Source organism: Ursus arctos, unplaced genomic scaffold, assembly GCF_023065955.2.
Source record: "Ursus arctos isolate Adak ecotype North America unplaced genomic scaffold, UrsArc2.0 scaffold_2, whole genome shotgun sequence".
NCBI classification, from domain to species: domain Eukaryota; kingdom Metazoa; phylum Chordata; class Mammalia; order Carnivora; family Ursidae; genus Ursus; species Ursus arctos.
The window spans coordinates 55,579,857-55,651,945 of NW_026622874.1; the positions used below are offsets into that span (position 1 = coordinate 55,579,857).

Sequence of the window (72,089 nt, forward strand, 5' to 3'; positions counted from 1 at the left end):
AATTAGCTAAAGAAAGAAAAATAGATCTTCGGGGAGCTGCCTGCCATGACAGCTTTATGAGGTAGAGGATGGCTTTTAAATATTATCACACAGAAATACACTGGCTCACGCCAGCTCATGTAAGCTGATTTTTGAATATTCTGGAATTTTGTGAGCTGACAACAGTTTTAGATGACAAAAACCAATGGCATGAAAATGTTCTAATTTCTTAGTGGATTCTTAAGGTAAGGAAGACACAGAACTGGGTGCTATTGGGCCAGCCAAATGCCTCTTGCCCCATGTAAACATATAGTCTGAACAGATTATCGGAGGGGCTTTGGGCCTCCCCAAGGGTATGACCTTGATGGGCCCTTGTCATACCTTGGGCCACTGCAAGATAGACATGAAGCAAGTGTTTGTTGAATGAATAAACGTTAAAGCACAGTGCTTCCTAGCTTGGGAAGACCCACTGTCATGAGAATTCCAGCCGCTCACGTCCGGATTAGGAGAACGGAAATGTCTCTGTGATGACCTTTGGGAACTGAGATAGAAGGAACAAGAGGTAACACATCAATAGCTGTGTTTTCTTCTCTCCTTTTGGCCTTTGCCTCTGCCTCTCTAGCTTCTCTTAATTTGTTACAACATAAGTCATGTAAAATATTGCTCAGTGTATATCTTGCCTCCTTCATCATAGATTCATTGGCCATATAGGTGCGGCTTTATTTCTGACTCTCTATACCACATGATTTCACTCTGTGTGGAATCTAAAAAACAAAACAAATGAACACACAAAAAACAAATAGAGTCTTCGATACAAAGAACAAACCGGTGGTTGCCAGAGGGGAGGGGAGGGGTGTGTGAGGAGATGAGGGAAATAGAGAAAGGAGATGAAGAGATACAAACTTTCAGTTACAAAATAAATATAGAGATGAAAAGCACGGCATTAGGAATAGAGTCAATAATATTCTAACGTTGTGTGGTGACTACACTTATTGTGGGGAGTGTTGAGTAACATATAGAATTATCCAATCATGGCGCCTGGGTGGCTCAGTCAGTTGAGTGTCTGACTCTTGATTTGGGCTCAGGTCATGATCTCAGGGTCGTGAGACTGAGCTCTGCGTCAGACTCCCTGCTCGACAGGAAGTCTGCTTGGGGATTCTCTCTCTGCTTCTACCCCCCCATTCATATAAATAAATAAATAAATAAATAAATAAATAAATAAATAAATGTTTAAAAAAAAATCCAATCGCTATGTTGTACTCCTGAAACTAATATAACATTGTATGTCAATTACATTTCAATAAAATAATTTGGAAAATATTCAGTGCATCCCCCAGTGATTTAAAATATCTGGGAAAATTAAAATCGTTTTCTTATAAAAACTCTCATCTTCAAGAAGTAACATTTATCAGTCTCCTAGCTTTGTATTCATCACTGTGCTGGGTGCTTTGCCCACCTTTATTCATTTAATCCTCATAACCATGTGAGGTGGGAAACTAAGACTCAGAGAGGTTGAATGAGTTGATCAATGCCGCACAGGATTTATGACTCCTAGGCCTATGTATTTTTTACTACACAAGAGGAATGCTTAAGGAAAAAATGTGGTGTTTGATGTTCTAGGACATTTCAGTTGACATTTGTCCTGAAGAGAAAACACTTACCCTCCAAGATGAAAACAGGGGTGATAAAGGAAAAGATGGCTTAAGTGCTTGCTTCCCCTTTGAACTTGAGATGTATCCACTCATAAAATGATTCAGAGGGAAATAATTGCCATTTAAACATTTCTTAAAGGGTTTACATATCAGATAGGTTTGTGGAGGGCTCAGCCGGCCTCTTGATAAACACCTCTACTTTCCCTGTCACCAAAGACAGCTGGCTTTTAGAGAGCTCTCTTCAAGCCCATCTCCCCACTTGCCCTTTCCCCCAGTACACTCCATCACAAAGGGGCACTGGTATTAATGAACGAAGAAACGTCAGAAACAAGGTGCTGAATGATTCATGGGTTGACTGCATGAAAGATGAAGGAAAGAGAAGAATCAAGTGTCCAGGGCCTTGAGTCTGAATACATACAGAGCCAATGATCAGGGATAAATATCCTTGGAATAATGGATATCCAATAAATATCCTTTGGAAGTAGACTGTGATTTAGCAAGTTTAACTCTTAGTAAAAAGGTTGAGAGAGAAATGAGATAAGAAATAGAAGAATGAAGGATACAGTGCCTAATCAGTTAAAAAAAAATATATATATATACATACACATATTATTGATGAATGGAACAAGACAGGAGACAAGTAGACATTCTGGATTTCTGAATGAATATGGGAAGATTTCCTATTCTTCTTTAAATATGTCTATTTTCATTGGGACTCAGTGGCTGGTTGAAAGGTCAAGGACCCCCAAGGAAACACTGGTCTGCTCCACCAGCTATGGGGTCTATAAGAGATATACACAGTCAGCCCTCCTCTCCCTATTCCCTGTCACTAACCATTTCCAGGACAGGCCAGCCTGTCTTTTTTTTTTTTCTTTTTAAGATTATTTATTTATTTATTCGACAGAGACAGCCAGCGAGAGAGGGAACACTGCAGGGGGAGTGGGAGAGGAAGAAGCAGGCTCATAGCGGAGGAGCCTGATGTGGGGCTCGAGCCCATAACGCCAGGATCGTGCCCTGAGCCGAAGGCAGACGCCTAACCGCTGTGCCACCCAGGTGCCCCCAGCCTATCTTTTAAATGCCGGGAGCTGTGACTCTTTGCCTGAGGACTTTGTCTGGTCACTCTGCCTGCCCTCTAAGACTAGAAGTGCCAAAAACTGATGCGTCCTCCCTACCCAATTAACCTTCATCTAAATTCCACAGTTCCTTCACCCCTTGGGAGGATAATTCTGGGTTTCATATTCTACACTGGGATTAAGCTCCAGTTGTTCACAATGGTAACTGTTGATAACTTACTCTTCATTGGCTTCTTTCCCTACCCCGTGTCAATTCCCCTCTCCCTAACTGGCTTCAGCAGAGATCACCTGCTCAACTACTTGTTCTGGAATTCATCCTCATGGTCTACTTCTGAGTAAACCAAAGATAAAGCAGAGACTATTTCCAAGATCCCATAGTTGGCCGATAAGAATACAAGCACCAAGGTACAAAGGCTAAAAACTCATGCTGTGTGCGCCCAAGGGGGGCATCCATTCTCCCAGCGGTGAGGGATCATTCCAAGTTCTGATACCAGGCCAGTCGTTTGGTCACTAATTCTTTAGACATTGTCTAATAGCACATAGAGATACAAACGATCCGTTGATTTTTTTTTCCCTTTGAGAAACATTCAGGTTTGTCTTTGTAATATATCAAGTCAAAGGGAGGAAAAAGCAGTTCAGAGAATTAGCCATGAATTATGGGGTATAAAATGTCTCTCAAACCAGTCACTTCAAAAATCTATTATGCTGTAGAAGTCTGATCTGGATAAAATAAGATGGGTGGTTTGGTTCTAAGGAAACTGACACTCCTATTGGAACAAGATGTGTAAACAACCATTAAATAGATATAACTCTCCTCCGGTGTCCTTTATCTCCGTTCCTCGGGGCTTGGGTTTGGAGGATGGAAAAAGATAATCTTTAGGTCAAGAGTGGAGTTCACATGTTATCCTATTTGAAGTACTTTATCAAGGAAATTAACATCATTCCTTCTTTACCTCATTCCCATGTTAGCGCTTCCTTACTTTTCCACATATTGGCTTGGTTGTGCAAGGAGCAGTGATGGATAACAGATGGCTACAAATACTTTGCCATGCTTGTCATTGAGAGGTGGACTATAATGTCCCTCTCCTTGAATCTGAGCTCCTATTAGTGATTCACTTGAGAACAAGACTTCCAAGTCTAGGTGATTCAGAAGTTTTGCAGCTTTCCTTCAGGCTTCTTGAAAAAGAGCTGCCATGTTTTCAGGAAGCCCAAGCATCCCCATGGAGAGGCCATTGTGAAGAGGAGCCAAGATGTCCACTGGACAACCATGGCTGAGATCCAAGCCAAATATAAGAAGTACTTGAGCAAGACATCTTGGAAGTAGATTCTCCAACCCCAGATGACATTTCTTATCCCGCTGAGTTTATCAGAGATGAACTGTCTCTGTTGAACCGAACTGAATTTCACATTAATGACTAAAACAAATTATTATTATTGGTGTAAATCACTAAGTTTTGGAGCACTTTGTTATACAGCAATAAGCTACATGCCAAAATAGTAAACACAAAGCAATATTGTACCCCCAAAGAGATTGTGGACATTAGGACTGCCAGCAAGGACTAAAAAAACAAAAAACAAAACAAACAAACAAAAAAAAACGCTGCAAGGATGGTGATTCTTGCTATGTCCCCATTTATTTCTCATATCTGCCCTACACAGAAACAGATGAATTCTGAAGAATGGTAGTGGGTTTTTAAGATCTCAATCAGGTGTTGGCTCCAATTAAAGCTGCTATTCCACATGTGGTTTTATTGATGGAAGAAATCAACACAGCTCCTGGCACCAGATAAGTAGTATTGATCCGACAGATGCTTATCTCCCTATACTTGTTAATAAAGGCCAGGAGTTGGCAAATTACAGCCCTGGGTAAAATCACTACAATCGCACTCTGGGGTGGCCCAGGAGGATAGTGATAAAGGAGAATTTCCCCAGTGGGCAGAACTTCTAGCAGTGCCCCTAGTTGATCGTTGCATCTGAAAGGAAAGACAGCCAGAGGTATGAATCTACATTGCTTCGTGGGCAGTGGCTAATGGTTCGGATGGATAATCAGGGACCTGGAAGAAACATGCCTGGAACATTGGTGATAAGAAAGTCTGAGGAAGAAGTAAATGGATGGAACTCTCTCAATGGGCACAGAATGTCCCATGCGAATACTAAACAAAGCTCAAGCTCAACATAGAAGGATCTTGATAATCGTCAAGATGACACATTCTGCGGACTCTGTCAGGTCCCTTGCTTTAGTCACTATCTTTGACCAATGGGATCATGAGCGAAGTAGGCATGGCGGCAGAGATGGAGAGTATGTGTGAGCTCAGCAACGTGAATTTCTACTCACCATGGCTGATCTGGCTATACCCACTGCTGAGTATCCAACCAACTTAAAGCAGAGCTCCACACTGAGCCCCAGAAATAGCACCATTTCGACGAATCAGCTAGCCTCTGATGGTGAGTTAATTACATTGGACCACTTCTGTCATGGAAGGGGAACTCTTTGTTCTCACTCCATAGACACTTACTCTTCATATGGCTTTGCCTTCCTGGCCTCAATGCTTTTGCCAAAATAGTGTCTGTGGACTTACACAATTCTTATGTCTTATTCACCATCGTGGTGTTTTATAATGCTTCACTTCTGGCCAAGGAACTTATTTTGCAGCAAATGAAGTGTGACAGCAAGCTCATGCTCATGGAATTCACTAGTCTTACCATGTTATCCATCACTCTGAAGCAGTGGAATGGTCCTTTTGACAATTCAGTTACTGTGCTGTGTGAGTAAAGACACTCTTTGGAATAAGGGTAATGTCCCTGCAAGGTGCAGCAAATTCTCTAAATCGTCAACCAATATAGGCTGCTGTTTCTCCCTTATCCAAGATTGTGGGTCCCAAAATCAAGGGATAGAAATGGAAAAAGCTCCTCTCACCACTACCCCTCATGATCCACTTGCAAAATTTGTTTCGCCTGCCCTGCAACTTTGGGTTCTGCTGGTCTAGAAGGCTTAGTTCCCAAGGGACAGGTGTTTCTGCTAGAAGATCCAGCAATGGCTCCGTTAAACTGAGAGTTGATACTGCGTGCTGGCCACCTCAGGCTCCTCGTGCTTAAGAACCAACAAACAGACACGGGGTTGCTGAGCTGGCTGGGGTAACTATGGCCAGCAGGGGAGAACTGGGTTACTACTGGACTATAGGAGTTAGAAGTGTGTCTGGATGAAGGGCACATTTTATACTCACGTCCTGCAACAAAAGTAAATGGAAAACAACCCAATGCCGGCAGGACTGCCAAAAGCTCAGATCCTTCAAAGGTGAAGATACAGGTCACCCCAACAGGCAAGGAACCATGACCAGGTGATATACTTGCTGAGGACAAAGGGTATATGGAATGGATAGTGAAAGAAGGCAGTTAGAAACATCAGCTATGACCATATGATCCGTCGTAGAAAGTAGAGTGGTAAGAGTTAAAAATATTTCTTACTTTTATAAATATACATTTGATTACATGTTAACTAATTCTTTTTTTTCTCCTCCAGCTACCATCTAACATAAAATGTAGTCAAGGTAGGTATCTTTTCTTTAGTTTCATGGGGCTGCCATAACAAAGTCCTACAAACTGGGTGGCTTAAAACAACGGAAATGTGGGGCGCCTGGGTGGCACAGCGGTTAAGCGTCTGCCTTCGGCTCAGGGTGTGATCCCGGCGTTATGGGATCGAGCCCCACATCAGGCTCCTCCGCTATGAGCCTGCTTCTTCCTCTCCCACTCCCCCTGCTTGTGTTCCCTCTCCCGCTGGCTGTCTGTGTCAAATAAATAAAATCTTAAAAAAAAAAAAAAAAACGGAAATGTATTCTCTTATATCTGGAGCCTAGAAGTCCAGAGTCAGGGTATCAGCAGAGTTAGCTCCATTGGGAAGCTCTGAGGGACAGTCTGTTCCAAGCCTGTCTCTCAGTTTCTGGTGCAACCCAGCAACTTTTGGTGTTCCTTCGTTTGAGGTGTACCTCTCCAATCTCTACCGCCCGCATCATGCGGCATTCGTTCCTTTGTGTGCGTCCACGTTTCCCTCTTTCTATGAGGACAGCAGTAATGGGATTGGCCTAATCCAATATGAACTCTTTAAGAATTCGATTACATCTGCAAAGACCCTATTTCCAGATAAGATCACATTTACAAGGGGTCTGGGGCTTAAAACGTCAGAAGCACATCTTTTGGGCAAACACGATTCAATCTATAATATCCTTATACCTCAGTATTTAAATTATAGGATATCAAAGACAGAGTGGATCTCAACCAGAGGAGGAACGAACTTCACCCAAGGATGGACTAAGTCACAATATGTGGGGTTATGTACCCTTTCTTGGAGACAGGGTTAGCGTGTTTTCCAGTGTAGAAGTGACACTTATTAGAGAGAAACATCATTTTCTAATGTCTTTGCCTGGAAGTTATATACAGTTAAAAGAAGTGTAGGTAGACGCCAAGTTGGCAAGGGGGGAGTGTGGTGGTTTCATACAATATCAATTTAGCTAAATCAGAAACTGCATTTTTCCCTTCGGGTTTCACGCTGGGTTAAGTGTTAGCCTTAAGAGAAATTTACATGAGATTTGGCAGGCGGAAGTGAAGCAGCAGCCACTTTGCTCCGAAGAGGGCACCGGGCAATACTGTAGCCAGTACACAGTTTCACAGACCTGCTGGCTCACCTGGGCTTAGGGCAGCAGCTGTGATCCCTGCATTACCCCTCCTCCAGTTTCACAAGTCCTGTACCAGGTACGTGTTCAGCTCCCTGGTAAAGGGCACCAGACCCCTCTCCAAAGTCACCCATTATCACTGAGGTTGGTCAAAAGCAAATGTGGGTTCTAGATCTTCCTCCAGATTCCACTTCTTTGCCTTCCTCCACTTCATGGCCAGGTTTTCTCCCTGACTGTTGGCTCCGCTGACCTCAGGGACTTCAGCCCATTACCAGACACGGAGGCAACACACTCCCATTGATGTCTTCACTAGACCCACAGTTGTCTTATCCCTGGAATAAACCCATTTTACCTCTCTCAGTGCTTCTGCTTCTGATCAAACCTTGATACACATGTCTTCCACCAGACATTGACAAAGGTTGTCACAGAAAAGGAAATCAGGAACCATGGAAAGCACTGGCATGCAGTCTGCCACCTCCATAGGGGAAGGAAGGCTTCTTTTTCCTAAACGCTTTATTCCTGCCCATTCTTCTGGGGGCCAGCGCTTAATACTCATTTTCTGCTCACATCCATATACAATGACTGCTTCCGATTAGAGCTTGAAACCAAACCTCAACCCGTATTTCCTGAGATTGGATATTATATGTTTAGGGACTAAGACATAAATATAATATGTTGTAGTTTATCTACAAAAGCCCATTCACAAGCAAGGTGAAAGCCATATTGCTTATCTCTATTCAGTTTAGCTCAAAGACATGTTACCATCCAGAAGATCTAGTTAGAGCAATAGATCAGTGTTCTTAGTCAACTTCTAAGTGTGACTCAGGTCCTGGTTCTTTATTCTAATATAGCTTTTCATTTTTGTTTTACTGTAACCTCCAATTTTCTCTTTCCCATATTTTATTACCTCTTCAGAAGGTCATCTTTCTTCATTTTTTGTCAACATGTGATTGCTGGGTTGTGTATGTTTCTTCCTTCCTATTTTCCCTTGTACATTTCTCCACTCGTCATTTTTCCTGCCCCACCTCCCACCTGCTCGTCCTGATCCAAAAGCAGCTAAAGCAAGCTCTTCAATGAAACACGAGCTCTATATCCTGGTTAATATGCACTGATTGGAAAAGTATCAACTGTGGAAATAAATGTATAGAGAGGAGCTGGAACTGTTGTTCTGTTCAACTTAAGGTTAACAGTGCCAGCTGTACTGCTGAACCTGTATGTAACAGATTCACGATATTGAATCATTAAATTAGCTCAGCACGAAACCACCGTTGCTGGATGGTGAGAACGATGCATGCATCGGTCAGTCAGAAACTCTTGCTTTCTCAGGAAGATGACACTCACAATTATTTCCCAGTGAGCCGAGGCACCTAGCGAGGCCCAGAAACCTGGGAAGTCTGGTTTTTAGAGCAATAGCTTGGTTAATCCATTTTATTTTCATGAAGTGGTTCACATTCCTCATGAAGAAATAGAGGCTAAGTGACTCAAAACAGATTAGCAAGAAAGACCCAAGTCTCTCTCAGAATTCTTGGTATGTGGGTTGGCAGGATTCCTGTCTGCCTCAGGACAGTCTTTCTCTCAAAATCATCAAGTTCAAAAAGCATAAATCATTTCCATGTAGCTAAAAAACAGAAATTGTACTGATTCCTCTCCTTGCTTTGTTTAAAAAAAAAAAAAAAAAGATAGATTAAAGAAAAGGGAAGGGGAAAAAAGCCTTACAGTCGATCAGAAATTTAACATTTGGATTTAGAATAGACAAAAAGAAATGCCTAGTAAATCACCATGTACTTTAAATCACTAATCATGTAACAACTTGATTTCTTAAATACGCTCTAGCACCGAGGAAATTGTTAGTCTGAAGAATAGAAAACACCATAAGAGAAATTTACTTTTCACCTGATTAGCTCTTTGTCGTAAAAATAATTCAAACAGCTCTCAGTTAATTCCTGTTCAGTTCGGTCTTCACTTTTTTCACTTCTAGCAGAAAAGCTATTTTAAAAAAATAAATGTCAAAAAATCCTGTTATAGTAGTTCTAAGCAATGCCTACAAAAATAGGTCAAACGTAGTCATCCAGAACTGGACATGCTCAAACTCTTCAATTCTGTCACTCACCCCAGGCAAATTTCAATTCGCTGTGAATCTTCCCCTTGGCCAAGTCCCTCTAGACATGTATTTTAATAAAACGTAGAAAACACTGACATCATGTTCTTCCCCTACGCCCATGTCCTCTTTTCCGTGCACTGGGAACCCATGGAACACCAGCGATGTATTAACCAAGTGTGATAGGAAAGTTATACTCATGGCGCTGAGGTCAATTGGCTGCCTTGCACTCTCCTCTCCGTGCTTAATGTTACCAAAAGATGTCAAGTGAGCAAGTGGCAAGAGCAGTGGCAAGGGGGCAGGGGAGGGACCGTCAAGACCCCTAAATGGCAAATGGTCACAAATATCTATCAGCCAGCCACCGGAAGGTCACAGAATTCTAACCAATCAATCTGGCAACGACCTGATCACCAGAGCTCAAAGCTGGGGTAGAGGGGGGTGGGGGAATGGGATAGACCGGTGATGGGTAGTAAGGAGGGCACGTATTGCATGGTGCACTGGGTGTTATACGCAACTAATGAATCATGGAATTTTACATCAAAAACCAGGGATGTACTGTATGGTGACTAACATAATAAAAAATATTATTATATAAAAAAAAAAAGGCTGGGGTAGAACTCCCCTTCTCCCTCTAAGGTGACTTCACCTGGGGTTTTCCCTAAGCGGAAAACTGCATTTGCGTAAGAGGGTAGAGGGCTGTGAGAACAGAGGGGATGATCACTGGGCAGATTGATAACTGGAGCTCTTTGGTTTCCTTGCTAATTCTCTCCGTGTCGCGGCAGAACGGAGAATATTTTCCCTTCCTCATCCCTTTCCCTATAAAAACATGTGTGTATTTCCAAGTATGTTACATGTACAAGTTAACCAGAGGTAAGAGATGCTTGAACTTGAGTTGAGGAAGAGAGGAGGAAAAAAGACACATCCCAAAATGAGTTTCATTTATATAATGAAAATAAATTTTTACACAATCAACAGAAACACATCAAGTTGGTTTTTTTTTTTGCGAAAAATATTTTTAAATAAATTTTTGTCTTTTTTTTTTTTTTTTTTTACATTCTGATATACATATGTAACAAGGTTTATGGCACTGTAACCAGAATCAAATAAAAAAAAAAAATTAAAGGAAAAAGGTGGGAAGGAAAATAATTGATTTTTATTGAATTCCTTTCTATCTCCAAGCTGGCAAATTTGCACTATTTGTCTATTATTCGGCTGCCAGCTCTAACTTGTTTGCACACTCAAAACACCGTGTTATTGCACAAGAAGCCGGTGAAGGCATAGGGTGTAATGGTCAGTTCCTCACTATTTCAAAAAATTCTCTTAAACCCAAAGAGGGGGGAAAAATAATCCAGAGTATGAAACACACAAAATCAACAGTAATCTTTTGTCTCTTTAAAGAATGTGAAGGGTTCTTAGACCACTTAAGCTGCCCTGATTTCCTCTTTGCACCAGTGAGCACAACAGGGCTTGGTTTGGTTGTGTTTTTGTTTCCTGTGTAGATGGCCCGGGCAGCTCTCAGGCCTTCGTGATTCAGTGTCTTTTCTGCCTCTTCCTTTTGGTTCTTTTTAATTTGTTTAAGTTGTAGTATCTTCGGTCTATGAACCTGCACAGACTATTCAATCATAAACTCTACAAATAGCTTAAAAGGAAAAGGGGGGAAGAAACAAGTTTTATTATATTTTTATTGTTGCTTAAAAAAATGACTCCTTTAGCCTCCCTGCTTTATCAGTTCATGGGAAGGAAATCTCAACGGCATCAAAAGATAAATTCTTCTCACACTTGTTAAAAATAAGAAGTTTTAAACAAGTTTTGTTTCCATTCACAAACTTGACCCCCATCTAAAAAAAAAGAAGGAAGAAAGAAAGAAAAAGAAAAAAAAGGAAAGAATCCATCCTTCTTCCTCTTCGTCTCTTAATGGAGACGAGGAATCCTTTCCATCCAGACTTTCGTCAGACGACCGTTTCCACGCCCATCAGCTTTGGTGTAAGGATTCGCGGTGTCACACCGTTGTTCAGGTCTTCCTCAAACTCCAGTAATTGCCCCATGAAGTTAAGGTTTGGGGAAATAATTGGTCGTTTGCCTTTGACAAATTTATAAGCATCAGTCATGGTCATCCGAGTGTGCTTCATCAAGTACGCGATGACGATGGTGGCGGAACGGGACACCCCGGCTTGGCAATGGATGAGAAGCCCCTTCCCACACTGGTGAGCTTCCTCTGCGAAAAGGGACAAAGCCAAGAGGTGCAGAAAGGAAGAAAGAGATGGAAAAAGAGAGATTAGCTTTTATCTAGACTTGACAACGCTATATGCTGCAGAGAGGAAAAAATAAATTCAAATGGCGGGGTGCCCGGGGGGCTCAGTGGGTTAAGCGTCTGCCTTCAGCTCAGGTCATGATCCCCGGGTCTTAGGATCGAGCCCCGCATTGGGCTCTCTGCTCAGAGGGGAGTCTGCTTCTCCCTCGCCCTCTGGCTGCTGCTCCCCCTGCCTGTACTCTCTCTCTGTCAAATAAATACATAAATAAAAACCTTTAAAAATAAATAAATAAATTCAAATGGCTTTAAAACTAAGTATAATCAGTAGTTAAATGTGTAGATTTACGTCGCAACCTCCAGAACTGGCTAAAAGCAATATTAGCATGGGTAAGAATTTACATTTCTCCATTTACTTATTTATTTTTAAAGATTTTATTTATTTATGTGACAGAGAGACAGCCAGCGAGAGAGGGAACACAAGCAGGGGGAGTGGGAGAGGAAGCAGCAGGCTCCCAGCGGAGGAGCCCGATGTGGGACTCGATCCCGGAACGCAGGGATCACGCCCTGAGCCGAAGGCAGACGCTTAACGACTGCGCTACCCAGGCACCCCTACATTTCTCTCTTTAAAGACAGGACTAGGGGAAGGAATCATTCATGACACAGTTCACGTCCCAGGTGGTGGCAACTTACTGAAGCCAGAGCCACAACCCAGGTAGCTTGCATGTTAAGCAAGCCCCTGATCAAGGAGACCCTTTTGATTAAGGATACTAATTCCAATCGCTAGGTTGCGTGGCTTATCAAAACTAGTGTTGTTAACAATGTCTGTCCCAGCCATGAAAGAAAAAAAAAACACATTTCTTTCTCTATATTATAGAATTGCTCTGTACAGGAATTGGTATTAAATGGAGAAGGATTTCAGTCTTGCTGAACTCTGAGGTTAGAGAAACAAAACCCAACTAGAAAGGTGCTATGTTCAGCTTCTTACCAGAAAAGCCTATTTTTGCAAATGTAATTACAAAGTTGGCAGTACACAGGCACAAGACGTCACCTACATCTGAAGTGTCCAACCCCCCCTGCATCCATGTATGCTGTTCCAACATGGCGGTGACGACAAAGATGGAAGAATTCCAGTGATGGCCCAGAAATCAGAGCAATTGAAAGAAGCAATACTTAATAAGTTTTCACATATATTAGAAGTTCAGAGGAGTAGCTTGTAGGCACTGCCTAAATGGAATCTTCCTGACATGTCTAGACTAAAAGGAGCCCCAAAGAAAGCATCCCTAGGGGCGCCTGGGTGGCACAGTGGTCAGGCGTCTGCCTTCGGCTCAGGGCGTGATACCGGCGTTCTGGGATCGAGCCCCGCATCAGGCTCCCCTGCTAGGAGCCTGCTTCTTCCTCTCCCACTCCCCCTGCTTGTGTTCCCTCTCTTGCTGGCTGTCTCTATCTCTGTCGAATAAATAAATTAAAAAAAAAAAAAGAAAGCATCCCTGAAGGAATATCGAGTAGATGAAGAGTATGGGAGGGGAGTAAGGAGGAGTGATCTAACTTAAACCACTTTTTTTTTCAGTTTCTTTTTTTTTTTTTTAAGTTTTTAAGTAATCTCTACACCCAATGTGGGGCTCAAATTCACAACCCAGAGATCAAGAGCTGCGTGCTCTTCCAACTGAGCCAGCCAGGCGCCCCTAACTTAAACTAGTTCTATCGGCTACCCAGCCGTGGACCAAGAAAAGAAAACATCATGCAAAATTCCATCTTAAAAATCTATGAAGTAAGCTTACTTCTCATAGATGAAAGTATCTGAGGAAAGTATTTCCCTTTTGCAATTTCTTCTCTTCAGCACAGACAATTTACGGACCTCCATACCAAGACAGGGAGGCCTGGTGATAGAAGATGAGCTGCAGAGTGCTAAGTTTGCCCACTCGTTCCACTACACATTAGATGAGCAAGTGGGAGTCACCTAGCTCCCCAGAGCTCCAACCCCCCGTCTACATAATGGGAGTAATACTCACTAACAAGGCTCAGGGATTATGGGAATAATATCCAACGCAGAAATAAATAAATTGGCACAGTTAAATCCTAAACATACACTCTGCTTAGTTTACAGCAGACTCTCAGTGAACGTCATTATGGTTACAAAACCTGCTGTTTCCCCTAAAGCTAGACCATACGATTTCAGTTTAATGATATAACAACAAGAATAACATCGTGCCTATGCGGGCTGTGATGCCGAATTATTCTTCAGGTTAAATGCTATTTGTTACTTGTTTTGTTTTCCTTCTAAAAAAATCAGATAAGCCTGAATAACCTATAAGGAATGCAGGTGTCTTGCTTGAAATCCTGTTGGGACAAGCATGTCTGCTGCTACTCTTTAAATGGAAAACAATCTCTTAACTTCCCCCAGCTGGAATTAAGTCAGATAAAATTGCAGTCATAACATCATATATCAACCAGAAAGTTCCTCTTCTACTTGGTGACAAGTATTTCTTCCTCGGGACTCAAGGTTTGATTCAAATATTATTAATAAAAAATCGAAGGTGTGTTTGCATTCACAGATGCTGGCATTCGGGAACTGACAGAGCACTGGGAACACTGCCCCAGCATATTGTAGAAAGGCCTCTGCCTCGAAGTCAAGAGCCTTGTGTTCTGCTCCCTTCTCTGACACTAAAATTCCTACGATCTTGGAGAAGTCACTTTATTTTTCTGAGTTCAGTGACCGCCCAGACTTTGCTTCCAGACTGAACAGTCCATGGTCCTGCACTGAAGGCACAATTAGCAAGGAAAACGGCTGGGTGACGTGACCAGAATTGCCAACTCTACAGCAAATCTACCAGACCCAAGGCTTTTTTTTTTTTTTTTTTTTTTCTGATAAAGGAGCACCAAACATGAGTGATTTCTTCCTGGGACAGAGGCCAGTAAGAACCTGCTATAATATTTAGGAAAAGTACTGGATCACCTTTTTGTGGTAATGAAGGTTAGAGTCACTTGAAAAAAAGTTGTTGAGTGTCTGCTAGGTGCCCAGTGTTCCGCCCAAATGATAATTTGAGTCTTAAAACAGTTCGAGGCTATACAAGCAGCAAAAGTTAAAGTTAAGAATAGAGTTGGGCTGGCAGTTACTTCCTTCTGGAGATTAAAGTCCGCTGTTGTTAGAATTCCCCTCCCTGGGAACTACTCAGGCCACACAACCTGATCTTTCCTACTTTAGCGAGTTTGGGGCGAGTCCCATGAAATCTAGTACCATCTCACTAATGCTCACATTTACACCCTTCTGATACCCAGTGTTTAAGAACTGAGACAAAGCAAGTAGAAGGGAAAAACAACTCAGCCCTCCACTCCTGTCTCCTCTGCACTGACAGGACGTGTACAGATGTTCACGACAGCACCGTTTTACTGAAAAACATTCTTCAGAAGCAGTCTTTCAGCAAATGCCACCTTTGCCTCAACCTCGTGTGAAGAAGCTATACCAAGTGCAGATTAATTTAACCCAAGGTAAGGGAGGCGTGGGTGAGTTTGGAGGTGGTGTTGTCTTCCCTGTATCTTACCTCTTACAAGGCGCCGACAAACATGGTAGACCAGATAGCCACGGCACCAGCTCTGGCCTCCCATGCCTCCCTCTCCGTTACTTCCTTTGTCGATCTGAGACAGAACATACCTACGTCCATCCTGACCACCTTTGCATTGCGAACTAGAGGGACGTGGATTCCCCCACCAAACTGAATCCCTGTTTCTTTACACCCATCCCACTGGCTCCCATGCATTCATTCAGCAGGCCGTGACTTAGGAGAACACCTTGGCCGCACCAGGTGGCAGAGCCCAAAAACACCTGAGAGCAGCTTTTTTGCAACTCGGGCATAAACCTTGGAGTTGATAGCAAAGCAAAAGCCAGAGGGGCAAGGAAGGAGGAAGACGAGAAGTCCCCGTGGGAGATAGTTACCGATGAATTCAAAAGCCTCTTCAAAGTACTGCCGTAGGTTCTGCTTGTTGCTGTCGGTCGCTGGCAGCCTCTTGTAGTTGAACAGGCCTTTCTCGTAGTGGTAGAGGGGCAGGTGAGTGGTGACGTTGATGACGTAGCCGATGTTCAGCCGCTGCATCGTGTCCAGGTCCTGAGCGTCCTGCTCATTGCCGAGGAACAGGAAGGGCAAGATGGGCGTCAGCTCTGCATTCTCGATGTCAGGGGTGGTGGGGACGGACTGAGGTAGCATGCTCGAGGCTGCAGACGCGCCGCCCCCCACCTCCCGGCACTCTTGGAGCTGGAGGGAGTTGTCACAGAGGTTTTCATGGTTCTGCTTAAAACTGCTAAGTCCACCTGGAGCAAACACACAGAAAGTGACAATGACCATCCCTAGAACTTCAGAGCTGGCAGAAGACGCCACTGTCCCCGGAGACATAAGTGTGCATTGTTGCAGATGCACATTTTTAAAAATAAGATCAGAACCAGAATGCAAGGCCATTTGGAGATCCAGGACAAGCTTCCGAGGATCTCACCGCATGCGGCACTTGGGCAAACCAAGTGGCATGCTCCCCGGAGAGAGTTCATTTGCAGCACCAGGCAATTTTATCAGCAGCAGATTGATCTGCTTCGAAGAGCCATATGCTCAGCGGCCTACATAGAACCTTGTACTTTGGGAGCCAAGGAAAGCATGGCCAACCTCCTTGGGCACTGTAGGCATGCGTCTTGCACTCGTCCGTAAGCTGACCTCACCCAGAAAGACAAGTTTGCTCCCAGTACAGCAGAACAGCTTTGGAGAGGGACCTTGGAAGACCCAGATTACCTTGGCTATAGACCCAGAAACACAACTTCTTGGTTCTGTGACTTAGGCAAGTCAATCTCTCTCTGTCCTTTGGTTCCCCATCTGTACAATGAGGGTAATAGCATCTACCTTCTAGTGTGACTGGGAGTCTGGACTGAATGAATACAAAGTGTGCAAACCTCCCCATCGCCAAGTACGGCATCGCTTTGGGGAAATACAGCTTAAGAGAGTGATCTAACCAAAGTATCCAGCTAGATGTATAAAGAGGTTTACTACAGCATTATCTGTTTTACAGAAAAGGCCAAGGACAAACACAAATTTAAAAAAAAGGAAAAGTTATTACATTCATCCAATGGAATATTATGTAGCCATTAAAAGTTGCGAAAAGAATATGAAAACAAAAGAAATGTTTCTATTTAATGTGAAATGAAACAAAGCCAATTCGAAAACATTCACCATACATGTGATCAAAAGCTTAAGGACCATGCAAAAAAGAACACTTGTTTAAGGTAGGAAATTTATGGATCAGAGTTTATTGTTTAAGTTTCTCCTTCAATATTTGTTACATATATCACACACATGCATAAGCCCAAAGGATTTCGAGAGGGTCAAATGACACCATGTACAAAGAAGGGCCAGGAAATCTGAGTTGATACTATTCCCACCAAGTGGGCTCTAATTCTCATCAAACAACGACATACCCTGGCCTTCCTTTTGAAAGGAGGGCGAAGTTAGAGATCTCCTATAAGCCGAAAGCCTCCAGAACACAGCACTTATGCCCTCTGATAGATGCCTTACATCTGTCCTGATAGTTTTAGGAGATAAGGCCGGAAACACAAAGTGTGGACAGGATACGGCTGTGTTGAAATAAAGACAGGAAGTCTATCTGTCCAGTAGTTTCTGAATGTAACGTCTGCCCTTCCCCATTTCAAGTCTCATCGTTGGCATCCTCAGCAGGAAGCTCCGGACTATCACCTACACCGGGTCCCAGGGCTGTGCTCACCCAGAACCCAGCCAGCTAGGCGCGACAACCAGGCAAGTCATATTTCCATTACGAGGTCCAGCGGTGACATACAGCTCATTCAAAGAGGACAATATTATGGGCACTCACTTCATTCATCAGTACGTGTCAAAACCTATCTTTGCTTTTTGAAAAGAAAAACAGGAGCTATACATTCATTTCAATGGATTTCTAGAATTAAACTCTCCCTTTACATGTTACTAGTTTACTCTGCTATGAAATCATGATTTAAAAGTTTGTCTGGGCCCTAAGAGATTATTTTTAAAGTAGACAGAAGAAATGGAAAATCAGAAAGACTTCAGTTGTGACTACTTTCTAAAAAAAAAATTGAAATTACCCACCATCACCATTACAAACTCCACGAAAGAGACTTTAAAGAGTTATTTTAAAATCTGCTCAGCTTTGCCTCCATAAAATCCAAGTAAACAATTCACACTGATTCTGTGATGGGAACCTAATTCACTTTTTTTTTTTTTCTTAAGAAAAAGGCAGTGGTTACACTTTTTCATATAAGATGTGAGGAAAGAACAACAAAATAAATTCAAAAGAAGTCTCAAAGGGGTTGGGGGGGACTTTTGTCTGTTCTTATTTAGGGTACTCAAGCTGTAATTTGTCTTAAAAGCAGCTAGTTTTTAAAAAATGCATGCCCAAAAAAAACCCACACACAGAAAAAAGCAGCATACAGCTTTTTAAAATTCTGTCTCTACACCTCCTTTCCCCATGACATCAGCTGGAGGCTCCCCACCTGCCCAGTTGCCATAGCAGTTACACAAAGACATACAATGACATCAGTTGGCATGATATCAGCTCTTTGAGTACAAACAATACAAGAAGAACTACTTTGTTTAAGGCCTTTGGTGCAACTGTGTTCTGGGGAGCCAATGATGTAATGCTAACAGGTGGCATGGGCCTTCCATTTGCCTAATGGGGGAAAAAAACCCATGGGGGAGGGGCGGAGGGAATTTGAGACAGACTGACACAGAATGCTCCGAATCCCAGGGGGTGCTCATGTACAAAACGACATGTATACTGTATGTTTAAGCCACGTGGGAACTCTGCTCATAGAATATTTGGAGATGGAGAAGATAGAAAAGGAAATGTTATGACTCAAATACATGAGTTGGACAAGGAAATTCTCCTTGAGGGGCATGGAGGGACAGTCTCTGGTTCACTTGTCGGTCTGCTGACCAGCACAGCCATCAGTACTCACGAAGGGTCGTGCATATCCATACACACAGTCACACACCTCTCCCGGGATGGTGCTTCAAGCAAAATCAACAGTCGACTCTCACAATGATGGCTTTTTAGAGCGATGTGTGCAGGGAGGGTGGTTTCCTTCTCTTAGGGGACTGGCATTGGAAGCCGGGGAAGGAGGGGAGGGAAGACTAAGGCTAATACGGTTTTCTCTTCCGACCTCCTTCCTCCCACCCTATCCCACTAGAGGCTGAACTGCCTGATCACTTAATGAGGAGCTTTGATTATGTCCTGTTCCTTATTACTACATAAGAACATTCTAACAGGATAACTAACAAGTGAGGTAGAGACAAAGTAGCTGGTGATTAAGAGCACATGTTAGAGGCAGGCAGACCCAGGCTGCAATGTGGATTCTGCCCCATAAGAGCTGTGAGTCCTGCTGCAAATCACCATCTCTCACTAAGCTCCGGTTTACTGATCTGTAAAGTGGGCATAACGTCACCCACCCCCTGAGTCGTGGTACGGGCAGCCTATGTAAACATGTTGATATATAACCAGGCATTTGATAAATAATGTCTTCTTACCCTGCTGTCATCACTGTCCTTGTCCTCGTCTCCCTTTGATCCGTCCACACTGCAGTCCGTGAGAACCCTAAAGGCTGTACGGTGGTTCTCAGGCCGGACAGCTTGGGTCTGAGTCCCAGCCCTGGCGACACCAGCTACCAGACCCTGAGCAAATTTCTTACCTCCTGGTTCCTCAGTTTCCCCAGATATAAAACAGGGATAATAATCATACCTCACACTCCCGTTTTGAGGATTAGACTAGTTAGTAAACATAAAGTTATTTTGAAACAACATCTATCCATGGCAAGCACTTTTTTTTGTTTTCATTACTTCGGGAAACTGCTATTTTAAAGATCTAAAAAAACCCATTTTCTTTTGCTTAATATAAAGACTCTAAGTGATCAGTAAGCTAATATTCCAGAGTTTTTACTTTTAATATTTTATTTAAAAAGAGCTAGGGACCAATGTACCTGAGCCGTTTTAACATTTAAATAATATACTTTCATCGTAAAGAAAGCCACAGATCCCTATCCTTCCTAAACAAATAGATCTGATCTCATTTGTTTGCCCTCGCTTTCCCAATAAAAACGGCATATTTTTTGAATTCCTGTGTGGTTGTTTTTTTGGGGTTTGTTCGGAGTTTTTTTTGTTTGATTGGGTTTTTCTTGTTTTTTTGTTTTTTTGGTTTTTTTTTGGGGGGGGTGTTTTGTTTGTTTTTTCCAGAGGAGGAGTATGTTTTAAATAAAGCTGCTCTCGGCCCATCCCTTCCCCCACCCCCCTCATCCCCACCGGGCCTCGGCCACCTTCTTCCCTACACGATTGCTTGCAGTCACAGTGCAAATATTTTCAAGGCATGAGCAACATTGCTGGGGGCAAACATTTCCAACCTTATCTCAAAACTAAGTTCTCTGCCAAAACGCGCATGGTCAGCACTTTGATTCTGAACGGGAATAACAAAGAAGATTCCACCCCTAAAGAAAAACATGTAGAAATACAAGTCCCGGTTTCTTCCAACAGCAAGGGACAGGCCCACTGAAGCAATGGAGTCTAGTTTTAGTGGGAAAGCTCTTTGTAGATGGGTTTCAGCTCCTGCTGCCGTTTTGGCGATTTTGCAGTCCTAGAAACAGCAGAGCCTTCTGTAATGTGATTCAGAAGCAGTGCTCTGGGTGGGAAAGGAAAGAACCACATCCAAAGGTAGAGTCTATAAGAAAGAAATTTCCATATTCTGAAGATGGACAGCACCTTCACATATATGCTTTTTGGCTTCATGCAAAGCTGGAAAGTGAGTGCTCTCCAGAAATGTCAGGGAAATGCTCACTGAAGGTCAACAAATGGAATGAACCCCCAAAGGGAGGTGGAGGGGGGTGAAAATGCAACTCTGAAAATGCAGCTTGCTGCGAGCATACTGATTACCCTTTTCTGTTGTCTACTTTCCCTTAGTGGGTGACTAGTCTTTTATTTTTCAAAATTTTTAAAAAAGATTTATTTATTTATTTATTTTAGAGAGAGAGAGAGAGAGAGAGAGCAAGCAGGGGGAGTGACACAGAGAGAGAGAATCTCCAGCAGACTCCATGCTGAGCCCGGAGCCCGATACAGAGCTCCATCTCACAACCCTGAGATCATGACCTAAGCTGAAATCAAGAGCTAGACACTCAACCAACTGAGCCTGGGTGAATAGTCTTTTAGAGTAAAACGCTACTTTGATGATAGTGGTTAAGAACACAGACTCTGGAATCACAGACTGCTTGGTTTTAAAATCCTGGCTGCCATCACTAGCAAGCTGTGTTACCTTGGGCAAGTTATTTCATACCCCTGCCCCTCTGTTTCCACATCCACAATATGCAGTTAACCCTGGTATCCATCTCCTAGCCCTCTTACCCTGCACAAAATGCTACATGAGTTAGATATTACTACTACCAAGGGGAGAGATATTGGTGTAAAACGGACCCTAAAGGATCCTATTTTGTGGGTCCTCCGTGGAAACTGCAATGCATCAAAGCCGACTTTCGAGATTCTATATACACAGGGATCCTTGTGGAAGAAACAAAGCCTGGATAAACTTGGGGGGGGGGGGGGATGCCAGGCTTCCTGCACTGAAACTCTCACAGATGGGGTCATGGTGATGTCATACTTTTCAAGGCAGAAAATCACTGACCTTCACAGGAGAAATATTTGGGATAGAAGCTAAATCCAGTTCCTGCTTGCTTTACATGGAATTGTCTTTATAGTCCATAGACTATATTTTATAGTAGGACTGATTTCAAGTTCAATGCCAGGTGGTGTCCCCTAAACTGTCTTATGATCCTGTCCCCCGCAACGTGTGGGGCGGCTGTATTAAAAAGAGAGGATGAGTCAAGTGAGAGCGCTGTGCCAGGAGGTATAGGAAGAAACAATGGGATTAAGAAACACTTTTGTTACCCAAGGAAGAGACAGACTTGGGAGGCTGGGTCCAGCAATTCGGTCAGTGGGACCATGAGTCAGCGATGAGTCTCCCTGTGATCCCTACAATCATGTCATTTCATTGCTTACATGTGAAATGTCCAACATGTGAAAAGACATAAACAAAGACGTATCATTAAGTTTAACCTTGATGACGTCAGGATCGTGAATCCAACCAGTACATACTGATGATTTGAGCAAATATTGTTAAGTGTTCCAGGAAGATAAATCTATGTTGCCTCTTGGGTTTTTTTTTGTTGTTATCATTATTGTTTTTGTTTTTTTTTTTAATTCTCTGGTCTCTTTGATAGGAAATACAAGTTATCCACAGATATATTTTAAAAGCCAACTCTATAAGGCAATCTATGATATATAAGGCAACAGGGGGAAAACTTTGCCTTGATTCTGAATAGTGGCTCAGCCACCTGCCAGCCGTATGGCTTTGTGAAAGTTATTGGGTGTTTCTGGACTAGTTTTCCTTAAGTATAAGATGGGAATACTACTACTCAGGTCTCTTGTGATGACTCAGTGAAACTACTAGTAAAATATCCATCCTGGTATCTTTAAGCAGGTATTCAAACCCTATAGCTATCTGGATAAGAACTGTCCGTGGGGCCACAAAGATAAGGAGCACTCCGGGTGGTCAGGTGCAGGAGGATGACTGTGCTCTGGAGCAGTCAGAGCTGGGGGCTGAGCTACAGGTGGGAGCTTGAAGGAAGGTACAGTTGGTTCAGAGACGTGAAGAAAAGAACGTTTGCCAGCACCAATCCCCGAGCAAGGGAAAGGGTGCCAAAGCACAGGCCACAGGGCACACCGCCTGCAGCTCTGCTCTTGCGTAAAGGTCATATTCGGTGCTATTGGGTCCCAGCTTAGACTCTGCTAATGCAAGAGGAAACAGCACGCAGAATGGGGGCTAGGTCTGGTGGTTGGCGGTCTCCCCTGGAAACTTCCTTACATTTAGTTATTCGTGTTCTAAGATTTCAGTAGAGGGAGGATATATAAGGCGATCAAATACACATAAATGCATTCCTGGCAAATTTTCTGGAGATACATGTATACATATACACACACACACACCTATATGCACACATGCACACACACACAGACACACATTTCTAGACATTTCAGAAATAGAGATATAGAAAAATTGTGTGTGTGTGTATATATAAATTTTCTATACCTATAATTCCCCAATTAGGTGAGATGTTCAACATTTTGCTCGGGGTTACCGCGTAAAATCTTAGTTTAAGCACCTCTAATACGTACACATGCAGCATCGCGTTACAACTAAAGCTGAGCCTTTAATACGCACTCATTTTTTTGTATTTTTCTTCCTATGTCTATCTAAATTAATAGCTTTAATAGAACTTCAGTCCTTGGAGAGCAGGAATAGTCTGATTTAAATCCCTCCGTACACAGGGCTTTGCCAAATGTCACAGGAGGACAGGTGGTTTGTTGATACATGTGATACCAACAACTGTAGGGAAGAGATACTGAGACAGACGATCAATCCCATTTCGGAAATAATTTACGAACATTAAAAGATAAAGTAAAAGATCTCTCTGGTGTCGACTTCACCTAGTGACAAATTACAGGTAGAAATTATTTCAGGAATGCTTCTCATAGGGGTGCTGGGTGGCTCAGTCGGTGAAGTGTCTCCTTTCAGCTCAGGTCTCCTTTCAACCCAGAGTCCCAGGTTCCAGCCCCACAGGGGGCTCCCCCCTCAGTGGGGAATCTGCTTCTCCCTCTTCCCCTCCCCCTTCTTGTGCTGGCTGGCTCGCGCCACTCTCTCTCTCTCTCTAAAAAAATAAAATAAAATAAAATCTTTAAAAAAAAAATGCCCCTCACAAAACTATCTCCCTGTAACAGACTAAAGGTCACTCTTGTTCTTATCCTTGATATTACTTAGTCTAACCAAGTGGTATTTAGTTATGTTTTGAGGAAAATTCCTGAAAAGTTTATACCAGAATTTTCTCAAATTGAGTTAATAATATAGTCCTTTCATTGGACTTCCTGCTGGGCAGATATCATAATTTAGACCACCGATGCTTACCCCAAATAAACACTGCTTGTCTAGTCACTGTAACTCGAGTAACTTACTTGTGTATCCTTCAGATTACCTGCCATCACTCCCACCACAATTGAGTAAATTACAAAATCCAGCATTCTGGAAATAAGCTAATACTTGACCATAATGTATACAGAGAACTAAAGTCCACTCTTGCTCCTTCCCAGTCTTCGTGCACTTTGAAATGAGCTCTCCACTTCACTTTTGTCTCTCCATACTTCTAGAGCTATTTTCAATCATTCACTTGTTCGGGGGCCCTTCTTTCTTATGTTTTAAAATACACTGCTTCCTTCTTGGATCCATAAAAATCTTTGTAGTGTCCTCAATGAAAAGAATTTTTTTATAAATCTCGCCTAAATAGTTACCTCAAAAAAGTAAACCAAATCAGACATTCCAGAGACTGAGGAACCACGATTTTTAAAAAGTTGAAAATGAAGCTCTGATCGCACACCTGCTAGGAAACACTGATCCTGGCACGTTTCTGTCCAAATTGCAAAGATTCTCCCTCTGTCCCCATGACCCCACACACCTCCCGGCTCCGAAGCTCCCTCCCCAGGGCATTGGAGTGCCCTCACTGCACTGGGATGGGTCAGAACAGGGCCCGGGATTATCTCTCAGCCTTGGGCAGAAGCTTCACTGCACAAAAAAAGCACTTTCTCCCACGGAGGGAGGTGCCCTTCTAATGCCCCCCTCCTACCACCCCAACTTTAAGGCTTTCGTGGGTAACCAGGGTTTAGGATACCCCAAGTTTAATTGTGTGTGTTGGAGGAGCACAGGCGGACGCTGGGAGAGGATTCTTCACAAGGATGTAAATCTGGGACCTCACGTATTTACATTAGAACAGAAAGCGTTGCCAGAAGCAACAGCTGATGACAGTCATGTTATTTTCCACAAAGACAACAATTAAACAGCTTCGTGTTATTTTAATGAGCAGATGACTTTTCTGCGAGTGGGATTCGAACTGCAAGATTTCAGAGTTCCCACAGCCCCGGGAACCCCTCAGGGTTTTGCAGGAGTCACTGGGACTTGAAGAGAGAGCACCCTTTGGCCCCCCTTCTCCAGGGCCAGCTCCTGTTTGTTCCTTCCTCTCCCTGCCTCCCGTCCCTCTCTCAGAAACCCTACAGGAGAATAAGGGAAGGAAATGAGAGAGGGGAGACTCTACCTGGAACGTGTGTGATGGTTGGCCTGCCAAGGAATCCGCAGATTATTTTTGAAACCTATTTTTAAAGAGTCCAGGGTAGGGGTGGGAAAAGAGGTCAGGCCCCTTCTCCACCCTGCCCCCCATAGTGAGGCTGGTAATGCTGAGAACCCCCTCTTGACACCCACTCTCCCCATTCTGCCAGAAAGGGTCAAGAAGAACCACCTGGAAGCCAGGCGTAAGCCTCACTGACTCCTGGGAGTCAGCGCTCCTGCCTGAGAGGCTGGGACAAGCCTCCCCCTCGCCCTTCCGCCCGGCCTGGACTGGGCATCGCCGCTGTCTGGTGGGTCCAGATGCCCCCTTCAGCCGCCCACTCCATCCAAAGACCCCCTGTGGAATCTCATTTTCGCCTCTGGAACGAGCTTCCCTCCCACGACCAAAAATGCCAATGAAAGAGACAGCATGTAATTGTTTTCTTTTCAGGACAGGCTTTGGGATTCAATGGAGTGAATTCCACAAAGAAGGGTGCCTCTCAAAATACAGGCTGGATGTGTGGACGGAAAAGAAGGGGGACCGGAGGGAGTTCCAGCCCCACGTCCCCGGAAATCTGTAAGTTCGTATTTCCTTCTGGTTCCTCTAACCTTCATGCCTCAACCGTCCCAAAGTCTCAGCGCAGACCAACCAGCTCCCAGGGAGAAGGGCACACCCAAACACTCAGCTCAAGCCTCTGGGTTTTCTTAACAGACACACCAGAGATATCAGCCTATGTTTCCCTTCTATAATCTCTTTTGTCTAAGAGCAAGGCCTCCTAGACTTTTTGGGATTTGAGTAATGGGCTGAAGATGCCCCTTCCTCTCTCCACCTCTCTCTGTCCCCATAGGTCAGGGTCCAATGGGAGGAGATGGATGATAAACATATAAACACACAAGAAAAAGGTAATGATTAATTATGATAAGGGCCATGAGGTGCCCTCCAGTTCCTGAGAGCTGCGAGAGGGAACTAATTAGATGGGGTTCAGGGAGGGCCTCCCTGGGGATGAGAAGGGACTGGCTGGCTTGGGAAAGGGATAGAGGGCAGAGAGAACCACACTGTTGGCAAGGGCAGGACACTGGCTAGGCTTGTGGTGACTCAAGGGAGCCCCATGGTTGAAGCCTAATAAGCAAGCAAAGGGAGGAAGTGTCCAGCCGAGGTCAAAAAACTCTGCAGACGGCCTCTTAGGGACATTAAGCAGTTAGGATTTTATTCTAAGTTCAGCGGGAAGCTCTTGAATGTTCAGAAGTCCATAATAGGGGATTATTATTTGTTTGAAAGGAAAAGGGGATCAAGAGAGAAGGGGGGGGAAATTAACTTACGACTTACATCTACTCCAAAACCTGGGCAAAAATCATGCCCTTTCTTTCCCAAAATACATCTTTTGTACCTGCTACAGGCTGACCTGTGTCCCCCACCCCATGCCCCCAAATTCACAGGTTGAAGCCTGACATTCCCACACACTCCAAAATGTGGTGGTATTTGGAGATGGAGGCCTTTGAGAGATCATTAGGTTTCAATGAGGTCATGGGGGTGGAGATCTCATGATGAGATTAATGCCCTTAAGAAGAGACGGAGAGCTTGGCAACTATCTATTCACCATCAAGGACACAGCGAGAAGGTGACCGTCCGCAAACCAGGAAGAGGACTCTCACCAGAACCAGACCATCCTGGCCCCCAGACCTCAGGCTTCCAGCCTCCAGAACTGGGAGAAAATAAACTTCCGTTGTTTAAGTGACCCAGTCTATGGTATTTTACAGACTAATACAGTACCACTTTTCAACACCAATATAGCTTATTTGTTTAAAATATAAATTATAATTCCTACTTTCAAAGAACCACACCCAAGCCTATGGATTACCTGAGAACCTGGCCCCTGAGAGCCAAACGAAGTCAGTACCATATCTTAAACTCAAGCCAGCGACATTCCAAGGTCAGGAAGAGGATGCTGCCTATAGGACCAACATGGCCCTCAGAAGCAGGTCCATGGAACCTTCCAGAACCTCAGTTCCATGTGCCAGCTGCAAGCGGAAAAGCCCACTCCATTCCCAAAGACACCTACCTCATTCGTTATACACTCCCTGTGGATCAGCTTTGCCCCATGCCCTCCCCGCAGCACCCCCCTGAGCAAAAGAACATTTTTGTTGGACAATTTCTGTGTATTTGGGAGGCCGCTCTCTACCACATTAGGGCTCCACCTTCTCTGTTCGCTAAAAAGCTCAATACCGGTTAGTCCATCAAGGCGGATTAAGGGAGGGGAAGAAAATCCATGAGATCATACTGGAAGGCGGCAGAGGGAAGAATGTTAACAGGAGGAGAGTGCTATAAAACACAAAAGCCATATTTTTCCCAGGAGCTCAACCAGATACTCTCCATTATTGTTTAATTCTCTGAAGAGAGGGAAAACATTCTTTGCTTTTCAGTGCAGAAGTTTAAATAACGAAGCATTGCTAAACAAACAAACAGAGGAAAGCCCAGTGAAGCTATTCATTAAACAGCCCCACTGCCGGAGAGGAGCACAGCTGCTTAGCGCTCCGGCTCCCCCGGGGACCGACATTTGTCTTAGACCCCAAATTAAACACATCACAACTTCACAGCAAAAGTATGTTTTCCAATGGGATTTAAGTAGGGTCCAATTAAATAAATCTCTAGAAATATCGAGAGCAAGCCTCAAGGGAGAGCATATTTCTACTGTGAAACATTCTCATTGGAAATTACATTCACAAAAGGTCATCTAGAAACATCCACGGCAAGAGGAGGGGAGGAGAGGCAGGAAGCAAGGCAAAGTGACACACACAAAGCCCGGGTGGCTTCACGACCACTGTGGATGGCAGCACCCGGCCAACAATCCTGGGTGCATCTTAGCTTGCTTTGAATGAAAGCCCCGTGTCCAAACAAACAGCTTGTGGGACGATGTGTTTTAATACGCTCTGGAGGTCAAAGGCTGTAGCTTAGGGAATTCAGGAAGTGGTAGGGGAAAAGATCAAGTGTCAACATCAAAATCTGAATTGTTTTACAGAACCCGTGTTTTCAGTTCACGAAAAGCATAGCAACAAGTTCCTCAAGTCACCGAGCTGAATTCTATATTTGGCAAGAATAACGAAGCAAGCCTGAGCATTTAACGATCAACTGCCAGAAAGAGCAGGCATGAGCTCCACTTGCAACGGAGTCCACCCAGCCCACCCGGGCCCCCCCAGTCAGGCCACGGGGTGAGGGCTGCGCTCCGGAGGGTGGGCCGGAAGCCAGGGAGGCCTCAGAGCCCAGAGAGATACATGAGGTCACACCAGGTCAAAAGCTAGCAGGTCCGCACCTCGTGGACCACCTTCTGAAAGTAAGGGGCAAATCCCCGAGAGAGACCAGTGCACCCGAGGAGGGGGGCTGGGATGATAGCCCGTGGACGTGGACTTGAGGCTAAGTGGAGGGCCGGCCAAGTCGTGGTCAGTTCAACCTGGGACACATGCAGGGAAGAGCTGGCCTGAGATGCACCCCACATCTGGCACTGTCGCACCGCCTGGCCATATCCCCTCGAATGCCACGCCAATGCCCCACCATCGCTCGGGGTGACAGAAGTCCCAGCGGGCCAGCACTGGAAACACGGCCCTTCTTTCCACACTTAAGGGATCCTGGGTTCTAGCCCAGGGGCCTCTGCTTCCACGTCTATGAAATCAGGAGTTTGGGAGAATCTGAGCTCCAAATGCTAGCACCCGGTAACTTCCACACAGCTCCGATAAACCAGCTCCGAGTGGACGGTGGCAAGAACAAGACAGAGGCTGTCTCACGGTGGCAAGGCCTGGGTGGTCTGCCTCCCACGTCAGGGCCCGAGCACTTGCTGCTCTCTCTTCCTGGAAACGTCCTCCCCTCGTTCCTCACGTGGGTGGTTCAGACCTCGGATCAGGTGTGGTCTCCCCAGGAGGGTCTTCCCGACGCCCAATTTTCAGCAAACCTCTCCAGTGGCTCTTTCGTTTTATATCATCAAATCTCAAAGTTTTGTTGTCTTCAGGGCACTTATCACAATCTGAAATTACTTGTTATTTCTTCACTTGTGTATTGTGATTATTAAAATGGTGAGCCCCACCCCCCACCCCCTCCCAAGAGTGCCCACATGCTGTTTGTCTTTGAGGAAATGGAGCCTCTCGGTTCACTGTGCTGGGCCTAGCTCGCGACTTGCTAGCGGTGGGTGCTGGGCCAGGCCGCTTAACCCTCCTGTACCCAAGTTTCCTCATTTGTAAAATGGGACTAATAACAGTGCCGACAGGCAACAACGGAGTTACTGCAAGAACTGAAGGAGCTAATGCTCGTACTTATTATCAGAAACTATAAAGGTATTGACTGTCTCGCGCCCAGAGCAATACCTGATTCGTATAGGTGCTCGTGAAATATTTCTAGACGATGCGATCTTTGGAATGAGATGGGAAAAGGCCAGTTAGTTGACAAGCACCTTTTATGTGTGGTTCAGCATGATGTTAGGGATTCGAGAGACTAAAAAAATTATATATATATATATATATATATATATATATATATATATATATGTATATATATTCTCTGAAGATAAATCTAATGAGACAAAGGAGGAGGGATGAAGGAACATTAGAGGAAACTTAACAAAAGGACTGGCAAAAATCTTTTAAGAACATTGAGGGGCACCTGGGTGGCTCAGTCTGCAAAGCGTCTGCCTTTGGCTCAGGTCATGGTCCCAGGGTCCTGGGATCGAGCCCCAAGTCGGGCTCCCTGATCAGTGGGGGAGCCTGCTTCTTCCTCTCCCTCTGCCTTTCCCCCTGCTCATGTACGCTCTCTCTCTCTCTCTCAAATAAATAAATAAAATGTTAAAAAAATTTTTTTAATTGATTTTTTTAATTAAAAAAAAAAAAAAAACCTACTGAAGAGCAACCTGAAAGGTCACCATCCAGCCGTGACTCAGGGCAGACAGGTACAGGGCCCGACAGGTAAGGTCAGCATGAGGACACAGAGATCCTGGCACTCTCGGGCTGGGAAGGAGGGCCAACAAGGCTCCCGGAGAAGCGGCAGCCTGTGGGAGGCCCGGGCCTTGCATGTGACAAGTAGCTAAGACTTGGGAGGGCTGGAGCCAGAAACCATGTAAGCCTAGTGGCTTCCAAAGCTTTCTCCCCTCCCCAGCCCTCCCCCTTGGACATTCTATGCGAGTGATGAGAAGGAGAGATGGATGGAAAGCAGCCACGAGAGAGGAAAAATGCTCAGGAGGGCACGCCCAGCCTGAGGGATATCGGGGACAGCAGGAGGGGCCCCCAGTTCGGTTCCACACATATTCACTAAGCACTGAATATGGGCTGGGGGCTGAGGACGGAGCGTGCAAATCCCACCAAGCTCTGGTCCAGCCCTCTCTGAGCTCCCTGGCCCTCCCCGCTGGGCGTGCTGAGCACAAACAGACAGACGAACAGACAGACGATTCAGGAGGAGCGTCTTCACTGCCCCAGGGCCGTTTCTTCTGCCTCCGGGTGAAGGGACGTTAACACTGGATCTAAAAATCAGGAATTCTGGGTTCCTCTTACCCCCGTCATTAACCATGCCCCTTTGGGCAAGTCACTTAATCTTAAGGTCTATTTAAAGCATGATCATATCATCAGAGCTTTTTCTTCAAACACAGGAACTTCCTCTTCCCTAAAAAAGGGCTCTTACAACCCTTGCTCTCTCACAGGAGCAATATTATGGGTGCTCTTGAAAGGCAGACAAGAGGCCTCAGGACCTCTGGTCCTCTGGAAGGGGAGAGGCTCGGGAGTGAGAACAGAATGCCTAACTTTCTGTACCTCTTTCACAGTTTCTAATGATCCGACTTCCCTCTTAGAAACTGGGACTGACTAGGGCGCCTGGGTGGTTCAGTCGGTGAAGTGTTTGCCTCTGGCTCAGGTCATGATCTCAGGGTCCTGGGATCAAGCCCCATGTTGGGCTCCCTGTTCAGCGGGGAATCTGCTTCTCCCTCTCCCTCTGCCCCTCTGGCCCTCCCCCCCGCTCATGCTTGCTCTCTCTCTTAAATAAATAAATAAAGTCTAAGAAAGAAAGAAAGAGAAAGAAAGAAAGAAAGAAAGAAAGAAAGAAAGAAAGAAAGAAAGAGAGAAAGAGAGAGAGAGAGAGAGAGAAAGAAAGAAAGAAAGAAAGAAAGAAAGAAAGAAAGAAAGAGAAAGAAAGAAAGAAAGAAAGAAAGAAAGAAAGAAAGAAAGAAAGAAAGAAAGGAAGGAAGAAAGAAAGAAACTGGGACTGACTTACACTCCACATTCACTGAGAGTGGCTGGGAGAGCTGCCCAAGGTTTAACTGTCCCTGACCTTGAAAGTGAGCAGGTCTGGACAGCAAGCCGGGCACAGGGGCAGTATGAAGAGTGCCCAGGACTGGCCCAAGTTAGATAGAAATCAAGTCATCTTGGGCACTTCAAAAAGACCTCTTTTATACCTGTAGAACTCTTTTTGTTTTATTCCTAACTTTCACTGGTAAAGGAATCTTCCCTTGCAATCACTACAGAGTTTAAGTTTGTCTTTTCTTAGAAATGTGCCTTCGAGGGCCGCCCCAAGATGCCCTTGCAGGACTCCACTTTCTAGGAGCTGGTGACCTAAGAGGCCTTGCAGGACAAGGGCCAGGCCTGAGTAGGAACAGAAGGGTAATGGTTAGTAGGACCACAGGCAAGAGACAGTGTCTATTTTAAGCACAGAAGGAGAAACCAAACAAAAATAAAGAAATAAAACACACAAGATCGTGGTTTAAAAATCCAAACGAAAGCCTCCAAATAAAAGACAACAACTGATTTGAACTCAGTGTTTATGAAATGTAATGGAACCACAAAAGTATGAGGGGCGCCTGGGTGGCTCAGTCAGTTCAACGTCTGCATTCGGCTCAGGTCATGATCCTGGAGTCCCAGGATCGAGGGCCACATCCCACTCCCCGCTCAGCAGAGAGCCTGCTTCTCCCTCCGCCCCTCACCCCGCTCATGCTCTTTCTCCCTCTTGCTCTCTTTCTCTCAAATAAATACATAAAATCTTTAAAAAAAAAAGTATGGTTCTAGACAATGAAAACTATTAAAAAATACCCCACAAAAACACTCCTTACTCATAGCATCACCCTGTATCAGTTTCTTATAAGGAACTCCGCCCCAAATCAATATTTAAGAATCTCTGGTATCAAGGAGGTGCTGGTATGTCGTATGTGTACGTTACCACCAGCATGTGGTGCTGTCCAGAGAATGAGGACACAGAGGGGACCCTGAGAGTGGCAGGCTGCAGGGTACAAGCTGTGGTATCAGAAACTTCCCCATCTCCAGGCTGAACCTAGTGGTCAGAAGCACTGGCTAGTGGTTAATGACTCAAAGGCTGAGTCATTTTACACGTCTAGAATGGAACTGGCCATTGTCACCCATGATGTGGGGTTAGGGAAACAAGCAAGTGAAGCTACAGTCCTTCACTTTCCCAATCACCTTGCCCCTAAAATATGTATCCAGATGAAAGGTATGTCTTCTTGTGAGGCTGCAGGACGAGCCTGACCCTGACAACACAGAGGCGGCACAGACCCCACAGGTGACGGCCACAGTCCCCAACAAAACTGTCCTCACCTCAGACGCCAGCCACAAGTTCAGGAGTTCCCCAGCCATCCACACTTCTGACCAACTGGCTAAAATTCTGGAATTCCCTCACCCCCTCCGGCTGGATAATTTGCTACAATGACTCATAAAATTCTGGAAGATGCCGTATTTACTCTTACAGTTTTATTATAAAGGACACAAATCAGAACCAGCCAAACGAGGACACACAGAGAGCGAGGTCTGGGAGGGTCCTAAACACACAGCTTCTATGCCCTGAGGACCCCATCACCCTCCCGGCACATCAGCGTGTTCATGAACCAGGAAGCTGAGCTGAGCTCTTGTGTTCAGAGTTTTTGCTGGGGTTTCATCACATCGGCCTGATTGACTGAACCACTTGATCACATGACTGAACTCAATTTCCAGCCCTTCTTTCTTACCAGGAAGAGGGCTGGCCACTAACAAAGCCCTCATCCTCTAATCACGTTGTTTGTCTTCCTGATGGCCCACCCTTATTCTGAAACATCTCATTAGTGTAAACCATCTCATTAACATAAGCTATCTTATTAGCATAAGCTATCTCATTAGCATAAGCTCAGGTGTGATTAGAGCTCATGACCCAGGAACCAAGGACAAAGGCCAGACAAATTCCCTATCATACAGTTCAGCAGTGGGGAAGAGTGTGGGCTCCAGAGTCAGATGGCTCTGAGTTTGGCTTTCTGCTATGTGATTTTGGGCAATTTATCGAACCCCTCTCAGCTTCAGTGTCCTCATCTAAAAAGCAGATCCGTATAATGATAATACTGTTATTATTATATAGAGATGAGCACCACTCAATAGAAATTTGCTAGCTACTATGTAACACAATTTTTTTCTAGTAGCTGCATTTATAAAAGTAAAAAGCAACTGATAAAATTAACATTAATAATATATTTTACTTACCTCAACGTGCCCCAAATAGTATCATTTCAACATGCAATCAATGCTAAGACATTTGTTTTTTGAGAGAGGCAGAGAGAGAGAGAGGTAGGGGAGGGGCAGAGGGAGAAGGAGAGAGAGAATCTTAAGCAGGCTCCACATCCAGCATGGAGCCCAACATGGCGCTCGATCTCACAACCCTCGATCTCACAACCCTCGATCTCACAACCCTGAGATCATGACCCTGAGCCAAAATCAAGAGTCAGACACTTAACCAACTAAGCCACCAGGCGCCCCAATGTTAAAACAATTATTAATGAAATATTTTACATTCTTTTTTTACACAAAGTCTTTGAAATCCAGTATGTATTTTATCTATGCAGCACATCTCCATTTGGACTAGTCCCATTTCAAAGGCTCAGGAGCCACACGTGACTCCTGGCTACCATATTGGAAGCGAAGATAGAGATCAGAGCTGCTGTTATTTCCACTAAATGCATTAGAGCTCAGGGCCATACCTTCCGCATTTACAAATGTGGACTGAAATATGCATATGTGCACATGCCCTCACACAGGTAGAGGCAGTGGCAAATGACCGAACCCCAAGATGCCATAAGCCACACCGTGTCAGTCAGCGCCATAGAACACAAAATAGCCCCTCTCTTCTCAGGAAAAGAACCACTTCAACTTGGAGTAGAGAGGCCCTCGGATAGATTATCCATAGCGTGCTCTTTTATTCCCGTGCTCCCTCATCTCCCCGACCCACATTTCAAACGGGCAAAATCAAGTGACTGTGGGCAACAGCTTTCAATGGGAAAAGATGCCCCAAAGCGCCGGGCAGCCAAAGGAGGAAGTGGGGGGGGGGGTGGAAAAAAACCACAGGGAGGAGTTTAGGCTCCTTGAGTCACTGAGGAGCCCCTCCTCACCCTGGGCCACCTCCCAGAGTCACTGCACAGCCACCAGCTAAGTGCACCAAACCAGTCACCCCACCCTGCCCTCCCTGGAGAAAGTTCCCCACTGTAAACCCAGAAGAATCCCACTACTAGGGGACTGATTTCCAGGCAGGTATTCGGGCAGCTTTGTAGCATCTGATTCTCAGGCCCTAAAACATTCTCGAGGGTTCTTTTTTTTTGAAACGATGCAGCTATTAATATGAAAGCTCTGTCTCTTTTAATGGTGGTGCCCCACATTCAGCTGCGGGTCCCAACTTTGGTAAGGGAGAACTGCCCAACACCCTGACATGCATCCAATTCCTTCAATTCTCACTGGAGTTAGGGTGGGGGGAGGGGTGCCAGCCACCCTCAAGCTAGGAATAAAGAGATCCACCTAATAAGGGCAGACGAATGCATTTTTACATAATATGCAAGATTAATTATAATAAATGCAATCCAATTCACATACCTTATCAAGGAAGACAAGCTAATTATCTGTCAGAGAATTAGCTCCTATTTAAAGGGCATTTTACCTCAATTTGGTTAAAAGAACCAATGGGAATTGTGTCTCCATTCTGGTGTATTCTTTTGACTGCATTTGCTTAAATACTCAGAAGACTTCAACAGTACCCTAAAACCCCAGGGTTTGTAAAGGGGTGCAGGGGGAACCCAGAAACACGTATTACTCAGCATCTCACAAAGTCGAACTCTTTGTGCTGTTATTGTAATGATGTCCCTTTTAGAGTGTCTTAGCAGCAGCGTGAAACCGGGGTGACTCATATGTATGAAACAAGGTGGTGTTGGCCCTGCCCGATCGTCCACTTCCACAACGGCTTCTGTTTCTTAATAGTGCTGAGTGGCGTCTCCACACTTCCTCGCTCGGCCCGCCCAAGCAGAAGCCCAAGGTTTACAACACACGCCTTATGCGGGGACCTGGGCTGCACACCCAGCTGAGATGCGTGTGGAGACCTACGATCAAGGACCACGAGACTTCCCTAAAAATCAGTAACTTTGCTGGGTAGTTGGTTCTCCTATTCTGGAGAGAAAAGCAGGAATGCCCACTATAAAGCCAAGGTAGCTGGCCCTAGCCTCCATTCCTCAAGGTGGGGGGTTGGGGGCGGCGGTGAAGAAGATTCCAGATAAGGGATTCCCTCAAGAGGTTTCTCTTATAAGATCAAAAACTTGGAAATAATCTTAACGTCATTGATAGGCAGATGAGTTAAGTAAAACGTGAGGAATGCATAAAATAAGACATGTTATAACATTAAAAGAAAATCTGATGGCTAGGAGGGAAGCAAAACTACATTCAATATAAAGTGAAAATGAATTTCAGTTTCCATATGATAAACTCTGCAAAATATGCACATATATGGGTAAAGAATGAAGAGAATATGTAAAAATGAAACTAGGCCAGGCAGGGGGATGAGTATATCATCTGTTTTCTCCTTTCTAAAATTTTCTTGATATTCCAACAATGGGTATATAATTGAGTCTTTGCTGAGACTTAATTTTATAAGATTTCTTTACAGAGAAATAGTCTACAATTTTCCAGTATGGCACTGATTCAGAAAAAAGTACAGATGTACTTATGTATCCACCCCACTGGGTTTTTCCAAACCTTGAAACCAAAATCCACCGAGCATCAAGGAGTTGTTTCTATTTACATTGTACCAGGGGCAATGTCGATTCATTTTTCTGAATTATATCGCTCATATAGCCCCTGGACATAAACAGATAATGAGGAATTATTCTTGTCGCTATTTCATATTATAATTACAGGACATTTTTAATAAATGCTAGTCGTTACGTGTCTGGCACTGTTCAAAGCACTTGTACATGTGTTGTCTAATTTAAGGAAAGTATCCTTACCGTCCCCATTTTATGGATAAGAAAACTGAGACACACCAAATTTAATGCACTCCAGTTCATGCTTCTAATAAGCGGCAAACTCAGAATTCAAGCTCAGCAGTCTGGCTCTAGAATCCGTGTGGTTAACCTCCCTACTACACTTGGTGTGCTCGGACAGATTTAAATTCTGAAGAAGAGTAACTAAAAACACAGACCAGCAGCACGATTCATTGAGAAAACACTTACTAAGCTCACTACAAAGGGAAAGGGAACAAAAACATGGAGTGATCTGGCCAAACATGTGGACCCCCAAGATTCTCTTATTTGATAACAATTCAGATGCAAACCAAAGGATTACACTGCCACTGGGGTTACAACAAATGACTGAATCGAGAGAGTGAGAAAACATGGATTCTATGCCAGTTCTGCTCCGAGCTCCTGAGATGCTCTCGGGTAAGTCATCAGTGTCCACATCTGTAAAATGGGACTGTTGGAAAAAATGCTCAATAATTCTGCCTGAAGGAATGCTGCTTCTGGCCCAGGTTCCCAGGGGTCTGTTCTGCTAGCCTTCAAGGACATCAGTTAGACTTTTTCTAGGGTCCATCCCTGCCATACTCCCTAACGATCTGAGCTGTACTTGTAGGCTTAGGTTGTAGAAAGGAGAAGAAAGATAAGAAAGGAGAAGAAAGCAGAAGAGAAAAATAATTCTCTTATTTCAGAGAATTAACTTTCTCAAAGGAAAATGATAACCATATTAGAAATTCCTTCCTCACACAATTAAGGGGAAAAAAAACCATAGTTAATGTTATTATCCACACTAATAGAATGGGTAATGACTATAAAGCAATCCTTTGAGTGGTAGAGTCTTAGGGATGTCGTCAGACATCATCTCATACCATACATCGTATCACATATGCCATCATACATTCTTCTTACTCACTACATCTAACTTTGTACCTATCTTCTTTCCTGCTCATCTAATTTCCCCTCTAGAAAGTGAATATATTAAAATGTGCAGAAGCAATAGCACCCCCATATCCACAGGCTACTAGGAGAATGCAGCTGAAGGTTCTCTACATTGAAAATGCACACAGCAGAAGCACAACCGTGCTGGGGCCAGGCTCTAACAGCTGAATGACCTTGGACAAGGGCCTGGACCTCTCTGCGTCTCAGTCACTCCCGTAAAAGCTAGAGCGTTATCATGAGACATAATGCTTCGAGCACCGAGTCCGGTATATAATAAACATTTCATAAATGTTAGATATAGTTATTGCAGTTTTCAAAGTTTCTTTATTCAATCTGTTACTCCTTAAAAGCCTCTGCCGTCACCAAAGTTTGAAGTTGCCAAAAGCTGAGATGTAATTCAGAGCGAGGTCACGGGGAAGACAGCTCTTCTCTGAGGACACAGAGTGGGCCAATTTTCTTAGCGATGGCATTTTCAACTGAGGGTATACAAGAAAACAGAGGGGAGGGGGAGGTAATGTAACTTACAGCACCCCAGAGATAAAGCACATTTAAAGCAACCATAAGGCATGAGATCTAAAGCTCACTTATAAATGAGCACGTGGCCAGCTTGGAAGGAACTTGCCTCAACGTCCTCAGAACTGGGGTTCCATGCTTGTTCACGAACTCACTGGTTAATAACATGGGAGAGCACGTTGAGTCTGTTCCCCGTAAAACCGGGGGTCTATAGCCTTTCTCACGAAGCTGCGCTGAGAACAAAATAAGACACAGATATGACAGCCCCATGCCCAACTTCCCAGACTACTGAAAAATAATTTTTTAATTTCAGGGATGACAGGTTGGCCAGACCCAGAGTGGCTGTATGTGATTAAATGGTGTTCTGCTGTCAGATTAAAATATCACTTCCTAAGAACCATAAAACCCTTCTTCTAAAGTCTTACCATAAAAACGTGCTATTTTAATAAGACTAGAAATACAAGACCCAAGAAAATGGCCCCTATCCCTCCAAGAACGCCTCCCCCTTAGAAGTCTGTGTCTAGACTTATTATTTTAAGAGGGAAGCAGACACTCCAATGGCTAATGACAATACCTCCCTGTCTTGAACTCAGGACTCAAGTCCAGGCCCTGGAAGGTCCTGTCACTGTGACCCCAAGGGGATGCTTGGCCCTTGCCCTGTTCTGTTCCCTCTATTCCACTGCCCCTCCCCGCCCCCCCCAGCTCCTCCCACTTGTTTTCTTTTCACTTGCCAGTAGCAACAGCTGGTCATGTTTAGTCCAGTGGTTGTGGACCTTGGGGCCGTGATTCACACTATGTGAGATGAGTCCTTCCATAGAATAACTATAAAGGAAACTGGAAAGCGATGCTGGGCCAGAAAGCAGGGACTGCCTGGTCACCTGCGGACACCAGCTAAGATCAGCTGAGCTCCTGTTATAACCCGAGAGGTTTCACGCGCCTCAAAGGGGGCACGGTCTGGGCGCGACCCCTAGATCAGATAGTTTTATCTGTTTACCTGGTTGAGAAAGGGGGCAACAGATGCCGAACGGGGGTCCCATCTGGAGGGTGAAACAAAGAAAAAGAGACCCTTTGGTGGAGCCCCGAGGAAGTTTGGCCTGGTTTTATTTTCCATGAAATTCGAGGCTTAGAGGGTGAAAAAAAAAATGACAAGGCGTTCACTGCAAGTCAACCCTTAAAGGCAACACAGATAATTTGATGAATCCACAGACCCTCTGTTTCCTGTTAGTGATCTTGCACTTTGCCCGAGGCAGGGCTGGGGGTAACGGCCTTTATCTTCTGTGAAAGTACTGGGCTGCCCAGCTCATTTCCTGATCCAAGAGCAGAGGCTCAACGTTCCTTTCCTTTCAGTTACACATAAAACCGGCATCTTGCTGGGGTAGAGGAGTGGAATGTATATATATTTATATATATCCCCACACCTTTAAGTAATAATAGATGAAACAGACATAAGACAGAAAAAAAAAAGGAGGCTACTATCTTCCTTTTGGCTTATGGATGAAAACATCTCAGAGTCAAAGACTTCATAATTAGAAAATACACATCAACGTCAGTATAAAATGTGTATTTCTAAAGGTACGGGGAAATTCAGGCTGGGATTCATGCTCATCATTTTCTCTTCCCTCCAATTTTTCTGAATTAGTAAGGTTATACTATATAGTATATAGTATATGGAAATGCAGCCACTGAAACTTTGCCCAAGAGGGACCCACATGGTTCAGGGGCAATAAAGCAGGCTTTGAGATGACAGACTTGTGTCTTATCCCGGTCCTGTCTTCTAGAGCGGTTTTTAACTGTACTTGCACACTTTTTTTTTTTTTCTTTTTCCTGAGCAGGCTAAAACCTTGTCTTTAGAAGTATCATTTACAATGCTTGTTTGCTTAGCATGCCCTCTTTTCATAGATAGCATGCGGGAAAAAATAAACACCAGCCGTGTTGCTATCAGCAACATGTCCAAAATTAGTGAGGTCCAAATACAAAGTTCCACTCTAATGTACAGAGAGGGCCTGTCAGCCCTGAGCTTCGAAGGCAGAGGGAGAATGTATATTCGCTTTTGCATTAAAAACCAACAATTAAAAAAAAAATCATTTCTCTCTGGATCAAGTCTTTGGAAAGAAATTCTGTTGGCCCATGAAGATGTGCTTAGAAAAAGCCAGACTTTATCTTGCAAGGGAAAGGAAAGGAATGCTAAATGCCTCACCGACGTGTACTTCCCAGGGGAACAACACTCCTAGAGATGAACCGCTCCCTGAACTAGACTGTGTAGGACAAGAGGATGAGAATACAAACAGGCACATGATCTCCAAGGCAGAAAGATGTGGAACACTGGTCTGGTCTGTATATGCTCTTACTCTAGCATCTGGATTGTAAGGGTTCCGGGGGCAGAGTCCCCAGCCTGAAAACTAGTGCCCCGCACGCAGAACACATCAGTAATATTTGTTGAACCAATGAACGAAATCTCCTCTACCCACAGGCTGTGCCTCCACGGAGACCAACATATCGAAAAGTCCCTAGAAACCTGAGATACTTGGGTACAAGGGTGCATTTTTGTATGTGTTTTCCAGCTCATTCTTAAACCATTAAGTTCCCCCAGAAGATGAGTTTAAATCAATGTTAATACTTGTCCTATATTTCCGGAACCTAGGCAAATATCAGGACCATGAGCTGCTGGTTTTAAAAGAGCCTAGACTTAGGTCCCTCTGGTCTGGACTAAAATCTCAAAATTCAACAAAAAGGGTATCAATACTAAAAATGATTAATTAAATATAGTATCTCGTATTTGTATGCTATACATTAGATATTGTTATCATTACATAAAACATACACACACACACACACACACACACACACACACACACTATCAACCTGGCAAGACCTATTTTAGCACTAAGGACCCAGGCTCTAAAATTAATCATGCATGTGACCTTGGGCAAGTTAAATCCCTCTAGGCCCATTTCAGTAACTGCATAATGAGAAAACTGGACTAGATCAATGGTTCTCAAACTTTGCTGCATGTCAGAATCACTGGGGACGCTTTGAAAACTCCTGCCACACAGGCTGTACGCCCAGACCAACTGATTCAGAATCTCCAGAGGTGGGAACTGAGCATTGTAGGTTTTAAGTCGCCCCAGGGGATCCAAGTGGGCAGCCGACAGGGACAACCTTGGGACTAGGGGGCTCTAAAATTCCTTCCTATTCTAAAAACTGGGATGCTTAAGTTCAAAGGACCTGAGAAGACCTCTCCTGGGATCAGAATTTCTATGCCTAGTGCGGAGTGTACCCTTGTCTAACCCACTTGAATTCAATTACCTAGGCACTGCAAACGGACACATTTTTATGCCCAAACTGCTCCCCCAGGCTGGGGCAGGAGCCTGGCTGCTGCCAACACTGAGTCTAAAGAAGCAGGGCTGGCTTGGCTTCTGGTGCGAGGCTCACACCTATAGCTTCTGAGGGTGTGTGCGCCAGAGGCCGTGCAGAGAGTGTCTCTGCTCCCGTGCTTTTGTCAAACCTCTCTTCCCTTACCCTCCTTTTTCTAATCTAAAATCATTACGTACTGCAGCCAGGAAGGAGTTTCCTGAACTTGTCCTTGACAGGCCAGATGGTTAACTTAACTGATCTGAATTGGGAAGGACAAGTGGTTGATATTAACATGCTCCAATAGTACTATGCTTCGAACAACTTGCCATCCTCCGCGCTGACCAATGTCTAACCTAAGAGGATCTGAAAGGGCATAGGGGAAGGGAAACAGGGCCCAGTGGCTGCTTTATTGAGCATTATGGGCCAGGCACCTGATTTTCATTGTCTCAGTCCATCTGTGATGCTAGAATTCTCCCTCTTTTACACTGGAGAAACAAGTGGGGCTCTGGGAGGTGACCTGAGCGCCCTAAGGACACCCACAGTTGGTCAACAGAAAAGCCTAGATTTGAACTTAAGTGTAAGTGGGCTAAACCTCACTTTGCTGAGCACACAGGGAATGAGGACAGATAAAGCAAGGACAGGGATGGGGGAGAGAGTTCACTTACACCTTTCCACTTACTTTTAATTAGGAAGCAGAAGAGTAAGAGCCAAAACCTCAGAGTACCGGCCACTGTGAACCGGTTCAGAGAAAAGGATCGGGTCTCACTTACAGAAACAAGCAGGCCTTCCCACGGTTCCCTCCTTTTTCCTTCACACGCCATCTCGTCACAACTCAAAGCTTCGAGAACTTTGGAAAATGAAGCACACTCCCCCCCCCTCCTTCCACCTACCCTTTTATAGTCAGACTACAATCCTTATTCTAAAAATAAATCAGCTGGATGAGAGGCCAGAAAAAGGGAAGCTTAATAGTTTTCTACTTTCATGAGTGAGTGATGGGACACTAGTTGGACAGACTAACCATCACATTTTTACAAATTCCCCTACAAATAAATAATTCTACGATATGCCCGAAGAACTCGGGCCTCTTGACCCAGCATGTTTTTATAATTACTTGGCACTCCAAGCGTATGCTACTTAAATTAGGGAACAGTCACCAAGTTATTTTTAGGCCATAGCAACACACACACACACACACACACACACACACACACACACACACACTGTGCTATACCCAGCTTGTTACTTATGCCCCTTTGGAAGGGGAGCTCACATGGCTTATATACCGGCGCCATCATTTCTGCTCAACCAATGGTAACGATAATACGAAGCTACATTGAGTGAGTCCTCACCATGTATGAAAACTGGTCTAGGCACTTGGAACACATGACTTCATTCGATTCCTAGACTAACACTGTGACATAGCTGCTGTTACATCCTCTTTGATAAATAAGGGAATTAAGGAAGTAAGGGGATGAAGCAATTTGCCCAGAGGCGCGTGACTAGTAAGAGGGGACCAAGACTAGAATCAGACAGACCAGATCCAAAATCCTGCCTGAATTTCTCCACCATTTGCTACAAGGCGAATGTCTGGCATGTTTGGATATTAAGCAGAGGCTTAGAATAACAACACTAAGTTTGTGACTATGGGAGGTATGTCTTTATTTCACGTATCTTTAAAAAAGTTCCTCCTAACAGCCTGAGACACAAGAGGACGACTGTTGTTCCCCCACGACAAACAAAGCAGAAAGAGACTCTTTTCGCGGGGTCTCTTGATGATTGAGCAGAGCTTTTCCCTTTGTCATCCAACTCAGTACTGCCTGTAAGTGTTTCTTCAGAACCCTTTGTGATTATGGAAGAATGTGCACTCTGTGAGGTTCACTCCTCAGGAATCATGATGGACGGTTTTATAGTCTAAAAATCCAGTTCCCGGTGTTATCGTATCTTCCCTATGGATCGGCCTCCTGAAGTGATGGTCTCTCCCCTGCTCCCCACTGAACCCCGCAGCAGCAGATCCGTGGAAGACTGAACTGGCCCCTCAGTCTTTGTTTCCTGACAGCACAGAGCATTACAGGCGCGGGCCTGACATATCCACGTGGAAGGGGGAGCTGTAGCCCCCCGAGGAGGTGCCCCGAGCCCTCCCACTCTGAGGGAGAGACGCTTCTCCACAGACCTGAGAGCTAGCTAGTCACAGTGGAAACCTAAGTTTGAAAAACTCTCAGGAGTGGGCACCCGATACTGAAGCACTGAGTGAAAATGTTGTCCGCACTGTCCTAAGAGAAGAGCCACAGCCTGATTAATTCCAAAACAGTAACTTCAAACCTGAAACATATCTGAGTACATCAAAATATGGCCTCTACTATAAAATACTTCAACAACCAAAAAAGGAAGAGAAAGGCAATAGGGCAAATATGAACAACTGTTTAATCTGGGTGAGAAGTATATGAGTGCTCTTTATACGCTTTTCTACTTTCTACTGTTCTATATATTTGAAAATTCTTGTAATAGAAGTTTTAAAGGTATAGAGGTCTTTAAGGAAGAGGTAAGTGGCAGCAGACTATCTTTTCCAACACAGGTAAATGGTAAATTATTTTCCTGAATCCAGCCTTCCTGAAAAGAAAGGGTACCTTATAAACACCAAAACAAAGATGGTAGCTCTCCCTTATGGGAGGCCCAGAACTGTCTAGGCTTCTTACTCATTTTGGTTAGAAATCACACTGAAAATCAACTTGGGGTAAAACAGACTGTAATTCTCTCTCAGACTCTGCAAATCCCTAAATATTTACACATTTGGATCATTTTCACCAGGAGGAGTAGAAGCGCTGGTCTGATGCCATTTATTCTTCGGAAGATGAGAATAAAACGTGGATTCAGACATAGGTCACAACAGGGAGGGGACTGTAAATTAGAACAGTAACTTAATCCCAGGGGCTTCTGCGCCTCTGATCAGTTTCTTCCCAGCCTGACACAGCATTACTAAAACGGTAACTGAGCGGCCACTCTACTTGACAGGCAGTACCAAAAATGGAGAACATGGCATTGACACAGGGGGACATAAGACTTGGACAGGGGAGGGTAGCAACCGGTGTTTACAAACATAAACCAGAGAATCAGTTGGGCCATCCCTAAATTACCCAAGATTGTACTGAAATCTCTGAAGATAAATTAATGAGGCCTTCGAAGTATCTACCTTAGATTCCAACTACCTTTATCACCATAGCTTCCCTGCAAAAAAAATCACTCATTCCAAAATGGTACCGCTACCACTACCGCTTTGCTAAAATAAAATCTTGCATCATCCAGGGTGGGGATTAGTATAATAAACCTCAGCAGAGAAGCCAGACCAGAATGGTCTGCTTGACCCACTCAAGAACTTGGGAGAAGTCGCTGGCCATGCCTTCTGAGAGATGCCCACCCTTCTTCGACCTCCATGGTGCTATGGTATTAGCCTTTGGTATACCCAGATGAAAGGGTAGCTAGGGGTGTTCTAATTATGATCGCTCTCCTTTCCTTCCCATCTTGGTCCCAAGTTTAAGCCATTCCCCCAGAAGAGACCAAAATAATAATGACGACAATAGTAAATAAATTAAATTACGGACCCCTTTGCTCCTGAACTGTCTAGTGTCAATCAAATTCCCAGATATTTGAAGAAAAAGCCCCAAAAGCTACAAATAATCCAACCTCTACCACCAGTGCGTCTTCCAGGTCGACCGCCGCTGTGTCTCACCAACCCGAAAATGACGAGCCCTCACCGCGGCCGCCCGGGGTGCCCAGTGGTGAGGTCAGCAGCATGTCCGGCCCCGCCCCACTGAGGCAATCTTACTTCACTGACACTGAGGAATAAGCCCAGGCTGCCCAGACTCTCAGCTGCATCCACAGGGGAGGCACCCCACTTTCATCAGGAGCACCAGGGAGATTCATTTCCCAGCGATTGACACGCCACCCCCAAACACAACAATGTCCACTGCAAACGAGAGGGTAAGATCTCCAATTCCTCCGAATCACCCTCATGTTCAAGTCCAGGGTCATCTTAATTTGTATTGTTTGATGCCTGTCCTCAAATCATATAGACACAAAGGTCTGCTTTTTCTTAATATCTACTCCACATGAGCAAAGAGATGACCCATAAGTCCACTGGTTACCCTCTCTCTTTGCTCCCCAAGACAAACTATTACAAATGAGAAATTTGTGGATTGTATTTTCTCATCTGAAAAAGACAAAACAAGCCAAGACCATGGTGAGAGAACACTAGCTGGGTAAGCCTACTGGGAGTCACTCAAAGTCAACCAAACAAGAATAGAAAACAATAAAATACAGAGCTACACAGAGGAAATCTGAATGTGTCTATAACCCTAAGAAAACTCATCAACCACAACAAAAATACCCGGGTCCTGCTGAAACTCTCTGGATATGACCTCCATCATGTTCTCCCTCCCACCAGAGCCTACCACCCCTAAGAAAAGTGGTTCCTTTGTGGCAGCTGAGCCCAATGAGAGCATGCTCGGGGACAGCAGGAGGGGATGGGATGGGGGGTGGTGGAATTTATCAAAGTAATTCAGAACCATATTTCCAAAAACACTACTTAACAAAAGGCAGACTACATCACTGGGAAGACAAGAAGGAGAATGGCAGGGCTGTCACACGAAGACCAAACAATGGACTTGCTCATCCCAATGGCCTACTGCAATTAAATATGCAAGGTTTTTGAAGGAACACAGCAATACCTTTGATCAACACACGTCAGGAGACTTGGTGGTGATGGGGCCCAGAAACTGTGTACCTTAGCTCAAAACACAAGAGAAGAGAAGAGAAGGGAAGGGAAGGGAAGAGAAGAGAAGAGAAGAGAAGAGAAGAGAAGAGAAGAGAAGAGAAGAGAAGAGAAGGGAAGAGAGAAGATGATGATCTCTCACTGCCATCAAAGGACAGAAGACACCAAAGAGAAAGAGTGGTATGTAGTGTCCCAAAGGACAATATCTGAGGGCAAAGAGGAGTGAGTTGGATAGACAGGAGATGAAGGCTCCCCCTGCTATGTTAGGCAACACTGTGTGGAAGGAGCTCAGAAAACAGTGGGTAATTAATTCTTCCTGCCAGGGCTCAGCAACACTGACATGAGAGTTATTCTGCATTCAGTGTAAGGGGCCAAGTGACCCACCACCCCATCTTGGGAGGAGCCACGATGCCAATGGTTGTCAGATGAGGCCAGAAAGAACACAGGTTGAGGAGTGTTTCCTAAAACTGTCTCTGTCCCCTTGGAGCTTTAGCAGAAGAATGGATGTTGTTGGTACACTTACACTTTTGGGGGGCCTTACAGTAAGATCTCTGCACTTCTTGACGGTCACTTCATAAACCATCTAAAAGCTAAGCTGGTCAGAGCAGTGAGAAAGAAGATTGCGCATAGAGGCCCTGGGACCGGGAGGTTAACTTGTAAGTTCGCCATAGTTGCTGCTTCCTCCGCTCATCGACTTTGGTGAAATCTGAGAAACGATAACTTTCCAACTGGTTACCAGTTGGAAGAGAGCTACCAGACCAGCTATGACTTGAGATACCATCCGGTGGTACACAGCCGTTCTAAAAGGTGAGAGAACAGTCTCAGAGAGGTGAAATGCTCACACAGTGCAAATGAGAAGAGCACAGAACCCAGGTCTTCCGGCTTCCAGTTCAATGTGACTGCCTTTTCTCACCACAGCAAAATAGTTAAGGGCAAAAGAAGGGAAGACAAGAAGAAGAAAATCTATTTTGGTCTCAGGGGGCCAAGGCAAGGAGAACGCTGGTACTTCTAGACAACACCCAAAGTGAACCCAGGCTAACCAGGACTGTGCTTGGGAGGGGAACAGGGGCATTACCTTTCAACACCAGAGGTTCTTTGCCTTCTCTCTTCAGGGACTCGAGGACTATGTGAAGTGGCTGGGAGGGCATCACTCGGCTCGGCTCATTGGTATTCTCATCATAAACTATAATTTCTTTGGAAAAGATCCTCTTGAAAGAGTCCTTGCCTTCCCTACAGGAAATCAAGTCTAAGACAGTGATCTTGCCCTGCTGCAGTCTCCGCCGGCTGATCTTATCGGCACAGTTAATGTGGACAGCTCCTTGGATGTGACTCTTGTTGTACTCCATGAAGGGCCTGCAGTCAATGATGACGGGGCCCTGGCTCGGCAGGTGACTCTTGCTGCATTTGGTCATCTTCTTCGCCAAGTCATTGGGGTAGATTATTTTGATGCTGGCTAGCTGCTTGGGGGTCCCTGCCACAGGGCTGCCCACCCCACCTGATGGACTTAAAGGGCCTGCATTCTCATTGCTGTTGACCATCTGGTTGGCAGCGCAGGCGGGAGAGGTTCCGATGGCGGTGGTGGCGGTGCCAGCGGCGATGGCTTGGGTTTGGGCCTGACTGTCCTTGTCGTAGGTTGCCACAGTACAGCAGCTGGCGCTGCTGCACCCACAATTCAGGGAGCGGGCAGAGCCGCTGGATGAGGGCATATACGTCAGATTCGCAGCCTTGAGGGATACGACGGTGGTGGCAATGACAGGAGGGTGGCCGTTACTGCCTGGGGCGGCAGAGCCAAGGTAGCTAGAGTCTAAACAAAGGTTGAGATCCTGAGGTCGGACGGGCCTAGACAGTGCCACTACTACCCTGTCGTCTAAAGGAGACGGAGGCATGAGGAGGCTGAAAACTGGCAATTGAAGAAGAACTCAAGACAGTCTGTAAAGAAGGGGAGGGGGAAAGAGAGAATAAAGTCACGTGACACAAAAGGCAGTCTGATCCAAACCCTAGGAGAGGCCTTTGCATCCCTCTGCGTGAAGTTGTCCTAAGGGTCCTTTATCATGCCACTCTCAAAGCCCGAAACTCATCTTTATAGATTCGAAGAGGATGTCAACCTGAGAGCCCCCACCTATTTGGCGACTAAGTCTAAGGTTCCATGTAGGGTCTACACAAATGTTGATGAACCACCTCTCATGGACCTACGTCAAAGTTCAGCCTCGGAGGAAGTACAAGCACAAAGAATCAGAAAAGCTGAAGACAGAAAGGAAGGCTCTTAAGAAAAATCTATTCTGGGCCTCATCTCCTGGGCAGAAGCATAGTGCAACCATCTAAGACCCACTTATCCACCCTTGCATACTTTCCGTTTAATTCCTTCACCCACTGCAAAGGCAACGGAATGACCATGAGCGCTGGCATGGCTCACCGAAATATGCAGCAGCTAAATATACATCGGGGCGGATGGCAACTTTCTGTAAATCAGAATGAAAGTATCCCCCTAAGTCAATCTTTTTAACTAGGAGCTATTCTTGCTTTGCATTCCTTTGAAAAGCACAACACAGTCATATTAAAACCTCCCATGTTTCCTGTTAGTCTCTTATAAATTAATCTGCATTTCCCCTTTTGTTACAAACAAAATGTCCTGAAACAAAGCCTCAGGCCAAGGGACCGGGTCTGGGAACCCCCAATCCTGGCAGATCCATCACCTTTGCTCCTTTGCTGCCCACCTCATCTCCCCCCCTCTCCTCCACCCCACACTCCTGCCTTTAAGGAAAGGACCACTTCGACTCTGCTCCCTCTTTCAGTTCCCTATTGGCAGAGACTATGCATCCCAGAGCTTCTCTCAATGGGAGGGAGGCACTGCGTACAATATTTCAGTCCCCCCCCCAGACAGACCCCCACCCCTTGAAGAGGATGAATTCCAAAGAAAGGACTTCCCAATTAGCGGGGCAATGAAGTGTTGCCCACTGGCTTCGCCTCCTGTCTCCTGAGAGGGCTCCTGCAAAGGAACAGTTCCTTGCTTCCCATAGGCACAGGGGCACTTTACAACCCGACCCTACTGGTTCCTCTTCTATTAGACATGCTCAGAGAAAAGAAACCAAACCCCATGCAAGAGTCGCTCACCTAAACGAACTTTAAGAGATGTCTGGAAAAATGTCATCTATCATCCGTCTACACACGACCGTCACCGTTCTCTGACACAGAGCCAGTGTCACAAGCAGAATCCACACACGCGCGCACACGCATACACACAGAGATACGCACCCGACACGTCCACAGATCCTACCGGCTCAGGTTTCTCTCACCCACCTTTAGATGGGAGAGGAGGATTCATCCCCTTCCCTCCCTCCCACCCTTTCCCTCCCTCCCCCGCTCCCTCCCTCCCTTGCGTAGTATTTTTTTGAAGAGCAAGTACTATTCCAGAAGCTATAACTGTTTCCCAGCTGGACCAAGCGGTGAAAGTCTTTGCTATTGTGTTACCAGGTAGGGTGCGTCCCAGGATCAACAGCCCATTTCCTTTGCGAGGGACGCATAAGCGTGTTCGCGGAGACACAGGCTGGGACCCCCACCTCCACACGGAGAGCGCGGCTCACACACACACACACACGCACGCACACACACTCACGCCCGGAGTGTATAAAGAGATCTGCATCCCTGCAGCAGAGGGTCGGGAGTATATATTGCCCGTGAAAGCATCCAGACTGGCCCAGGAAACCTCCCAGAGAAACACTAAGCTATCCCCTCTTCCTTGCTAGTCGTCCTTCCACCTCTAGGCAGGGGCTGGAAAGAAAATTAAGTCGTTAGAGAATGCTACTTCCCCACTCCTGGGCGCTTATCCCCCTTCACAACACAGCGCACTAACAAGTCCCTGGCATTTAAAACTGCCGCAAAGCATCCCAACAAACCTCATTTTTTTCTTCTCCCCAAATCCAAGCAGACTGCAGAGAGAGTAAACGCACAGGGCAGCATGAGCCAACAGCCGGAACCCTATAACCTCACCTGCTGTGGCTCCCCCGTGAGCATCGCATCACTCACACACACTCACACTCACATTCACACCGCCTTACACTCCCAGACTCCCAGGAGTAGCCGCGGTGACTTCCACTTACTTCATAAATAAGTGTAGCCCTCCACCATCTGGCGCTCCGCTTCAGCTAAGGATTCGCCCATTCAGCCCCCATTCACTCGGCTTCATTGATCTCCAGCAGCAACATAGTTACTTTCTCTTTTGCTACACTGTAAATGTAAGGTTCTGAGGGGGCGGGCCGGCTGCCGACCGACGGCACGCTGGGCCAATAGGAATCTGGAGAAAGCCGACCGCTACCTCACAGCGGCCCGCGGCCAATGGACAGCCGAGGGGGAGGGGCCGGGGGCGTGGCCTCGTCTCTTTAAGGAGGGTTTATCCGACGCTGCTCCCGGTCCTCGGTGTTATAACACGGGCGGTGATGTCATTGGCAACCAATCAAAAACTTAAAAGGGCCAGCCGGGGCCAGCGCGGAGCAGCTGCTCTCTATTTACATGTAAACCGAACCCGCTGGATGCAGTTAACCCTTTCCGGGGCTGAAGTGTCAATGGGCCGGACTCGCCGCTCGGGCTTAAAACCCGCCCTGTCCCTTTGCCCCGATCCCTTTTAAGCCCCCTGGCCCGGGGGCAGATCGCGCCTTCTTTTTCCTTCTTACTCGGGACGGAAGGTCTAAAGTGTCGGAGTAACTTTCTAAAGGCAAGAAACAAGAACAGTCGCCCTCCCCAGTGGGGAAACCGGGTTCTCCGAGTCGCTCGAGGTGCTCTGACAAACCCTAACCCCGAGATTCACAGACGTTGCCGAGCCACCTGCGGTGAGACCGACTTGAGCGCGCAGCCAGGGGCGTCGCTTCTGCACCGGCCCGCGAGGACCGGCCACGCGCTGGGGGCCGAGGCTCGGGCGCAGCCGGCGAACCGGCCGGCCGTCCCCGGGAAGCGAGGCCCACCCAGCCAAGCTGTGCCCCGCGTCTTCGGACCGCCCCGCTCCGCTCCGCGCCGCCGGGAAGCGTCGGCCGCCCGCCCGCAGATGTCGCTGCCCCTCCGATTGCCCTATTGCTACCCCGCAAGGCAGCGGCGCGGCGCCCTCTGGCTCGCTTGCATCTGCGCCCCGGTCACGCCCCCGCCGTCCCCCGCCCGCTTCCCGGGGCTCGGCCGGGAGTACGAAGGCGGCGCTGCGGACGGCTGCTCAGAGGCGGCGGCGGCCTGGGACCAGGCCAGAAGCGGCAGGGAGTGCGCCCACTAGGCCGGGCGTCGCGGGGCTCACCCTGCGCTCGCCACACCCCCTGGGCCGCGTCTCCCGCCGGGCGCGCAGGGTCCCCGCGCCTGGCCTGCCGCCCGCCTTCCCGCGCCCTCGGCAGCCGCCCCGCCGCCCGCCTTCCCGCGCCCTCGGCAGCCGCCCCGCCGCCCTGCAAGGCCCCAGGCGAGCCGAGGACAGCCAGCCCGGCGCTTCTGGAACACGGCCGCTGGCGGAAGGGAGCTGGAGCTGAGTGTAAATAACCATATCGAGTGTAGCCAGCGGAGCGTCGAGGAGGCGGCACCGCCCCTCTGGGTTTTCCAGACTTTTTTTTTTTTTTTTTTTTTGCGGCCTGCGGGGTCGCCGGCCCAGGCACGTGTCGCGAGGAAAAAAGTGGGGGCGAGGAAGGCCGGCTTAAGCCAGCGCACGAAAATATCAGGGAAACTGCTGGAAAGTTGTCTTGGGGTACGCAAAGGAGTGGAGATGACAAGACGAACTGCGGAGAGCCTGCATCAAAGAACCCTAAAGAAATAGAGCTTTTTCCTTTTCCCTCTCCTGTCTCAGAGAGACAGAATCTAAGGAGTTTAATAATGACAATGGAGTACATTACATTAGGAGCACTATAGAATATTTGGCTATGAGTTTTCTCTCTTACTAGATTGAAGGTGTTTGGAGACATACTTAAGGCTCCAGGCCTATTAAGTAAGCTAAGTGGCAGCGACATATTCATATAATTGCTCTAAGTGCAGATTTGAAATCAGAAGATGCCAAAGGTTGGCCAGCTACACGCTCAAAGAGCTTCTAAAAGAAATCCCCTTGGGTTCCTCTGGGGTGGGTGGGGGGGGGCTATATATATAGTTTTTACATAAGTGCATACATACGCACAGTCCAGCTTTCACACCCATGTTTCCACGTGCAGAGGTAAATGCACACCAACATCTTAAAAAGGAAAGGGTTTTGTGTAGCCCCTTCTGCATTCACACACCAACACACATACACCTTCACCCCCTTAATGATAACTAATGAGTACTTAGGGCACACCCTTTGGTCCTTACACCTTGGGGATCAGCAGGTCCTGGCCAAGGAATTGGTTCTGGTTAATTTCATAGAAATCAGAAAAGAAGTTCCCAGAGGGTCTACCCTGGATCTATTTGGAGCTTTAATAGCTTGCCTTTCCCTATCCATAGACAATTATTTTAAAAATGTTTGCTAATTCAGGGTCAGAAAGTTCTGGATATAAGTCCTGATTCTGACTCTCATCTGTAGTGTCTGTTCATCCTGAGTCACTGTGTTCATTTATTTATGTGTAAAACGCTAACACCCCAGCCCAGAAGCAGAAGGGAAAGGTCCTGGTGGGAGTGCTGGGGGGTTGGGGGGTGGGAGGGGACACCATGATGACTCTGCTGATAAAAGGCATTCAGTAAAAAAGCATTGTCCTTGCTTCCAGAAACTGGGTGCCTCTTTTTAAAGGCACTTGTGATCTCTAGATTATGAATTCATTGCTAATGCCTCACTATCTAAGCCCAAACAAAGTAAGGATTTATACCATTGCAGAAGAGTTTATAACAGCTTTTCCCACAGACCCAGAAGGGGAATGTCACTTCAGAAACAAATTTAACTCATTTAATGAGATGATTATTTTATTATAGTTTCAAACTAGTGGATTATTATAATTTACTTGACTAAGAGTCAAAGTCGTCCAAGCTGAAAAATCAGGAAAAAATGGCAAAATTCCTCATCATTTATCAAACTTGAAACATGGAAGAATTACCAGATCATTAACATACACAAACATGTAATTATTTTTGTTTAATTAAGCATCTCTAAAGGTATAACTTATGTTCAAATTATGGAGTGGTAGAGAACAGATTACAGATGGCTATTTTTTCAGTTGTGACACTTCTGAGCCTCTTTTGTACAAAAAGAGGTGATTTTGTTTCTTTTATTTTTTTGAGTCATAAATGTGAAAAGACTATCTGAAGTACAGCCCTTAGATTTAAATTTGTAATACCAGTCAGCCAATGGCTATGAACCTACAAAGCCTTAATGGTCAATTTTAGTCCCAAAGAAACAGCAAAGCAGTCACTGTATTTGAGTGTTCCAACATGATTATACTGAGCCATATCTTTGTGCCAACAAACATCATGAGGAAAATACTGTTTTGGTAGAAAGCACTATGTGTTAAAGCCAAAAGATGAAGATAACTTAGGCCAACATATAATATATAATATGGATAATATCAAAAAAATGTATTAATTAAACGACTTCCTTAACGTGCCCTCAAATGGTTTTAAGTGTGTGGGATGACGGCAGAAGGTAGGATGAGTCTAAGAGCTGGGTTTTCAAAATAATCCTCAAGGTCAAGGTGGAGTCCTGGAGTTACTAGAATTAAGGCAGAGAAGGGCTTAAAGAAAACTTAGAAATAATACATCACAGGGTAAAGGTGATAGTCAATTACCAAGAAGTGGGGAATGAGTTGAGGGATAGAAAGGTGAGGTGTCCAGGGAGCTGAGGTCATTGAAGCCACCTGGGAAAACATCCTAGAAGCACTTTCCAGGCCCAGAAAGAGGCTGGTGTGAAGGATCCCCTAAAAGAGACGGCCACTTCTGTGTTTGTGGGGTGATGGGAACAGAGACCAGCCCGTCTGCTTGTCTCACTCTTCGTGAGTTTGGACACAGGAGGCCTGCAGATCTTTCTCATTAAAGTCATGGGTAGGTTGCACCTGACTCTGGAAAAGGCTCTAAGCCAATGTAAGGCTCTATATCTGCATTTTCCAGTATGGTAGCCATTTGCCACACGTGACTTCTGAACACTAGTAATGTGGCAAATATGAATTTAAATGTACTGTAAATTTAAAATACGTGCTGGATTTTGAAAACATCATGTAGAGAATGTAAAATATCTCAATTATTTTTATGTGAATTACATGTCGAACTGTTTGGATATGTCAGGTTAAATAAAATATTTTTTTAAGATTTTATTTATTTATTTGAGATAGAGAGCGAGAGAGAGAGCATGAGCAGAGGGAGGGGGAGGGGGAGGGGCAGAGGGACAAGCAGACTCCCTGCTGAGTGACTGAGAAGGGCTCAATCCAGGGCCCTGAGATCATGACTTAAGTGGAAGGCAGACACTTGACTGAGCCAGGTGCCCCTAAATAAAATATGTTAATGAAATTAATTTTACGTGGGTTTTTTTCACTTCTTAGAATATGGCTATTAGGAAATTTGAAGAGACTTACGCACTTTACGTCTTTCTGCGGGCAGTGCTGCTCTACAGAGCCTGTAATCGCTCCTTTGATTTGAGGTCACTTTGTTGCCGAAGACACCAGAACCACAGAATGTTAGACCCCAAGCTGACTTAGAGCCTATCTAGGCCGGTGGTTTTCAAACGGCATTCAGATGAGCCATAGGGAGTGGAGACACCGATGCCAGGGGAAGGGTAAAGCAAGAGCCCTCGAGGTGAGCTCTGAGACCCTGCTCCCACCCCCACCCCCCACTTGAGATGCGTTCTTCTATTCCTGAGATGCCAAAGTAAGATTTCATTTGAAGAAAGGACTCTGATTCGTGTTGTGTTGTGTTGTGTTGTGTTGTGTTTTAATCCTGGCCCATCATTTTACCTGTAAAGCAATTGGAGGCTCAAGGAATAGAGATGACCTGGCCGAAGCCATGCTTGACCTTGGGACTTGACCTCAACTTCATCTCAAGGTCCAGCATGGCCTCTGCAGTAGAGGAAGTGGCTGACCCGTTGGGGAATTAATAAACTCCCTGTCTCAACTAAGGCGAGCTGGTCCCCTTTCCAAGCACTTAGCTATTCCTCCCCCTCCACTCATCCCTCCATTTGTGACCTCAGAAAGGCCTCCCGCTCTTTGCCAAAAGAGAATTCTGGCTAGGCCCTCACGTGTGGACCATCGACACAAACTTCTTTCCTTTATGAAAATACCAAACAAAAAACTCACTGGCGGTTGGTTTCCAGCAACGCATTGCTCTGCGATGGATGGCCTATTATTATTATGTGTTGCTACCTCAAAGACTTAATATTCTCCCCTTTGCCAGACTGGGCAATCATTTTCTCATTAGAAAATGCTGTCATGGGGCGCCTGGGTGGCGCAGTCGTTAAGCGTCTGCCTTCGGCTCAGGGCGTAATCCCAGCGTTATGGGATCGAGCGAGGCTCCTCCGCTGGGAGTCTGCTTCTTCCTCTCCCACTCCCCCCGCTTGTGTTCCCTCTCTCGCTGGCTGTCTCTATCTCTGTCAAATAAATAAATAAATAATCTTAAAAAAAAAAAATCAGACCCACAGTTGCTCAACCCCAGGAGACTGTGAAGGCACCTCCCAGGACGGTAAGACAAGCAGAGGTAACATGCCCTCTAGGCATTCCTAAAGGCCCTCCGACCTGGGTCAGTTCTAACACGAGGGAATTAATCTAACATCCTCAGTATCTTTTAGTGGCTTAGGACGGTACCGCTCCTGGATAGAGCGAGCTCCTTCACATGGCCCAGAGGGTCACACTGCGCCCTACTTCTCTTTGCAAATTACACAGAGACTGCACCGGCTTTCAAGATCCGGCATTTGGAAAAATAATAATAACGGGTCCGGAGTCTCGTTTCGCTCTGTGCCCAGCGCTGCCGCAACTGATCTACACGCATTAATTCACTTAAAGCTTCGCATCCGCATCGCGGCTATAAGTAAGTCCTACTTTATTAGCCTTAACTGAAAGATGAGGACACAGAAATACAGACGGGTGAAGAATCTGCCCGGCTCACACAGCTACAGAGCCGCAGAGGCAACATTTGAACCCAGACAATCCGGCGCCGGAACATCTGCTTTTAACCATTATGTGTGATTTAATTCACTCTCTCTGTGATTTTATAAACTTCTAGCGTAGCCCCTTCCACCTCCAGCCTGCCAGGGTATTTTTAATTGCCTCTTTGTGAGAATTCGCCGTTTTTTCCTCTGCTTTCTCCTGAACTTCTTGGAGTCCCTTCTGTCCTCACATGGTCTCTCTCGCGGCTGGATCTTCCACGTTAGGGATGGGATCAAAATGTCCGCTTTGTTTCCAGAATCCTCCCGAATAGCGCTCTAAACGTGGACAGTGCTCTGGTCGCTGCTGCAGGCAGCAAGGAAAAGCCTAGGACAGCTCTGTTCCGCAGACCTGGACTAGGTCACGGTCCCAGCCCCAGCCCCAGCCAGACGCCAGAGCTAGCCCTGAGCGCCGAGTGAGCTTGGGAACTTCCCGGCGAACCAAGAAATGAGAGGACGAATGATCGGAGCATTTTTCTTACGCATACCCTGGAACTGTTTTTCCCTAGATGCACATCCCGGCTCGTCTGATGCCTTTGAAGCCACTGATCTGGGTCTTCTGCCATAGGGAGAAGTTAAGGCACCTCCGAAGTCCCTAAATCCAGCCCTCTTCTGAATTATTTATGCGGATATTAACCAAATGTCAATCCCCACAGGGCGCCATTGGGGGTGCATCCCTTGGTACGCTTACCATACTCTCCCCTTCACAGTTTCACTTCAAATGCTTCTTCTCCTGGCTTCTCCGCAAATATCAACATCTTTCTCGTTACCATCCATCTCATGACGATCCGTATCATTCTGGAGCTTTGCATCTGTCAGCACTCTGTGCGCTGCGATCGTCTTCCATGCTCAGGGAAATTTCGCCCTTGGTGTTCGCTGAGTTTTAGCAGAAGGAAGGCATGTTCCTTTTCTCTTTCAACATCTTCCCTTTTGTAGCATTCAAAGGCATCCGTTTCCATGTGCTCCTCTCCCAGCGGGCAGCTTGGCCAGTGTTTATTTTCCAGCACCTGACTGATGCTGACGAATAGCTTTTTTCAGAAAGAGGCATTTCATCCAGACCCGCGCCTGGAAGCCCGCAAGTTCTTCGTCCTACTGGGAGTGGGTGACGTGCTCTTAAAAACATGCTGTTCAAGTTCTGGACTAGACGGGGAGCAGTGACCTGCCAAGTTCTGTTTCTAGTGTTCTGTGAAGGTGGCCAGTGTCCCCCTAGGCACCCCGGGGGTGGGGGGTGTTCAGTGTCGCCCCTGATTTATATAGTGGATAAAGCAACCACTTTAGAATCACATTCTCAGCTTGCAAGCGCTAAGAATGTACAAATGTGGTAGAAGAGTCCCTTTCTGGGTGAATTGAAGTGTCCACTGTGGGCTGAGTACTGAGCCTGCTGGAACACCCGGCAGGTAGCCGATGCTCAAATGCATGCCGGTCAAGTCAGGTCGTGTCAATGCAAGTTATTCACAAGTAAGAGTAAAATCCCTGTTGGAGTTGACTAGATTTGTAGTTCAAGTGGGAATCTTAGAGAAGAAGAAAATGTTCTCGATGCCATAAACTTCAGCTCACAAAAAATTTAGAATTTAAAGAAGAGAAATAGATGGGATCAGAAGGTAGCCACACAGAGCTGGCGCTGTGGGCCATTCATCTGCCAACGCATGGACCCTGGGACAGGTGTGCGTAGGGGACACATTAAGATGTATAATTCGCAGGGAATTCTTAGCCGCCCCCAATGCTGCCTTTCACATGCCCTATTCCTAGGAACTAGGAAAATGGATACTACTTTATAAATCGCTATTCTGAACTTTAAATTGGATTCATAATAACAACTAATCCAATGAAGTGTTTTCTCTGTATTCTTCACAGAACAGAAATGCCAGCAGATTCTGATTCCCTCTTCCATGCATTCTCCCGATCCTCATATAATATGTGAATTCTCCAGAACGTGGCTAAAGAAGTTGGACGCTTAGACATTTTGCCCACCAAGATCACCCAGCATATTCCACAGATGGCTGCTTCCAGCCCGTCTAGCATTTGAAACTTCTTTCCAGAAGGTCAAACTCTTGCTTTCCCATTTCCTGCCCTCCAATCATTGAAATCAGTTGTGGAAGGAAGAAGAAAGGACCGAAAGAAGGAAGGACAGAAGGCAAAAGGAAGGTGGAGATGGCTGGGAATTTTTGTTTTGTTTATAAGTTTTTTGCTTGTATTTTTGACTCCAGGGGTGGGAGGTGTATACTTGGGCAGAGAGAGAGCAAAGAGTGGACAAGTAGAGGAAATGTTGCCTATTCCAGACATTTTCATTTTCACAAGCAAGACAGACGGGAACAGAATCTGGCCACGGCAAGTGGTTTTGAATGCTTTGCAGCCAAAACACGTGGAGGCCCTGATGCTGAGTCTGGCGTTCGCCAGCAGATACTGGGCCCCCACACCTAGGATGGGAAGGAAGTGGTCGGGCTGTTGTTCTTGACGCATCTCTCCGAGGGGCAGCTTTGACTCAGGCAGCACCAGACTGCTCCTGTGCCCAGCCACGGGGCCCCAAAGATGAAAGCATGTAGTCCCTGCCCTGCAGGAAAGCTGAACGAAGGGACATTTTGGGATGTTCCAGTGCATGCCCAGAGCCACTGTATTTGAACCCAGGACAACCCCAAAGACAAGTTTCCCTGATCCCACACTATGAAGAGCAGACTGTGCCTTTCTCCTATGAGGCTGCGAGCTTTTCCCTCTGTGTGTTTAAACTACTGTGATCTTCGCCTCTGATGATTAATTTCATGTGTCAACTCAGCTGGGCTATGGTGCCAAGATGCTTGCTCAAACATTTTTCTGGACATTTTGGATAAGACTGACACTTAGACCGATGGACTTTGTGTGAAGCAGATTATTCTCCATAATGTGGGTGGGTGGGCCTCGCCTAATCAGTTGAAGGCATCAATAAACCAAAGCTTGATTTCCCCCAGGCAAGAGAGATTTCTACCAGCAGTTGGCCTTCACACTTCAACTGCAACATGGGCTCTTCCTCGGTCTCCAGTCTGCTGGCCCATCCTGCAGACTTTGGACTGTCCAGCCTTCTTAATCCCATGAGCCAATTCCTTAAAATAAATCTTTTTCTATATGTATACATACGCCCTTTGGTTCTATTTCTCTGGACAACCCTGACCAATACACCTTTCTTTCCTTTTATGGGCAAAGCAGAGGAAAGCCTGGGAGATGTGCATTGTGTCACGTGTTAACACATCTCCATTCCTGTCCTGAATTACTAAAGACACACTCAATTGAGTACATCTTCATCTGACTGTCTTAATGTCCAAGAGTTTAAATCTAGTGAAAGGGTCATAAGGATACACTCGATAAATCTAAGATAGAAAATCTTTTTTAAAAATTTAATTTAAGATGGGATAACTGATATAGAAGGAAAACAAATGTCCCACCCTACACTGCCCCACCCCCCACAATTTATTAAGAAAATGTAGAAAATCCCAATGAGGATTCTGGCTTTGGATTCTAAAGCAATCTAGAGATTGGAAAGATAAAAATAACCCCGAGTTATGTTTCTGAGCTCCTTATTTGTGTCCATTTAGCCTGAAGGAAGAAAGATATGAATATGTTTGCTTTCCCCCAAATGCGTATTTAATCTTAATCTAAACATCCTGAAATTGGAGCTTGTCAGGAGTTTCCATGGTAAGTAGAGATTGCTTTCCCAATTTTCTATCATGTATTAAGAGCCATTTTAAATCACAGAACTAATGTTGCAGTTACTTCATTCTTATTACTTTTGCTTTTCCAAGGTAATCGACATGCAATTCGACCAGTATAAAATCTCAGCATAGGAGCCGGAAGAGTGGGCTTCCCAAAATGAAGAGGTCGCAGTTCACGACACCCCATCGGAGACCAAAGTGTCCTCTGTTTCTGCAGCTGCATAGTGTTTTCAGTTTCCCTGGCTCTTTATCAGGAATGTGTGAGGAGCTTGACTCCAAATCTACAACTCGGCTTCATCGACCCGGGTTTCTAGCACACCAGAAGCCTGTTCTCTAGACCAGAGCTTCTCTAGCTCTAGGTTCACACAGACCACCGGGGTAGCTTGTAAAAATGCTGGTTCTGATTCAGTAGGTCGGGGGTGGGACCCAAGATGCTGCATTTCCTAACATACTTCCCCGCGATTTTGATGGAGCTGGCCCCCAGATTGCACATCTGGACCCAGACCATCCTACCCAGTAGCCACCAGCCATGTGTGGCTCTTTGAGCATTTGAATTGGGGCTAGTCTGCATTAACATTGACTCTAAGTATAAAATACATACCACGTTTTAGAAGATTCAGTGGGAAAAAAAGGACGAAGTATCTCGTCAATAATTTCATCTTGATTACATGTTGAAATAACATTTTAGAGATATGGGGCTGGGGCACCTGGGTGGCTCAGTTGGTTAAGCATCTGCCTTAGACTCAGGTCATGGTCTGAGGGTCCTGGGATCGAGCCCCGAGTTGGGCTCCCTGCTCAGCGGGGAGTCTGCTTCTCCCTCTCCAACTGCCCCTCCCCCAGCTCACGCAGGTACTCAGTGAACGATTGCGAGCTGGCTAAGTCGCAGCCCGGAGAATACTCATCTGTTGGCTTATTTATATGCTGCCCTGTGATCGGTAAATTAGTGTCAATTTGACTGGGATGCCCAGATAGCTGGCAAACATCATTTCAGGGTGTCGTTTGTGACCAATGTTTCCAGAAGAGATTAGCATTGGAATCAGCAGATAGGAAAGAAGATAGCCCTCACCCTCAGGGGTGGGCATCATCCAATCCATTGAATCCAAATGGAATCGAAAGGTGCAAAGGAGCTGGTTTGTCTCTTCTCCTGCTCATGGACATCAGAGCTTATGATTCTCTGGCCTCAGACTCCAGGACTTCACACCAATGACCACTCCCCCACCTGCCCACCCCACCACGAGGTGGGTTCCTGGGCTTTTGGACTGAATTATATTATATCACCAGCTTTCCTGGGTCTCCAGTTTGCATTTTGTGGGACTGCTCGGCCTCCGTAACCCTGCGAGCCAATTCCTATAATAAATCTCCTCTTCGCTATATCTAAATATGCCCTATTAATTCTGTGTCTCTGGAGAGCTCCAGCTAGCACACTGCCTCATCCCACAAAGTGCAGTAACTGGTTAGGCTGTTGTCACATTGCAGGTGGTAGGTGAATTTGACCCCTGACGTAACTCAAACTTCTTGACATGTCCTAAATCAATTCTTGGCACATAAGAAACATCCAATAAACATTTCCGGAATCAAGCTATACTGGGAACAGACCCCTTGCAAGAGCCCTAGCATAAACCAGCTCATTTGCAGAAGATGCTAGAAGCCAGAGTTGACACAACTTACCCGGGAACACACCTTCAGTAATCCCTCTGGAAAGGAAGACACTGGTCGTATCTGCTAGGCATCTGTGGATGGAGAAGAGTGTGTGGAGGTGCAGTCGGAGAAGAGAGGGGCACCTGGAGAAAGAGGGCAATGGGGAGCTGGTTGCAGAGAGGCAGGGAGGTGGAGGCCAAGGGGCCGTGGAGGTGAGGAAGTGGACACAGTGTCAAGGACTCCTCTTTCAGGAGGTTTGGTGATTAAGAAGAGGAGGGAGGGGGCGCCTGGGTGGCACAGCGGTTAAGCGTCTGCCTTCGGCTCAGGGCGTGATCCCGGCGTTGTGGGATCGAGCCCCACATCAGGCTCCTCCGCTAGGAGCCTGCTTCTTCCTCTCCCACTCCCCCTGCTTGTGTTCCCTCTCTCACTGGCTGTCTCTACCTCTGTCAAATAAATAAATAAAATCTTAAAAAAAAAAAAAAAGAAGAGGAGGGAGCCAAGAGCTCCGTGGATGAAGCACTAGCATGGGGGGGTGGCCAGGGAGGGAGGGCTTTCTGTTTGTTTTGTTCTAGAACGGAAGATGTGAGCACACGGTTTTAGAACAGAAGGCTGAGCTGAGTTGCTGGTTCAAATGAGACGTAGACGGTACACGAGAGGAAGAGAGCAGCTGTGACCCCTAAGCCCAGGCAGAAGGAGGATGGGTGAATGGGTCAGCAAAACGGGGGCCATCAGCAGCCTTAGAAAGTGAGGGGATGCCTTGGCTTCTGAGATGAGAAGGGAATGTGACAAATGTTCACCTCTATGTTGAGGGGAGAGAAGGACGATTTAAGAAGTGAAGAAGGAGGCAGGACACTCTGAGAGAGTGAGGAGGGCATCATATGTGTTCTGCCTGGACTTCCAGCCCAGATTCTCCTGAACTCACAACCCAGACCCAGGCTTCTCGAAGTCTGGTCTGTGGACCAGTGCCAGACCACACACTGTTTGTGGCTGGTCTAAATTCAGAGAAAGAGATTTGCGTCCGAAGGCAAATAAACAACAACGCTAAGCATGCTGTTTAGTTCAACTGAATTTTTTCTCTGTGTCAAAGGAGCAGAGCTTTAATTTACCTTCTGGCCAGGCTCCTTTTCTCATCACAGCACACGGAGAAGGCACTTTGGGGTAACACTGATCTGCACAGTCTCCTACTGACAAATCAGCCTCAATACTCCACAGACACCTCTTACCAAACTGAATGCATCACTTTAGCTCCCAAACTTGCTCCTGCTCCTTTGCTTTCTTCCTCAGTGAGTCGGTGTCTCCCTCTACCCAGGTCTCCAAGCCAGAAATGTCAGGGAGGATATTTCATCTCACACCCCCCTCTCCAACCTTGACCAGTCATTCATCAGCCTGGTGGACACTCCCCCCTATATATTGCTCTCAAGTCCACCCTTCTCGCTATCCTCATTCTCTCTTGAATGAATGAATGACGTCAAGGCAGAAAGGGACAACTTAGTTGACTGCATACTGAGCAGAGATGATGGACATGGGGTCACGAAATGCTGCCTGTGGTTGAGGTGGTCTCAGAGCCTGGACTGAACTAACGAAGCCTACAAATGGAGTCACGCAACTCCAGCAGTAATGGTGGGGGCTGGAATCAGGCAGGCCCATTCCTGAAAAGCTTCCATGTGCTGTGGCTTCTCTCACTGATTCTGGTTACGTTCACGAAAGGTCTCCTGGATCCTATCAAAAGCAGCTTTGGCCAAGACCATGTTTCACACTGAAACTCCTACCACCAGCTCATGTTGTCATTACTTTTCATTTCTAGGCTTCCTGGTTTCACTCTCTTCCAACCCAAATATCTCTATCCTCCCAACTCCCACCAATGCCACTACCATTTTGGCTTTTGCCCTTGACTTAGACGCTGTTACTTAAAATCTCGTAGTTGCCTTTACATTCCTGCGATGGATGACTTGCAGACTCTGGCCCCAGATTCCAACATAGCAACAGATGGGAAGAAAGATCCAGGTCTGACAATCTACCCTGGTCTTTAGGACTCCGGTTGCTATGTTGTGGTGTTGTCACTTTATGCCAAAAGAAAGGTAGGAGGGAGAAGGGGTGGGGGGAAACTAGCACAACCATTTGGAGCCAAATAATAGATTATAGCTGGAAACTCCCGTCTTGATTTGGCTTAAGGGCCACAGCTATATTTGGCTGGCCCCTGATTGACATAATTATTATTGCCAGAAAGTAATTTTAGAAAGACCTTAAAAGGAGGACATGGGTGATTAAAGTTCTAATAATAACATTTCTAAAAAGTCTGGGTTAATGAATCTGTAACTCAGGTAAAAGAAAAGAGGCTTCAGGTGTTCAGGGATTAGTACCTGGGACTGAACTCAGAAAAAACATTTCTGTTGGGGAGTCAAGCAGGGCAGGGGTAGATCACATGCCCCTAAGAAGTCATGTGGATACAGAGAGAGATGTTTCACAAAGCAAATAATATTTTAAATCCATTCACTGAGCACCCCTTATGTCAAGGCGCCGTACCAGGCCCTTTGTGGGATTCCCTTGTGTGCAAGTAGGGCTGGTCCGAACATTAGCCTCGGCATTCTGACTCTTTATGGCCAGCGTCTAATTGGCTGATGCCCTACCAGTTGTTAAATATTTTGAAAGTCACCCTTGGATATAAGGCAAACTTTCTGTCCTAAAATAGCTTACAGTTTACGGGATAAGATATGCCCATGAGTAACTGCGGTGCAATGCTGTCTCCTAATAACGGTTACCATTTTATTTCGTGTTGTCCTTTACAACGTGGTTTCAGGCACTTTATCACATTTGAACTTCACAACAGCTCCGAGGCTCATGTTCCTATTCTCATTCTGCAGATAGGAAAGCTTGAAGTTCAAGGAAGGAGGCAGGTCTTCACATTGCACAGAGCGACAACTCTTCCCGGCTCAGCAATGTCTGATTTTCCCTCCCGTTCTGACCCCCAGCGCCCATGGCCTCCCTACTTAAAACAGATTCATGAAAGCAAACAACTGTTTATTTCATGAATTAAGTCTTGATTTCTTTTCTTTTTTTTTTTTTTTAAGATTTTTATTTATTTATTTGACAGAGAGAGACAGCCAGCGAAAGAGGGAACACAAGCAGGGGGAGTGGGAGAGGGAGAAGCAGGCTCCCAGCGGAGGAGCCCAATGTGGGGCTCGATCCCCAAACGCTAGGATCACGCCCTGAGCGGAAGGCAGACACTTAACGACTGCGCCACCCAGGCGCCCCAAGTCTTGATTTCTAAATACAGATTTTTGTACCCAATAACCAAATGAAGATCAGCTTTGTAGATCATCCTGATAGAAAGTTTAAAAAGCCTCCTTCTGGGGCACCTGAGCAGCTCGGTCAGTTAAGCATCTGCCTTCCGCTCATGATCCCAGGGTCCTGGGATGGAGTCCCATATGGGGCTCCCTGCTCAGCAGGGAGTCTGCTTCTCCCTCTCTCTCTGTGCGCTTTCTCTCTCTCAAATAAATAAAATCTTAAAAAAATAAAATAAAATAAATAAAATAAAATAAAATAAAATAAAATAAAATAAAATAAAATAAGAAGGCTCATTCTGAGAAACACGCTTCACAAAGCTCAGGGCACACACATTCAGGAAGCAGAGTGCCTTCAGAGACCTCAACTAAGCAGTTACATGTAAAATAAACAAACAAATGCAAAACAAAACAGAACAGCAAGGGTGATGAGAGAGTGGATTGCAGAGGAAAGAACAAAACCAAATAAGCAAGCAAACAGACCCATAATAGCCTTAAAGATCAAAAAGCACCAGACCCGCCCCCGTGAACAAGCTTCAGCGCACTGCCATGGCTCGACGGAGAACTGTAGTAGGTGTTCCTCGTCCCAGCCCGGAGGAAAAGAGGTTAGATGCTGGAAGAGAGTGTGGATGCCTGCAGAAGGAAGCTTCGGTTTCCTGGGACCTCGCTCATGCAGAGTACCTCATTCTCCAAGGGCCCCAGATGTGTGCAGCTGCTTTGAAAGCACCTCAGGCATGCACAGCAATGGTCACGAACTGCATGGCAGTCGACTATGGGAAGAGAAACGAAGTATCTCCCGAGTGAGTGATGCCTACAATCTACATAATGGCTTGTCCAATGCTCCGGATGCAAGAGGATGCCCAGACCCAGGCTCTCAGAGCTGACCCTCGGACCCATTTGCTGCTTGCCTTCTGCATCTGGCATGCATTTTAGCTGCATTCCATTCATACTCATCCCTGGAATGATTTCTTGCATGAAACCTTACAGAAATACTCTGTAAGGGTGGGAAGGAAACTTAGAAATTATTTAACATACCCCCTTCCTTTTTTCAGAAAAGGAACAGGGAATTTACCGAAGTGAGATGACGTACTCAAGGTCATCAAAGAGGTGAGTTACAAAATTAATATTAAAGACTATCATTGCTGGTCGTCGCGACTAGACGCGTTAGTTGCAATGTTTGGAAGAGCCTTACTATCAAACGGCTCGTGGAACCGGTAATGCACCAGGTAGTACAGCGTCCGTCATGGAAATGAGGCCACCTTGTCAGTACCCGCTCACTGGAACACCCTGCTCTCCATACGAGGTGAATTTCTGGAAAGTTGGGCATAAGTACACTTCTGATTATTTCGATTCTAGTTTGCACATATTCAGGGGTCTCTCTGGAGCATCTTTGAAGGGACTCTAGCATAAACTTTGGCCATGAAGCAAAAAAGCAGCTTCTTACCCTGAATATTTGCTGCCCGATCCATTCTTTTGACAGCCCTGACCAAGCTTCTCTTTAGGGCTCGCATCCCATAATCACCAGCGCGATCCGGCGCATTTTGGTCACTGATTCATTCACTTTGCCACCAGAGGAGCCCAAAGGAAACCTCTCCAGGGCGAAAGCATTGGTCTATTTTGTTTGGTCTCGGATGCCCAGGACTTAGACTCAGCCTGGAACACAGGAGGGACACAACTTGGATCTGATGACTGAATAAAGGAATTGATTTTCAGGAAGGGAATTTCTAGCCCTGGCTCACCTCTGTCACAATACCCACTTCCACAGATCGTTCTTCTGCCTATGAGGAGTGTGTCCACACAGCTAGGAACCACCGCTGCCCTGCTGGCCTGGCCCCTCAGACAAGCTGGCTTTGCCTTCTCCTTCTCCCGAGCTGGCAACCAGCCCACCAGCTCAGCGGGTCGGAGGCGTGGGTCCCAGCTCCCGGGACCATCTTGTAGGTCTTGGAGTGTGTTCTTCTTTCTGCTGTAACCCACCCTGCAAGGGCCCATCTCTCATCTTGGGGACAACATCCCCATCCACCACTAAGGAGTCGAAGCTCCCCTTCCATGGGGGCAGGGAACAGAGCTGCCCACCACAGGCAGGTGCAGCTCAGTGTCTTATGGCCCCTGTGAAGTCGGAAACGCCCTCTCCCCGTGTGAAGACCACCCAGAGTTAAGGGAATATCACGATCACTTGGAAACAGGATGGCATACAAGTTAAGAACGTGGCCTTGGGAATCAACTGACTCCAGGTCAAATCTAGCAACTTCTACTTCCTGTGTAACCTTGGCCAAGCTACTTAATTTCCTTACAACTCAGTTTTCTTATTTGTCAAGGCAGGAAAATACCAGCGCATATCTCATAAGGTAGAAGTGAAAAGTAAATGTGAAACATTGTTCAAGGTGTGGTACATATTATAAGTGCTCAGCATGTTTTTTATTGTACAAGAGGGGGAAAAAATAAATGATGTGATTTCCAGGAGATGGTGATGCAAATTGGAGAAGTCGCAGGAGGGTCCGATACACCACACAAGAAGCAAATCAGCTCTGGGGGTAGGTTCGGGATGGGGTTGGGCTAGACAAGATGGAGGCAAAGGGAGGACAGACAGTTTAGCCAGGTTTGGAGGGGCGGAGGACGAGGAATTGGAACAGAAGAGGAGAGTGTCCCCTAAGCTGCTCGGGAAAGAGAACTTTGGGGAAGTTGCATGTCTTAAGCAACTTTCCTGACCAGCCCTCATCATCCCCCAGACAAGGGTACGTCCCTCAGACCATGAGAACACACAGCCCTTCTCTTGTTTTGTAATTTTAGAATTTGTCACCCCTGGGCTGGAAACACTGGGACGATTGCTACTCTAGAGTCTTGCTCCTTGGTGTATCCCCGTGTCTGGCACAGCCCCTCCCAGAGGGGACACCGGACCACAGGGAAAGCAGCCCGGGGTCTCTTATCATCTTCTGCCAAAGATGGAGCTGCAAATCCCTCCCTTGGAAACGATTATCGGGAAGTTACAAGTGGTTCCTTCCTTCCCTTGCTGCTTTTGCTGTGAACACAACAGCAATAGAAATAAAGAAAGGTTAAATGTTTACTTTCCTCAACTCCAGTTCATTCTGGGTGCTAGCCTCCAGTTCGTGTGTCCCCTCGATGGGGCGCCTGGCTTGGCGAGAGAAAACAGGAAAAGAGAGACGACTGAGACCGGCCGTCTCAGGTCTCCAAGTTCCGGTCACTCTGGTGTCCCAGGTGGTGTGTGGCTCATCAAGGGACTCCCCGCCCCGGCAGACAGAGGGCAGGCCGAGAGACCCGGCTTCTTGCTGCACCCCCACTCAGCCCCTGGGCCGTCTGCGGTGCTGCGGTGAGCCCAGTTTCTTGCATCACTCGGACCGAGAGCAAGAGGTACTTCACGTGCCCCAGATCCCCTGCGCTGCTCAGAACGTGCGTCCAGCTCTCGCCCTCCAGCCCTTGCCCCGTGGAGGCTGCATTACTGCAACGGGGCTTTGCCTCTGGCCCCTTATCTCTCAGTCCTTGCACCGTCAACTCCCAGTCCTCTCCTAGCACCACGCTGTGCTTTGCTCCTCACAGTAATGATACCAAGGGTAATAGTAGCTGACAATTTTTGAGCGTCTAGGGTACGCCAGCTGCGGTGTTACATAAATGCTGTCCTCACATAGCTTCGTTCAACCTTCACAGTCATCCTGAGAGGCATTAGAACCGTGTGTTCCCATTTCACAGATTAGGACACTGAGTCTCAGAGAGGTTGAGTAACTTACCCAGGGTCTGGGAATGGTGAGACCAGCCCTCAACCCTGAGAACCGGTCTCCATGCATCCTTTCTTTCTTCCTCTCCCCATATTTCCCCCTTACTGAACTCTTGTTTGAAAGAGGAGAGTCTCGGAACGCCTGGGTGGCTCAGTCGATTAAGTGTCATGATCTCGGGGTCATGGGATCAAGTCCCGCATTGGTCTTTGTGCTGGGCGTGGAATCTGCTTAAGATTCTCTTTTTCCCCCTCACTAAAAAATACAAAATAAAAATATATAAATAAAAGAAGAGAGTCTCAATCAATCACTTCCTTGTTAAAACAACTTCAGCGCTGTCTCTGCCTTTGGAAGAAAACTCGCTCTTTCTTGGTCTGCGGCAAGGTCTGTCCCATCTCACTGCATGGTCTCAATTGTACCCCTTTCTCTTCTGTCATTAAATTCCAAACCCATCAGTTCCTGGAGGAGCCTGACCTCTTTCCAGCCTTAACATATTTCAGCTTGCCATTTCTCCTCCTGAAGGCTCTTCCCCAGCTCTTTGCATTTCTGACTCCATTTCTTCCTCCACATCTGAGCTGAAACATCACCTCACTAGCAGTTTTTCTAACCTGGGTATGCCTCTTGTTCCGTGTCAGAGCACCGCGGTTAATGGTCTTCATGACAAATAAGATTTTGAAGTTACTTGTTTACTTGTTGATAATCTGTACTGTTTCTTTCTACTGGCCTGGGCTTTTGATGAGGGCATGAGGGCAGGGACTCTGTCTCATTCATCATTGAACACACAGCTCTTTACGTATTAGGTGCTCAGTCAATATTTGTGGAATGACAGACTGGTCTGTCTGACTCAGAAGTAGATTTGCCATGAAGCTGAAAAATCTTTGGGGTCTCTCATTTCCTAAGGGTCATAGGATTATGTCCACATGGTCTCGTAGTTTTGAAAAATTTGCAAAAGTGACGTATTGAAGCTACAATTATTTAAAACCACAGAGGTGTTTTCTGTGGTTCCAAATACTTCCATGTACAGTTAAGATACTACTAGCTCTTCCAAAGCAAGACTGATTTCCAGGAATACTTCCACTGCCCAGTATGTGGGCTCACTTGCTGTTGTGACACAAATAGGCAGGGCTGTGGAATCACAAACATGTGGGTGTGAAGAAACCAGGCTTGCAATGCACGGCACCGGTGGAAGTCTGTGGAAAGTTCTTCCAAATCTTACAGTTCATTTATGAAACCTCGGTAGAGTTTTCCCAATTTTGATAACGACCCTAAAAATGTATTTGACATCGCTAAGAATGAGTAACACAACTGAAAGAAACTTCTCTGAACCATCATGAGGAAGAAACGTTCCTGGAATCAGGGACCCAGGGCAACTGTGCATTTTACAGAACAGAAGGAACTTCAATGCACACAAATTTTTAAAAGCCATTTAGAAGGTCAGGAGACCTTAGGATGGAACGCAGAACATGACAAAATAATCTAACTGCATTGAAAATGTATGAAACAAATGTTCTGAAAGGGATGGGGGGAAAAGGGGCTGACCTAAGTAACTTTGGAAATTAGTAGAGTTTGTAGGATTCGTGACCAAATCAAACTGTACATAAGCACTCTATGCTAGTTGACTAAGTTGTGTCCCACAGAGGGAAGGGGTTAACAATTCTTACACTGTGGCACATGTCTACCTGGAATTGGTTAAGTAAGCGAAAGGTAGTGGATTGCGTGTGCCAGCTTTCTCACTGTTGATGTGGGAGGTTACGGATGAGCATGGAGAAGAGGCTAGAATGATGATCCATGAGACAACAGTTTAACGTTGGAGACATTAGTACGAATCAATGTTCTGCTTAATACAGATATAGATGGTTATATACAGAAATATTCATATATATCTATATATATAGGCTACTGTGTTCATCTGTATCTCCTTGTTTTGTCAGTCGAGAGCCTAGAGCAACTGCATGGTGGTAGCAATGAATACACCTGACACTTACAACCTCGGTTTCCAATACCATTGTTCAAAAAAAAGGAGCCAGAGCTCCTTCTAGGACTGGGAAAGGAAATATACAAGCGGATCCTGGAGTACCCCCTAGTATCAGAAAGTAACGAAGTATTTAATCATAATCATAATCATAATGGCAGGGGTATTTCAAAGAGGCATAGGAGCTAATTGAAAGAGTTTCTAATGGTTCAAGGGTAAATAATTTGAGCAACAAAATAAATAAAATAGTTACTGGGTTATAATCTGAAGTCTGAAATAAATACCATACATTTACAATGATACAAATAAATGAATAAATACATCAGTGGGGGAGAAGAGATAAATCTTTCATGCTGAAATGTCCACAATAGCTAAATCGTGGAAGGAGCCGAGATGCCCTGCAACAGATGACTGGATTAAGAAGTTGTGGTCCATATATACGATGGAATATTACTCAGCTATCAGAAAGAACGAGTTCTCAACATTTGCTACAACATGGACAGCACTGGAGGAGATAATGCTAAGTGAAATAAGTCAAGCAGAGAAAGACAACTATCATATGATTTCTCTCATCTATGGAACATAAGAACTAGGATGATCAGTAGGGGAAGAAAGGGATAAAGAAAGGGGGGGTAATCAGAAGGGGGAATGAAACATGAGAGACTATGGACTATGAGAAACAAACTGAGGACTTCAGAGGGGAGGGTGGCGGGGGAATGGGATAGACCGGTGATGGGTAGTAAAGAGGGCACGTATTGCATGGTGCACTGGGTGTTATACAGAACTAATGAATCATTGAGCCTTACATCGGAAACCGGGGATGTACTGTACGGTGACTAACATAATATAATAAAAAATCATTAAAAAAAAAAATCTTTCATGCTGAAGATTTCAAAATAATTTATGTAGGTGCTCTGCCCTCAGGGTGGAGGGTAACTCCCTGCTGCTGCTTCTCTCTCTCTCTCTCTCTCTCTCTCTTTTTTTAAGTAAGCTCACACCCAGCATCAGCGCAATGTGGGGCTTGAACTCATGACCCTGAGATAAGACCTGAGCCGAGATCAAAGAGGACAGAATGAGACAAGGGAGGGAAGGGGAGTAGTGAAACATACCTTTGACAACACGTGATGAAAATGACACTTTATCTCTGTGGTTTTCCTCCCCGAAATGTATAACCTCAGTCTAATTACGAGACAAACATTAGGTAAAACCCATGAAAGGACATTCTACAAAACCGCTGATCTGTCCCCCTCAAAACTGCTCCTCAAAAAGAAAGTCTGAGAAACTGTCACAGCCAAGAGGAGACTGAGGAGACCCGACAACCAAGAGCAATGTGGCGTCCTGGATGGGCTCCTGGAACAGAAACAGAGTAGTTGGCAAAAACTAAAGACATCTGAGTAACATATTGACCTTAGTTAACAACAATGTACCAATATCCCTTCATTAACTGTAGCAAATATACCCTATTAAAGTAGTGGGCTAGTAAGAGGGGGAACTGGGCATGATGTGATGGGAACTACTTACTGTCTTCACAATTTGTTTGCTAATCTAAAGCTGTTCAAAAAAAGAAAGTTTATTTAAAAAATTTGATCAGACATGTTAGAGGAAAGACTGAATTATCTTTCCACTCTTTAGAAAATAATATTGCAAAGTCGTTGTAATATGAAAATGTGATCAAAGAATATGTAGTCAGAACACATAAAATGAAAGGATTTTAGAGATGTATCAGGCATATGTTTTGGAGGTCATAGAGTTGAGTCAAGTTCAGTTGTGAAATTGCATTATTTTTCTGTATTTTGTAAAATTTGTGAACTACCAACTTCTCCACTTACGTAATGCATTGTGGTTTGTCTCAGTCTAAATGAAGTGACTTGTGTATTTAACTTCATGTGTGCAATTTTGTACTGTTTTTCTTAAATTGGATCCCCAAACTGTGTAAGCTTCAAGTCCCACAAACCTGGAGGTACCCCGCCCGACTCCGAGCTGTTGCTCCTGACCCTTA

At 45.7% G+C, this 72,089-nt stretch overlaps 1 protein-coding gene across 1 annotated transcript; it reads right to left on the reverse strand.

Annotated features, from left to right (window-relative positions):
• Positions 1-10,398: 10,398 nt before the first annotated feature.
• DUSP10 (dual specificity phosphatase 10) lies at positions 10,399-50,131 on the reverse strand. The gene is made up of 4 exons (XM_026517291.4): positions 49,853-50,131; positions 46,831-47,684; positions 15,652-16,023; positions 10,399-11,684 (listed from the first exon to the last, which is right to left on the reverse strand). The coding sequence occupies exons 2-4, from the start codon at positions 47,639-47,641 to the stop codon at positions 11,419-11,421; spliced, it is 1,449 nt and encodes a 482-aa protein (XP_026373076.1). The 5' UTR covers positions 47,642-47,684; positions 49,853-50,131; the 3' UTR covers positions 10,399-11,418.
• Positions 50,132-72,089: the final 21,958 nt, after the last annotated feature.

Bases quoted from the DNA above. Each gene is read 5' to 3' on its own strand.
- DUSP10 (XM_026517291.4), bottom strand. From the start codon at position 47,641: ATGCCTCCGTCTCCTTTAGACGACAGGGTAGTAGTGGCACTGTCTAGG. The intron at 16,024-46,830 runs GTAATGCCCCTG...TGTTTGCTCCAG, and splicing joins AGAACCTCTGGTGTTGAAAG to GTGGACTTAGCAGTTTTAAG. The intron at 11,685-15,651 runs GTAACTATCTCC...CCCTTTTCGCAG, and splicing joins AGAGGCTTTTGAATTCATCG to AGGAAGCTCACCAGTGTGGG.